At 35.6% G+C, this 72089-nt stretch overlaps 1 protein-coding gene and 1 pseudogene across 4 annotated transcripts; both read left to right on the top strand.

Annotated features, from left to right (window-relative positions):
- The first annotated feature begins 28035 nt into the window (after positions 1 to 28035).
- On the top strand, positions 28036 to 40913 carry PCDH18 (protocadherin 18). 4 transcript variants are annotated; one of them, XM_054485904.2, is made up of 4 exons: positions 28036 to 31000; positions 31779 to 31867; positions 31958 to 32121; positions 38907 to 40913. In XM_054485904.2, exons 1-4 carry the CDS (start codon positions 28514 to 28516, stop codon positions 39572 to 39574), a joined length of 3408 nt encoding a protein of 1135 aa, XP_054341879.1. In that variant the 5' UTR covers positions 28036 to 28513; the 3' UTR covers positions 39575 to 40913. The 4 variants fall into 4 exon arrangements, with proteins under 4 accessions (XP_054341879.1, XP_054341880.1, XP_063520201.1 ...); XM_054485905.2 differs by having other exon boundaries at positions 28059 to 31000; positions 31782 to 31867; XM_063664131.1 differs by having other exon boundaries at positions 28061 to 31000; positions 31782 to 31867; positions 38902 to 40913.
- Positions 40914 to 61391: 20478 nt separating this feature from the next.
- LOC129036030 (U4 spliceosomal RNA) lies at positions 61392 to 61474 on the top strand (annotated as a pseudogene).
- The last annotated feature ends 10615 nt before the right edge of the window (positions 61475 to 72089 follow it).

The following is a 72089-nucleotide window of genomic DNA, read 5'->3' as shown; positions in this document are numbered from 1 at the left end:
CTGAGATTGGGAAACTGTGGGTTAAGACAATAAGGTAAATATTCTACTAATTGTGGAGAAGGTGGTGTACAAAACAAAAACAACAAGAACCTACAAGCAGGCTGAAGGGGACACGATAAAATGACTGAGGAACATACAGAAAGAAATTTCCTAAACCACAATGGATAAGAGTTTTTACTTTCTCTAGAGATGTAATCCATAAGAATGGCATGAGGGATGGCCTCTGTGAATAATCACTTTTTGATATAACTCATTCTCAAAGATATGATATTGCTTTTCAGAAGCTGTAATATAGAAGGAGGAAATACGTTTTACAACCTAGATATTTTGCAAACTCACAGTTCTTATGAATAATTTTTCAAGCATTTGATGACAAGTAGATGAAAGATGAATGAGCCCTCTCTTCCAGGGATGAGGTTTAGAAAGTCAGAAGGTCTATATTAAATCTTACTGATATACATGCGTCAGAATAAGAGGTTGACATTTTAATACTTCAAAATCTTGTTTCCACCCTGCAGTGGCTCTTTGTCAAATTTTAGCCCTTGAGTATTTCAAATTTCTTCTATGTCCTTACATTCTGGCAGAACATCTTTTGGTGGGATCTATCTATTACAGATGCTGTGGGCTAGTGAAATTGGTAGTGAAAGTTGACTGACTCCATTAAAATTGAGTCATACAATCTCGTCAAGTTCTGACAAAAAATAGGAAGAGTTTCAGTTAAAATGGACAGGAGATCTGCTAAAGTTAATTTGAGTCACAGTTAAAATCATGGGCTCTGGATCCAGACTTTCTTGATTCAAATACAAACATAACCTTTTATTAGCTGCATGTCCTGGAGAAATTTACTCAGTAGAGCTCCACCTCAGTTTCTTGAACACTAAAATGGGCATTAATAATAGTACCTGCCTCATAAAGTTTTTGTGAGAAGCAGATTATATAATATACAAAGGTTACTAAAAGAGGTTTTAATACATTTCCATGAGTAATATCTTTATATACAAGTGGGCAGTCAGTTAATGGAACAACTAATGTATTCTAGATGTATCCCAATAAAAGACCACTTACTCAAAGTAGGTTTCCATATATGGATGAATCCAAATTAATGCTATTGAGTATGTTATTTCAAGAATGGCTAACCAGGATCTTCTGGAATTCAACAACATATTTAGTAGCAGTCAGAAAAAAGAACCGTTACCAAAACGTTGAACCAAACAGAATATCATTAAGTCATATTTATTTTGAGCTTGATATAAAGGATCAAAAGTAATGTGGTTTTAATTAGCTTAAAATCTAGAGTCCTTGAAGGGAATGATACTATGGGTAAAGATGAACAATGGCAAACTCTAAAGCAGGCTCTTCCTTCTTAAACTATTCTATGTATGATAGGAAGGGGTCTCCTTTTTCCTTTGAGTGGAGGACATGGATTTGCCTAAGTAATAATGTCCCAGTGGGATGCTTTGAGGAAAAGACTAGGATTTCCTTACTATTATCTCACTATTCCTAATAGGTGAGATAGGTTATGCTTTGATTGGGAAGAAGAAAGCTGTGAGAGAGCTGTCTCCTGGGAGTGAAGCCAAAAAATATATGGGTTTGGGAGGGTTGTGGGCTCATTTGTTCTTGAACTGGGGAGCTATCTCATACTGGATGAGATTCCTAATAGTTGGATTGGGAGAATTGGACATGAAGTGATTCAAATGCCAGTGGTCAGCACTTTCTTACTCTTTCCATGTTTGAAGAAGGGCATGGAAAGCTTGTGAACATCTCACACCAGATTTAGGTGCCTAGGATCCTAACACATCTTAGACCCTTTATAGGGCACTGGCTTTTTGGTCTTAGTTTTGCCACTTATGATAGAACAATAAGGTCTTATCCGAAACTCAAAGACAGTCAAAGTGTCTCGCCACAGAATCAATAAGAGGTCAGCCGAAAAGGCAGGCAATTGAATTCTGACAAGGAAGAGTAGGTCAGACAATGCAGGAAGAGTTGTGTGCAGCTGGTTAGCAGAAGGGCTTAGAATCAAAACTAGGCTACTGGAGACAGTACAAAAAAGCTATTTTATTTTACTGGATATTCAGTGCAATGACTCATATCTAGGATTAGTGTAAAGGGTTCTTCTGACAATAACACTGTAATGAAAGTAGCACGACTATAATGAAAGTTATTTTTCATTTGTTTTTCTCTGAAATAAAGGGAAAATAGGAATGATCAGTCATTCTGTGATGAATACAGAACATGAGAAAATCACTTCCCATCTGCTAGCTAAATAGACAAATAGCCATAAATCTTTTAAATGATGAAAACAAGAAAATATAGTAAATTTATCAAGAAAACTCTTTCGACATCTCCTACCAAAAACCAAAGAGGAAATTTTTGTTTAATTTTTAATGGACTGATTTTTGGTAGTGAAATTAATGTTTATAATATTTTTTAAGAAAGAAAAAATATTGATAAACAAAGAATTTTAAATTTGTTCTAATTGTACTACTCTTTAGGAAACGGGCTTTAGGGTGGACAAAAAATTCTTTAGCTCATGGTTGTGCAGACTGACTATGACTTATCCAAAAAGCTTGAGACCAGAAGTGTTTCAGATTTGGGATTTTGGGGAAATTTTAGAATATTTGCATTATACCTGTTGAGCACTCCTATTCTGAAAATCTGAAATCTGAAATGCTGCAGTGAGGATTTCCTTTGAGCATCACGTCAGCTCTCAGAAAGTTTCAAATTTGGGAGCATTTTGGATTTTGGTTTCAGATTTTCAGATTTGAGATGCTCAAACTGTACTGATATTTGTAAACAATATTTTTATCTATTTTAAAGTACATTAAAAGTTTTACATGATTCATTTTTTCATGCTTTTTTTAGAGTCAGCTTTATTGATGTTTGGTTTACTTTTTTTTACCCTTTTAAGTGCAAGGTTTTATTAGTTTTAACAAATATATATTGTTGTGTTTAGTTAACATTTTAATACTGGTTTGTAGAGTCTTTGAGGAAAAAATTGCTAATAAGAGATAAGGTCCTCAATTCCCAACTTTTAAAAATTGACACTGAAGATTGCTTGAAAATACTGAAGAGAATTTCCAAGTTGAACCTTTTAGAGATTAAATATGCATATTTAGGTCTCTCACTAAACTAGCGTAAAGAAAAAAAATACACACATATATATACATACTAATATTAAAAATATATTAACACCCAAGCATAACACTTAGAAAATGATCACTATTTATTATACATTTTGACTTTAAAATTAAACCTTTGATAATTCCTGTGTAAATTATTACTTATTTTTATGTCAATAATTTGATGTATTAATTGTGTACATGTTCCTTGCTCTTAAAAAAATGTATCTTGTATTAACTAAATATTGGTTAACTATTTCTCTAATATACTTCAAGTTGCCATACTAAATATTCAGTGCATGCATGTATAACTTAAAATATAAATGACTGTCATAGCTTAACAGTTTTAAGAAACAGACACACATTCTTTATTAAGATTCATAAATGATAAAATTGATAAATTTTTCAAATGTTTTAGGTTGGTTGCACAAAAAAATAACAATAATGATATGATGTCAGAATAATGCTATATATTATGGCAAACTAATAACCTCCAGGGTGCTCAACTTCCATGAAATTCATTTCATATCTCATCTATTATTGAGGATCTGTGAAAAATAGTTTACTATTTCCCTCCTGAGATATTTGGCAATGCAGGCTAGGCTCATGAAAGCAAAGAGATTAGATATTGTCATTTTCAAAGGGAAAAATCTGTGAAAGCTCTTTTCTAATTCTAGAAATGTCTGTGTGATAAAAATCCCTTTATGCAAATAACGTGAGAGGAACAAAACCCTGTCATTTTTCTCAGCTTTCAAAATATGTATATTATGTTCCTTTAAACTAGCACACTTATCAGAGGGGCTCTTTCTACAAACACAGAATCAGAGCTATATGCTCACATAGATGATATTTACTTCTTAAAAGCATTTACCCTTGGCATTGTGTAAACCTCTCCAGAGAAATGTTTTAATCTTTTCACACCTGGGAAGACCATTGCAGTTTTAAATCCATGTTGTATCCAGAGTTGTAGATGGTGATGATGAGTTTCACATGAAACAAAGAAATTGCTTGCAGTTTATCAGAAAATGTGTGCTCTTAGAAACTTACTTTCATATTTTCATAGATTTCCCATTGCCTATGAGTAAGGCTTATTGATAGCTCAAGGCCTTCTGTGAAACTATGAAACAGTGTGCAAAACATTACTGAATGTGCATATGTGCATGAGAAGCAACAGCTTTAATCGGATCTCTGCAAGAGTTTGTAACCAGTATAATACAATATCTTTCAACAAGGCCTTCCGAAGACCTTCAGAATGTCTATATTTCCTTTTGATCTGAATTACCAGTTTCATAGCCCACAAAAAGCACCTGCCCTAAGACCTGCCCTCCATTTTAATATTTCCGGGATTCTCTTGATTCCCTCTGCTCCAGTTCCACCTATACAAATTCTACACAATCATCAGAGTCCTAATTACATATGATCCCATTTAAAAAGTCTGTGATACTCCTAAGAAGAATTAAACCTTTTTGCTCCCATAGGCTCCTTTTCCAACCATGGCACTAATCGACACTGGTGTTTTGTGTTACTCTTTTGTGTACAGCTCATTATCTTGGATGTAGTGAATGTTCTATGAAGCCTTGTTTATTTTTTTATCTTCAAAAATACCTAATTCAGAGATGAATTATCTTCAAAAATACCTAATGCACAGGATGTCACAGGTATTGATTCAAATCAAATTAGGATTTCAATTTATTCCAAACCATCTACTCTCCATGCATTCCATGATGATATAAGGTGAGGAGAAAAGAAGCAAAATAATGACCATCTAATCTTAGCAATTTTTGTTTTTCAAGCTTTCTCAATTTTTTCTGTTTTCATCTAGCAATTTTTTTTTCTTTCCTGTGCTCCTTTTTTCCTTGGGCAATGGTATTGGGGTATAGGCTTTGTTGAATTTCATTACTTTTTCCTATCCTTTGCTATCCTGTATGGGAACAACACAATAACTTATTTCATGGAACTTAATGGCCAATTTTTTTTCATTCCTTGAATTCAAAATGTAACTATAAGATTGAACATGTTGTAATTTGGTTTCATACATTTTCTTTCAGAATTTCGCCAGATGTAAAAATGTCTATATATATATATTTATATTTATATATGTATTTATATAATTATATACATATGTGTGTATTTACACAAGTATATACGTATATATGTATTTATATATACGTATATATGTATTTATATACATATGTGTGTATTTACACATGTGAGTATATATATATAATGTGTGTGTATACACACACAAAGAAAGAGAGAGAGGTTCTGACCCATTGGTGGCTTTCCTTGTCACTTTGATGGCCACAAAGGTAACAAAAATGTCTTCCTTTCAACTATGTATTTTAAATGTATTATCTCTATATTGTTAGGTTTTTCTTTCTCTCCAGATTTCAAGGCTATTCTGCAAAAGGTACAGACTCCTAAGCCGACAATTGTTCACCTATCCCCACCAACGCAAGTCTCTCAGAACCAGCTCCTTCTCAAGTCCTCAGGGAGTACTTCCTCCTTCTCCACACCTTCTTCCACCCCCCATCTCGTTTCTGACGGCTCAAAGTTATTTTCTCTACCATCCTCTTCATTGTAGCCTGCTCCCTCTATCTCATAGGAAAGTAGCCTCAGACATTTCATAGAATGATAAACTTCCTTGGCATAACTAATACTTGCCTCTCCCTTAAAATTAGTGATTTTTTTTTACAGATCACTTGAGTCTAGTACCCTAATTCTCTGTGTCTCAGGAATATTTTCATTAAGAGGTAGTGTTGGTATTTTCCTACATTGCACTGACACTTTTATATCATTAATCTTCCACTTGAGACAGATCATTTCTTCTCTGCTATTTATTTGATTATATTATAAATTACTATGTTTTCTCTTTTCATTGTTTCTCTCTACAAGTATTCAAATACTCCCCATGATTCATGAAATCTTTTGTACGCCGAAACTTTGATTCTTTTCTAACCAAACTTCTTCCATTACCATACTTGATTTTGTCTACATGGAGGTCCTCAAGACAATAACTGGAAACTTCCTTGACTTTCATTAATCTCTAGTCCACTTGAATAACCCAGTCCTTTCCAACACTAAGCTTCTATAGTCAAAACATAAACTATTATTAAGATCGTGGCCATTTTACTAAGTCATTGCATTTATTAACTGGGAATATGAATACTTGCTCTGCTCGAATTTTAGTATTTGTGGAAGGGTCAAAACACATAATATATGTAAAAATGCCTTAGACATCATCAAATCTTCATGAATCTAAAGTAATGTGATTTTGAAAACTTCAAAATCCGTTAGTCCAGTGTTCATCATTATGGAAGTATAAGATTTTAGGTATTCTATGAAGGGACTTTGATTTTTATTTCAATGGTTGTGAAATTTACTTGTTGAATTTACAAACTATACATTTCTTTAATGTAAAAATTAAAGATCTAATATGAAAATAATGGTGTTCCAGTATTGAAATGACACTGTCTGAGAAAATTTGGCAAACTCAGAGAATTCTGAAGCTCAAAATTCTAAACCACAAAATCACTTTGACAGTCTTTCTTTTACCTGAGAAAGGAGACACAACCTTTCACAGGAAAAATGGTCAATATCACAAAAGTCATACCTAATTTTCTCTTGGCTGGTTATAAAATCCAAATTTAGCATGGTTAGAAGTGGGAAAAAATGTAGTTAGAGGAATAAAGGATGTGGTTATTTTCTTTAACTGTAGAAATATTCTTCCTCATGTTTTCAAAAATATGGTACAAATACCTTTATTATTTTATTCATTTATTTAACAAAATATATTAACCATTCCTTGTGGGATGGGCATGTACTAGTTGCTAGAGATAAAATTATATGAATAACCATTAATTATTACAGCCCTTTTGAAACTTCTAATCTAATGAGAAAGAAAAAATCAGTTAATCACAAAACATATGAAAACCCACAATTTTGACAAAAGCTAAATAGGAGAACCTATGATAGGATAATTTGACTTGCTTAGGGAGATCTGAGAAGATTTCTTTGAGAAAGCATTCTCCAACTAAGGTGTAAAAGGATAATCATTGACTAGATATAAAGAGGAGAAAAATGTACCAAGCAGAGCTAGTGAGTACAAAGACCCTGTGGCAAGAGATCTTAGATAATACACAGGATTGAATGACATTTAGTGTTCTTACAAAAGGGAGACGGAAGGGAAGCAAAATAAGAGAAGAACTAGGAGTTAACCAAGGTATGGATCATGAAAGGTTTTATAAAATTCCACGCAGAGGGCAATTGATATAATCATTATCTTATTTTTTATTTTAAAATTATGTATTAGTTTTATTGAGTATGTATATATATATTTATTAATATGGCAACTGATTTGGTTTTCCATTTGTTTTCCTCTACTACAATTTATATTAGTGATGTAACTTTTCTTTTCTTTTTCTTTTTTTTTTTTTTGAGACAGAGTCTCACTTTGTCGCCCAGACTGGAGTGTAGAGGCGTGAAAACGGCTCGCTGCAGCCTCAACCTCCCAGGCTCAAGTGATCTTCCCACCTAAAGTAGCTGGTATTTCAGGCATGTGTCACCAAGCCTGGCTAATTTATTTTTTTGTTTTTTGCAGAGCTGGATGTCTCACCATATTGGCCAGGCTGGTCTCAAACTCCCAAGCTCAAGAGATCCACCTGCCTCCTCCTTCCAAGGTGTTGGGATTGTAGGCGTTAGCTACCACGTTTGGCCAAATCTTCTCCTTTTAAAACTTTTAAGTGAAAATACTAAGTCAGTTTGAAGAAAAAATAATTTAGTAGATAATGATATAGGTGATGCTCAGATATACAAAAACCCATATAGGTGTTACAAGAATGACTAAAGTGTGTGAAGCACTGCTTTAGTCCAATATATGAATTTTTTGAATGAAAGAATTGAGACTTTTCAGAGATTGCTTATTATTGTTTGGTATTATAATACATCAAATTTGTTGAAGGAAAATGAAATGATAACAGTAAAGCTGACATCATTTTTAAATATTTTGTGATTATTTGTAAACAGAAATTCTGTATTTTCAGGAACCAATTTTGTCTTATATGAGGTATCGGACCAAATACTGTTCCCTTTATGTTGTTACAGATACTCTGTGACATAACATGTATATTCCTATGGAAAGTTTTGAATGGGTTCTAGACTGAGTGTCCTGGCTATGGCAAAACTAAAGCATAAATTTGACCATTAAGTATGCTACTTCTAGGGGCTGAGAGTGTTCAAAGAATCTAGACTTTTTACAGCAATACTGGTTTGGCATAAAATTTTTCAGGCTCATTAAAGATAATCCAGGTAAAGGAAATTAAAATATTGAGAAAATTCTTCTCAAAATTTAACCCTCCATATTGTATTCTCTTGAAGTGTATTTTTAAAAACTAGAATTTAGATTATTCATTCTTTTGGTATCACTTGCCGAGCAGCTGACTAGGTGCCAGGAAATGTGCTAAATTCTACAAACTTATTATCTCACCTAATGCAACAAACTGTAGTGTTAAGATCCTATTAGTCCCATGTAAAAAATAAAATCATTGAGAATTAGTAAATATCAGTAATTTGGCCAACGGTGCAAGACCGGTAAGTGCCAATGCTAGAACTGGGAATTAAACCCAAGAAAATCTAATTCCAAAATGTCTGCTGTTAATCACTGTAAGATTTCTCTCCTCTCTTTGTCTCTCTCTCTAGTGCACACACTCACATTTCCATACACTCACGTGTAGACACACGTAGATAAACATGTATAAATATATTCACCTAGGCATTTATAAAATACAAATATCTGGAAATGACATAAACTAATTTCTTGTAAATTCATGACCTTGGATGATTAAATGAAAACCTTAAAGATGGAGCTTGATTGATCATGAATGTGCTTCAGCTATCCTTTGCCATTGACTCCCTTGTATTCCATTTACTCTGGGATCTACTTCCCACCTATTAATTACACAGTATCAAGTGTTGTATTTCTACCTGAACAAAACATGAACATGGGCACCAGCAGCCTGCACATTACTTGTTAGTATAAGAGTTTTTAAATTCCTAGTACCTTCAGGTTGTATGTCAGATTCAGGAAGGACAGTTGCCAGAAAGCCACATTGCTTGGAACAATTTCTGAATTACTGGCACTAGATATTGCCATATTGATTTATTGATTAAAACAACAACAATAATCTACAGGCTTAAGTGGCAAATGAAGCAAGTGAGTGATTATTTGTGGTATTCATTGTGTCTGTATATTTTTTAAATATAAAATGATTACCATTCACTTAACTTATTTTTATAAAAATTATCTTTTAGGGTACTTCTCTGAAAAATCCTAAGGTTTAAAGTGATGCTTTTTCACCGAATCGATTTTTTTTAATGAGGATTCTTTAATCAAATTAGCTACAATATCATTATCACATCTTTAAAATTCCTTAAAATAAACATTTCCTAATTGTTCATCTTTTATTAAGAATTCTTTGCTTAAAATGTCAATGAAAAGAAGAGCCATATTTTAAGATTAACTGAAATGTCTTTTAATGTAGAGTTTACCATGTACTCTCTGGAACATTTCTGGAATTTTTTGTTGAAGATCTGTTTTGATTTTTTTTAACAGAATTTTCTTTCCCACATTTTGGGTTTTGTTGATTGCATCCCAGCAGTGTCTTTAGCATGATTTTCTTCCCCTGTATTCCCTGTAATTTGATAATTAGATCCAGAAGGTTGATTAGATTTGTTTTAGGTGTTTTGGGCAAGTGTAATTTTTAAGTATGTATTTTCATCAAGAGGCAAATAACGTCTCTAGTTGTCTTTTTGTGATATTATCAGTACTGATGATTACAGCCGATATCTTTTATTTCATTACAGATTGAAAAATGATGACATTCAATTTTTAACATTCTTTTTCTTTTGTTGAGTAGAATAATTCTAAAAGGAGGAATGTTCCCATATCAACTCTTTGGTTAACTAGAAGTACAAGTTATTTAGACAAGGCGGGGTAATTCTTAATTCCTTTCTTTTATTTACAAGATATTTGGTTTCTTAGCATCTTTAAAAGTTGACTAGTAAAATTTTTGTGTTTATTATCATTATGAATTCATGCAAACATGTTTCATGTATTTTAATACATTGTAGTTATTATTCTTCATAATGCTCAAATGATTTCATCTTTGGCCAGTGTGAGTTTATTCAATCTTGATTCTGGGTCCTTAGAACATTTTTCTTATAGGCTTTGCTGACATTTTTGCTTTTTGTTATGACAAAATGATACAGATTCATCTTACGCATTTCCTGTCTCAGACTTTGAAGCAACTATTTCCCCAAGGAACCCTAGATCCTTTCAATGGAAAATGATATTGAGAGACAACAATTAGGGCACTAAAAGAACTCATTTCTCTTGAGTTGGTCTTTGATTCTAGATCTTTTCAGTGGCAAGAAATAGGAAATATAAGTATAAATCAGTGTGTCTATTTTGTTCTTTATTTTATTTACTTTTTTTGGCAGTGGGGAGGGACAGAGTCTCCCTCTGTCTCCTAGGCTGGTGTGCAGTGGTGCAATCTCACCTCACTGCAACCTCTGCCTCCCTGGTTCAAGTGAATCTCCTGCCTCGACCTCCCAAGTAGCTAGGATTACAGGCGTGTGCCACAGCACCCGGCTAATTTTTTGTCATTCGCTTTTTTTAATAGAGATGAGGTTTCACCATGCTGGCCAGGCTGGCCTCAAACTCCTTACCTCAAGTGATCCACTTGCCTGGGCTTCCTAAAGTGCTGGGATTACAGGCATAAACCACTGTGCCCAGCCCAGTGGATCTATTTTCCAAAAATATTGTCCCATGTTATTTTTGTTTCATGTTATTTTATATACATATTTTAACATTTATTTTTGTTTTGTAATTAAATAGCATATTTACACGATTCCAAAGTTCAACCTATAAGTAGCATATATGCAAAGAAATTCAGTTTATATCCTTCTCACCTCTGCCCCATTTTCTTCCATCTCCTTTTTTTTCATTTTTGTTTTTTCAAAGACAGGGTCATTCCATCACCGAGGCTGGAGTGCAGTGGCACGCTCATGGCTCACTGCAGCCTCAACCTCCCAGGGTCAAGTGATTCTCCTTCCTCAGCCTCCTGAGTAGCTAGGATGCCTGGCTAATTAGTTTAATTTGTACAGAAGTGGAGTCCCCCTAGGTTGCCGAGGCTGATCTTGAACTCCTAGGCTCAAGTGATCCTTCCACCTGGGCCTTTCCAAGTGCTGGGGTTATAGACATGCACCACCGTGCCATTTCCTCTCCCTTCTCTATTGATAAACTTAAAAATTTTGTGAATATACTTCTGATATTTCTTAATATAAACAACTACACTCACATACATTCTGAAATTTAACACTTCTTAGATAATTTGCAATATATTCCATATAATTTTCTCCATCTTGACAGGCACTAGATGAATGGCTACTCATTCCAGGGGCATAATCTTATACAGGAGAGATTTTTAAACATAGTTTATACAAAGCTTACTATTGATGAGTATGTCCATTGTTTCATTTGAAATTTACTTTTTATAACTATAAATAGCATAATCCATATAATTTATTCTGTATTATTACTATTCAATGACTTGATTTTTATCTTAACTAGTTTAAGGTAGGTAGTCATTTCATTACACAAACAAAGACTATTTGTCAGAAAATAAAGTGCTATGAAGATTTTAATTGATTGGGCAACTGATTGATTAATCTAGCAAAATAACCATAATGCATACTGGTGAAAAAACTTAGAACAGGAGGAAAGCAACACCTTTTCACATTTAATTTTGCGTGGAAGTCAAATCTCGAATCAGCAGCAGAGCCTGTAATAGATGAGAGCAACCTCTCAGCATGGTATCCAGCAGAAGTCTCCCCTAACTAGACTCTTCTAATTCTCTGATACCATGCCTCTGCTTTCATTGTGCTCATCTATTTTTTCTGTGTTTACCACTTGCCCCTTGCCTTTTTATGTCAATTGTCATCTATAATATACCATTTAAGAGAAAAATTAAAGTTTAATAATTTCAGTACTTGAGCTATAGAGTGACGTATCAATTTCACATTACTCAAGTAACTTGGCACACATTTAAAATACTAAAGAGTCTTCCAGACACTCCTCCATAGTGATGGGAAAAGAGAAATCTGAACTCTTTAAAACTCTACTTTCTGCCATCCCTGTTCACCTGGCCTCGCCTAGATATCTTGTCTCCCTTAGAAGGTAGCCAAATCTATTTCCTTCAGAGAACCTCAGCTTAAATTCATGTTTGATAGGGCCATATAACTTCCCAACTTGCCTCAGAGAGTCCTCTTTTATTTAAAGTGTAACATTTATGTTGTGGCTCATTTATCACCATTTTTCTTCACGATTGTTTCTGAATTGATAGTTCATTTTTCAGTTTGAGTGAAGTTGACCTTTAAATAGAAATCAAAGTTGTAATTTTTATACTGTTAAAATAGTTGAATGGAAACACAAATGATCATATTAATATAGGCATCTGTGAGTCCAGACTTCTCCTTGGTCAAGAAGCAACTCATTATTTCTAGGGAATCACTAAAGGCAGGATTTGTTTACAATTAGTCTTTTTTTTAATGCAGTAGTAGTTAATAGCTATAATATAGTGTTGATATTTTGTTGTATTTCTCCTCCCAATATGCTATCATTTATGTATAATCTTTACATTTATGTGAATAACACAAAGATAAAGGAATGTAAGGTAGAAAGGGATTGACAGGGATGCTTTTTGCGCCCTGTCCCTAGCTCCCTCTGACACACAATGTCCACTCTCCTTTCCGGCCCTCCAGAAGGTGCTCATGTTTCTTCTGCTTCCATTTTTCTCACCACCACCCCTTTCCTTTATGTGCTTCTTCTACTGCTATACTCCCATCTAGAAAGAGATGTAAATACAACTTTTCTACCAACCCAGAAACTAGTTTACTTGTTTTAATATTTTGTGCATAAGACAGACTTCATTTTTCATAGCCAAATTTCTTGTTTCTGGAAAGATTCTAGTGAAGGCCTGGCATGGTAACTTACACCTGTAATCCCAGCACTTTGGGAGGCTGAGGTGGGCGGATCACCTGAGGTCAGGAGTCCGAGACCAGCCTGGCCAACATGGTGAAACTCCATCTCTACTAACAATACAAAAAAATAGCCAAGCGTGGTAGCTCGCGCCTGTAATCCCAGCTACTCGGGAGGCTGAGGCAGGAGAATCACTTGAACCCGGGAGATAGAGGTTGCAGTGAGCGGAGATTGCACCACTGCACTCCAGCCTGGGTGACAGAGCAAGACTCTGTCAAAAAAAAAAAAAAAAAAAAAAAAAAAATTCCAGTGAAATAAGTCTCAGCTTTGACTGTAGATTATAATCACCTGGGGAACTTTTCAAGCTCCTCAGGAAGCAAAACAGACCAATGAAGTCAGACTCTTATAGAATTTTTACTTTTATTCACATACAAACTTCTTTAATGGAAATTGCCCATATGTCATACAATACATGGTTGACTTATTTTACATTTGCTTAACAGCCTTATTCCTTATTCCATGATTTACAGAGACTTTGTAGGGGCAAAACAGTCAAACAATATCTTAATAACATGACGGTTTTAAAAGGGGACTCAAGGCAAAATGTGAATATGACATTTTAACATTGATTAGCAGATAGTCCGTCTAAAGACTGAATTCAGCACATCAATTTTGTTAGTAATATACACAGATTTTTTTTCCTTACTAGGTAATGGTAAAATTTTACTTTTGATCAGAAAAGTAATTTTTCTAACACATGAAGAATAAGTTAATATGTGTTTACATTTGTATGTGTGATAGAGTTTGAAAATTCAGGTTACTTCTAACTCTTATCATGAAAATATTAAAATTTGTATATTCTTTAATTTGTAAGAGGTGATACCAGCTGTTTCATTATGCATTGTATTTGCTCAGGGATTTAATTCATGTGCCTGGGAATATATGATTTTTAGAAAATATTTTAATAAACATTTGGATGTTGTCATACTTATAACTCTGGAGAGAAAGTACACTTTATTATTTTAATTATATTAGCATGTGGCTGTATGCCATTATATTTCCTGAAAAGTTAAATTGACATATTAAATAAATAATGAAAGTATATATGAATTCACACATATCTATATATATTAAAACTGATGTATATTAGAATCCTCAGAGAAAATATAGCAAATATCTTTGCTATAATGTTATGCCCGATTCTATTTGTTATAGCATAATAGTAAGCCAAGTACTGAGCTTGACTTGGTCCAAATATCTTGGTTCATTAATGCAGATTTGCTTTGTTATAGGTACAATTTTAAAAATAATATCTGAGACAACATTGCTAACATGATACACAAAGATAAAACACAATCTGTTGCTGTTGGAGATCTATTTGTGTTAATAATATATATGCTTGCATTCTATTATTTTCAACAATATTCCATGCTATAGACTTCTGCAATAACTGAGGTGGAATTTAAGCAGTTGGCATGTGTTTCAGTTTCTATGAAGTTCACATTTTTCATAATGCATTAAGAAGAACTATTACTAAAAGCTCATTTATGTTATGCACATAGGCAAGTATGACAAGCAAGGCCTAGTTAACAGCATGATTGTGCAAAGCCATGAGGACAGAGAGCCTATAAACAAAACCTGTTGCAGGAGCACAGTAAATTCTAGGGGACTTACCCAAAAGCATTGAAAGAAAATCCAATGTAGTGAGTAGAACACTGGAGAATCTGACAGCACACTACAAACCATCACTCATTGAGCACTTGGCAGCGTAAGATGAGATTGCTGGTACTCTCACGGTAGGTGGTGCAAACAATGAGGATTCCAGAAGAGATTCCAAAAATAGAGTCAGCATCATGGAATTTCACCAGCTGATATAAAGACAACAGTCATAAAAGTTTGGAAGAAGATTGAGTAACTTGGAGCTGGAATGGTGAGAGAATAAAACTAGCAAAACCAAACAGTGTCTAAACGTCAATTATTGAAGTGGGACAGTAGGCAAGGATGACGCATCAGGTGTAAAGAAGTCTAACTAGAGCCATGCAACAGGCCTAGTGTCAGTGTCAACATAAGCATCAACAATTGCTGAGCACCAGCATTCATACCTCCTTCCTGACTCAGGCAAGATTGGTTTTGGATATACTGGGGCAGAGCTCAGAACTCTGGGGATGGAAAGGGAAGGGTTCAAATGGTCTGAGACAGGAAAAAAGAGAAATACAAAGGCCGTGAACCAGACAGCATTTCATGTGAGTAGCAGAATTCAAGAAACAAATAACAACATAAATTGTATTTGTGTGGATGCAACTTTTAGAAAAATCTGCAGTCACACTTCTGCATGGTACAGAGAAGTCAGATTGGGGTTTTACAATCTTACCGTGCAAGTCTTTGTGAATATTGTAAATAACCAGAGATGTTTATACTAGACTTCTAGCATAATAGAAAATGACTGAGTGTTTTATTCTGTTAAGAAATCTAGGTGTGCACAGTTTCTTCAATGGCATGTTATCACTTACATCAAGACAAATACATAAGGAACACAGATACCCACTTTTATTTTGTCTAAGAAGCCAGGGGGCAATGCATCTTCTATAGATTCAAATATACATTACCTATCCTTCACACAAGAATTATAACTATAACCATTAAAATATTTAAAAATGAAGATATTTTTTCTCCATCTACATGTTGGTGAGTTTGAATTATATCACATCCCAAACATTAATTTTATTTTCTCCTGTGTTTTATTTGAGAAAATTTGCATTTTGGGAATAAGCAAAGAATGGCTTATAAAATCAGGTAATTTAAAACAAACCTTATAATCTTAACCAAAATTTCTTTTTTCCTAATGCTATGTTAAAAATGTATATATAGTAATGAAATTTTAGGTTTTGATGTATGGCATTCAAAGGAAAAGCAAGATAACCAGTATCAATAAGATTGTTTCCTGTTTCTATGAAATATAAAGCTACATATATACAAAATTTTCAATAGTGCTATCATAAATATATATTTTTTAATTGTAGTCATTGAAGTAAAAGTTTACCTATTTTTCACTGTCTAATTTTTTTGTAAAAGTACAAATTAATCTTCATAGCTTTCACTACATAGCACTGCTTTCATAGCTTTTAGCAGCCTAATCATTCTTCCGTTGTTCCAAACGAAGAGGCTTTATTTCATTTGAGCAGACAGTTTTAAATGCTTCTTTTTTAAAATTAAGTTATATCTTTAAGAGAAGGTGCAGTTTTTGTATCACTTATTTAACATCAAGGAAGGAGGTTTTCTTTTAACCTCTTTGTAGCGTACATGTCAATAAATAATAGGCTTCTGCTATTTAACCTATAAAAAAATCATGTATTATCACCTCACTCTTGTCCAACATAAACTTGTTAAAAACTTCAGTTTGTAAATATTTATCATGAGACAAAATGGTTAAAGGGACAGTACACTTTTAATTTTCAGGTAGCAGGCTGATATTTATGCAATTTACCATAATCGGACTGCTGAGGCTTTAAAAATATAGGCTTTCCTGAATTTGTCATCTTTTGTGAATCTTTCTCTCCTTGCATAGCAAAACAGTCTGTTTACTCTCTGTGGAAAATTACTCAAAACTCTTTTTTTCAGACAGCTGTAGTTTTGGCCAAAGCTTCCACGAGATGCAAAATTGGACCTAGTATCAATGAGGACAGTAGAAAGAACTATTGTTGTTAACTGATCATAGCTCCTTAAGTGAAAATGTTAGGAGACCAAACATAGGCCTTTTAAATATGAGGCAGTCTTTAAAGATGTGGCATGTTACTTACAAAACGAAATAAAATTCCACATTTTAGAAACTCAGTTACTTCAAGGTGTTGATTTTAGGTCCTTAATCTTTTTTACTCCTTCTCTCTTCATTCCAAAGGCTTTCCTCTGTGTGATCTCTTTCCCCCAAGAAAACTTTCCACTGAGTTGAAAGCTTGGGAACTCTTAAGTTTAGATGAATGATAATGAGCATTGTCAAAGAGGCAGTAAAATTGAGTCCTTGGTTCTGGCTGTTGAGCTGAGAGCTGCAGGAGTTAATTGTGTGAATGGTAATGAGACCAGGGAGGCAGCAGATGCTCGCGTGCCTTTACAATCCAAATCCCACCAACAAATTCCTCCCACAGAAACTTTGAGGGACATCTTGGCACCCTGGAGATGGAGATAGACCCAGCCATAGCCACATGCCACCTGCTAGACCTATTGTTAAAAGAAAAAAAAGCACATTACAATAACAAAGTTGTTTGCTGTCTTTTGCAATGACTTTATGGCACCGGTTTTACTATACTAGAGGAATGGAACATCTGATTCTTTATGAAGAACTATCTGCACCCTGAACAGTTAATGACTTAACATGTAAAGACTGATGTTCACTATATCATACATACTCTTCTGATAGGCCATGCCTGCCATTTTCTCTTATAACTCCCCCCGAGGCTGTCTATTCTACAGCAGATTTGCAAAACTATATAGTTTTTGATGACCTTCAGAAAAGGGGCCATTTTTGCTCCTACAGAAAAATAAAAAAAAAAAAATAGGGCTTAGAATTGTTATAAATACATATTTTTAAATAAAAACAACTTTGGAAAAATGCTCTGTGAATGACCCATTTTTACTGAGTTTGTGTTGTTGCCCACTATCCTTTAGTAGTAATAATTTGCTAAGTATCTAAGAGTAGGAAGGCCAGAATACCCTGTTTAACAAAACGAATAATCAGAATGAAGGCAAGAAAAATTAAAAGTGGTTCTTACACACTGGCCCTGGAGGTGTGTGTGGCAGTGTTTTCCATATGGCAATTTAGGACTCTCCATGAGGATAGTTAAATGGTGTAAAATTTTAAGAAAGTCTACTATTGATTAGTTACTTTAACTTTTGAGGATGTATATACCTGATTTTTAGAAATCTTGGCATATATTCCTTGTATGAAATAATAGGCCTATTTCCAGTATTAGAAAACAGGGTTCATTTAAATGGCAACTGCAGATAGGGCAGATTTGTGCTGTTTACACCACCCCAGGAAAGAGGCTCCCTGTCTCTGTCTAGGTTAAACAAAAGCTGCTTACGTCCTCACTTTTTGTTCAGCTAGTTGACCCTCATTATTATAAAAGCAATTAGTTAGGCTGGAATTTCTGAATTCATTATAGAAAACCTTTGATGACCTTGTGTTAATAGTACAGATTTTAGATTGAAATATTTATATGCTTTGCAAGTTTATATCATTATCATCAATTCAGGTTTTGGCTGCATAAGTGCTGTGATGCTAGATTATTCTGTTTGTAAAGACCCAAGATTCTATAGTAAATAGAAAACTGTGTTCTTTTCATAACAATAAAATATGTGCTTCTGACTTACTGAGAAGTCAGAAATGGAAGCATGTGGGAGCAATATGTAAATGCCAAGAAAGCTGTTTATACTGGGATATGTTCCTGCATAATAATCATAATCCAATCCTAGCAGAAACCTTTTGAATTTAAAACATTGTCGAGTTACAGCAAAACAGAAAGAACCACAGCAAGTGTTGCAGTTGCTGATTATTTGTGAAAAAGCTAAAATATGTTTACTTTTGATATTTTTTTTAAATCGGGAATTTCTGTATGTTTATCATTCTCCAGTAAGATCATTTTAAATATTTTATTGTGATTTAGTGAACTGCTCTAGAAAAAAGAGGGGACATTTTGAGATTTGTTTTTATTTGGAAAGTTAAATCCAATACTTTTGGCTGAGCAAGGTAAAGCACATTTGCTTGCCTTAAATTATATTGCCTTCTTTACCAAACATGTTAGAGTCTTTCATTTAGCCTCACAGCCAGAAGCAGAGTTTCCAGAAAATTGTGTCAAAATAAATAATATACCCTTGAATACTCAAAGTAAAACTGGGTATCCAGGTATATTTTTTATGTCTTCTTCCCAAATTTAGGATCCAATCCATTATTCAAGAAAATATACGTGGATAGTGACATCACTGCAAAGACATGATGGTACAATGATAAAACATCAAAGAGCTGTTGAGTGGGAAGTGGGTGTCTTTGATCTCAGGTCAGTATCTCCTGCACTGCATTATGCTCCTCCCTTGTGTCAGTCTCCTGATTGGCTTTTACTCAAAGTCTGGAGTGTTTCTTATTGCAACATAAGTAAGAATCTGAATGTCTACTCTCATTTTTCCAGCTTCTCACTTTTTGTTCATACCTTTTAATCTAAAGATGATTCAATTGTATTTCCTTTAGTATGAGCCTAGTCACAGGGAAGCAGTACATGGTATGTGAAGATATCATACCTAAGGTATGTGGGGTGTATTTAGAGCTAGTAAAAAGACCAAGTCTTACCTCCTCAGTTTCCACTCACCTCTGCCTAAAAATCACTTCAATTAAGCCTGTAGCACTGATTATTTTGAAGGGTATCATCCAAAGAAAAAAGCGGATTTTTTTCTTGCATAGGTTAAAATATTTTTTCACAAGACAAATCACCTTAATGTACATTGATTGTCTTTCCCCCATAGCTTAACAATTTTGGAAAATAAAAGAATTTAAAAATATGACAGCGTTTTTCATTTAATGTTTAAGAAACAGGTCATTATTACTGTATAGAAGTAGATTTTGGAGAGAAACATAAGTATAAAAATTCAATATCTACTATATATTAGCCATGTTTTAGGCAAAACTTTGTGAGTCTTAAATTCCTTAAACATAAAATGATTCTAGGATTAATGTGGCTGACACAACTTGTTCTCCACTCAATATCCACTCTCTAATCCACTTTGTTAAATGAACACTATATTTTAGGACTTTGCCCTTCAGGAAGGAAAGGAGCTATTCCTCTCTTCCAGGACTGAAACTTTCTAGTCTAGGTAGGCCAATTATAACAGCTTTATTCTCCTTGTTAGAGACTGGTTAATAAAGGTCATGTGACACAATTTTGACCAACGAGCTTTAAGAGCATATCAGTAGGCAACTACTAGAAAACATTTTATTTCTTGATGAAAGAAGATTAGATGATGCTGTCTTTTTTGTAACTCTATATTCAGCTAAGTGGAGATATATTTTCTAGAACTGTAGCAGCTGTCTTGGGATCATGAATGAACCCAAGAAAACAGAACAAGCCAGCACATTGATTATCAAATAGCAGAAAGATGGGAGACACCTGGTTTGTGATGGCATTATTGAGCTGCTCAATATTCAGTGTTGAAAATGTCCTATCTCTGTGTATCTCCTGTTTTGAAATAATAAACTTCCTTTTTTTGACAATTTTAGCTGGGTTCTATTATTATATCCCACATGTTTCTAACAATCATAAACATTTCATTATTAAAATTATAGTAAGAATTAAAGGAAATATATGTGTAGCTCACTTGGCACTCAATATGGTTCAATAACTATTATCTTTATTTTTATTATGGTCCAAGACCCTTAGATTCAAATGCTAGGTGAGATGTAACTATTATAGATGGTATTTTTTATATCAGTAACACAGTCCACATGTAAACTGTAAATTTGCCCTCTTAACTAAATGGGAGTCTACTTTGAAGCTCAAATTCTTTTGGATAGAGAATATCAGCTAAAATTGATTAGTTTATTACAATTAAAATAACTTACCCAAATTAAAAATAAATACTAAACGATAATAAAAGAGGCACTATATTGTTACAAATGGTGGCCTGCTATGAGTCTCGTAGGAAATAGGCATTATTTTCAGTGAAGGTATAACAATTCTCCTCAGTCTTATTCCCTTTGAAATATTTTCTATTTAATTCATATACATTCAGATATTTATTATGTAAAACCTATATGTGAACTGTTTATTCTCTTTGTAAGTGTGAGTAAAGAAATGGTAAGCACATGCATTTTCAGATATCAACTTTATAGCTAAGTATCTACTAGATATTCTAAATCTCTATCATTTATTTCCTTTATTTTATGAAATTTTAGTTATTTTTTGATGAAAGTTGCTTTTGGAGAGAATACTTTGAACTTTTTTCTTTTTCTTTTAAAATTAAGCATCCTTCAATTTTATAACACTGCTGTTAACTACACTACAAATATCCTTGATTGCTCCTTGTTAAAAGTGTTTCAATTGATGGATGATAAACCTAAAGTGAATAACTTCTTACAAATTCTAAGTGAATAAGAAATTGGACCATTAAGTTGCATGGTATTTACTAATAATTTTTATACATATTTGATGCCGATATTTATCATTTATCCAAGCTTAACATACTATATTAAAACCTTTCAAAAATTTCAAAAAAGTTTCAAAAACTTTCAAAAAGTTTTAGTCTAACCTAATATATCCTAAAATATCATTGACTTGGTTTTTGTTATTTAAGTGGATGCTCATATTTCTAAATGATAACAGTTCTCCTTTACATTATAAAAACTTTTTTCTTGAGAGTAGATGCCAGTCTATGAACAGTGTGATACTCCCAGTTGGAACAACAAAAAATGGTTGGATAAATTAGCTATTTATTAAGAGCATCTAGAAGTATCATACATGAAGTGTATTTTAACATGAACACAAAGAGTCAGACATTGGCAATAAACTTTTTGCCACACTTTGATTTGTATTCTTAACTCTGAGCTGGAAGTATTTAAGGATAAAATAAACTGTATTCTCAAGATTTGCTTTGCTGCATGATAAAAGAATGATAAATGAAGGAATGTTGCCATGAAGAAAACATAAAGCAAACTTGTGATTTATATGTACTTGACAGATACAAAACACTCAACCAAAGATTCCTAAACATATACATATGTACAAGTATACAAATAAATATTATGACATTGGAGATATTTTCACCTTCGGAAATAGCTCTTCCAAAAGTATTATTAGATCTCTTTTTCTAAAAAGCGTTTTCCTTGCTGATGGAAACTGTACTGCCTAATGGATAAACTGGGTGATAGCTGCTATAAAACCTTAGATTCAGAGGGAAGCTTAATTTCCCTTCTCTTTCTGTGAATTTAACTAAACAGAGAAGTTTTCTTATATCACTTCTACTTATATTCTTGAATTAATGAGGTCTTAGCTCTGGCCCTTTTTCTAGTCATCTTCTCCATGTGCCAATTGTCTCTAAACTCCCTGGAGGAGAAAAATCTCACAGCACATAAGATTTAACTACCATCATGTCAGAAGTTTCACCACTTCACTCAGTAGATTACTCTTCTTAGCAATGTCTCAAAATTTAATGTGCACAGGAATCACCAGAGGACCTTATTAAAATGCAGAATTTGTTGATGGACATTTGGGTTGGTCAAGAAATTCTGCATTTTAATAAGGTCCTCTGGTGATTCCTATGCACATTAAATTTTGAGACATTGCTAAGAAGAGTAATCTGAATGAAGTGGTGAAACTTCTGACATGATGGTACTTAAATCTTATGGATTAAGAAAATGTGGCACCTATACATCATGGAATACTATGCAGCCATAAAAAATGATGTGTTCTTGTCCTTTGTAGGGACATAGAAGAAGCTGGAAACCATCATTCTGAGCAAACTATCACAAGGACAGAAAACCAAACACCGCATGTTCTCACTCATAGGTGGGAATTGAACAATGAGAACACTTGGACACAGGGTGGGGAACATCACACACCGGGGCCTGTCATGGGGTGGGAAGAGGGGGGAGGGGTATCATTAGGAGATATACCTAATGTAAATGACGAGTTGATGGGTACAGCACACGTATACATATGTAACAAACCTGCACGTTGTACACATGTACCCTAGAATTTAAAGTATAATTAAAAAAAAATAAATGCAGAATTTGTTTAAGTAGGTCTGGGGTACGGTCTGAGATTCTACATTTCTAACAAGCTTCCAGCTAATGCCCATGCTGCTGCTTTAGAGCCCATACATTGAATGGCAACGCTTAAACTAAAAATTGAGACTGAAGTCATTTAAGGGTTTAGTCTCCCCACCACCCGTTTCCACAAATCTTCTCAGCTGCAACTATAGGAAGATGCTTTGTAGGCTTAGTTTTTTGCCTCAAGGTAATGTACTGAAAAGAAAGAATTTAAGGAATTCAGATGAATAATCCTAAAAGTCAATTTTGCTGCCATCTAGTTTAACTTTGCAATCTGGTCTCCAATTTTGAGAAGGCTTTTTGTACGTGCCCATTTACAAAACACCAAACCTCTAGGTGCCTGTTTTGTTTTTCCTATTTTAATCCTGAATTTCATAACCTGCCTTGTTTGGAAGTCCTGAAGGAAGTCCTATTGTTTGGAATAGCAGCTCACCTACATGCCTTTCATTAGGACTCAATAGATTGCCTTTTGCCAGACCCTAAGTCACCTGCTGGAACTTGGCATATTACCTTTGGCAGAACATCCTAAATACTGATTGCCCACTCAGACAAAATTGACCTAGCACCTGTCACTGTATTTCACGGACTCCAACTCTTCTTGGCCCCTGGTTTGTGCTGCCTCCCGGCCCTAGCACAGCTATGCTTCCAGGTGTGTGGGCCTCCCGTGGGCACTTAGCGCATTCGGTTTTGATCAGAATTCAACTAAAGTCTATTTCTGTTACACACATCTAAAGATAGTTTGGGATCTATTTTCATTTCCCAACCTTTGATCTTATGTTGATAAGTTTTGTCTCATAAAGAGTTCATATTGTTCGGTGACTTTTCATTATTATATTCTTAAATCTATTAGTAAATGGAATAAAGAAAGAACAACATAGAGAGATGTAATGTGACTCATAAAAGGCCTAAGGTTGGTTTTTAAATAAAAATCTTATTTGACAAATTTTATATTTCCTTGTCACTGCCACGATACATCAAATCACATCCTTTTGTCTTCCTGCTATAGTTTCACATGAAATTTAAAGAAAAAACTGTTTAGTGCAAAAGCCTTGAGAACAGGCAAATAGCAGATGTGTATACTATCAAATATAAAAGAAAAATAAGCACCTGGTAGACTTCTAATTGTATTTGTAGATATGTTTCTATGGTTTAGGGCCTGGAGGTATAGTTGAGTATAGTTGGTAGGTATTGGAATTTTCTTCAGGAAAGCAGCAAGTTTTCAAGAACTTCACAGTTTAATACTATTAGTTTTGTCAATTATGTTTCACAGGTGACCTTTATATGTCAAGATGAAGAGAGCTTTATCTTTTCAACATAAAATTATGTATGCATCTAAACCAAAAGTATGAGAAGCACCAAGTTCTGTGGCTATAATCCACATTTTGTTCTTCTTCAATGAATGTTAGGAGGAAAACAGACACACACAGGTTAAGAAAAGGAAACTAACCTTTGTTGTATGTTTACTGGGCCAGCCTTTGTGGAAAGCCCCACTCATTGAAATTCTTAAAAGAATTTTTTAGAGTAAATTATTACTCCACCTCACAGAGGATTATACATTTGCAGAGAAGTTAAATAATTTGTCCAGGATTACATAACTGCCAACTGGTGGTACCCACAGTTATTGGGCTCATACAAAAAGCCAAGCAAGCTCTTTATCTTAAGCAGGTCTAAAGTCTTGGAATTCCTTAACTTTACTAACCTTTGTCTGGAAAAGCCTTTGTCCCTAATTTCCCAGGATGCGGAGTAATTATTTAGGCTTGTTACAGCCATATAGTGTCAAGCAGGACCATGATTTTCTTCTATGTTTCACAAAAAATGCTATGAGGAAAGATTGTGAACTATACCAATCAACCAGAAGATTGTAAGTCTCATGTCATTATTTCGATGGTAGGAAAGACATATAGTGAGATAAAAGGGAATATTTATTAACCTACCTTTTTATCTCATATGCTCTAATAAAATATAAATTAATAGCAAAAAATCAAAAAACAAAATACATATCTGCATGTAAGAAATTTTAGTGACTTTCATCTTGTATTCCAGTACCAAAAGAGACATTTTTCTTCATGTAATGCAGATAAATTTGAGCCTTATAATTGAGTTCCATGTTTTCCTTCCTCTTGAATAGGAACAAAATCATTCAAAATTTAGAATTATAAAGCTTAATTTTCCTTAGAACAAAAGTAATAAAAGTAAATGGCATGGTGAAAGTGTTATTAGAGGTGAAAGGATGTATTGTAAATGCCGGTTGATATCTTTTATCTAGGTTTAGCAGTTTTCAGCCCAATTAAACTGAAGTGGTAAAAGGAGCTTCACAGATAAAATATGCACAACAGGGTGGATGTATCTGCGATTTGCCTCTAGAAGCTTAGAAGCACTTTGCTGCTGTGCTTAACATCACTCAAGAGGGCACAGTCTTCAAGAGGAACCACTTCCTTTCTTTGTCAACAAAGACTGCCATATCAAAAGAGGGTGGACTGTAAGAAACCTTCAATCACCTCTCCCTTACCGGTTATCTGAGAAGTTGTTTTAGAGGGTCTACCCCTTTTTCATGACTTCATCAAATTCCAGAAGGATGAAGTTCAATCAGGTCATCATTAGATAACAGCTAATAGAAGTTTATCAGCTTTTCTCCCCTGATATAAACCCTTTCATGGATAGTAAATAGTTTGGGAGATAGTTCTTTGTTATCTTTTCAGGGATACCAAATGAGGAACATTTAAATTGTTAGAACTAGTGATACAATATTACAAAGAAAAGATTTATTTTTAATTCTGTACTTTTGGGGAAAAAAGTGTAAAGAACAGATCAGTGCATACCAAGGATAAATCAAAAGCACATCACTTTTGAGTAGATACATGTGACTTCTCAGGAAGAGATTGGGAAGCTGAAAAGGAAATAATATGTGGTAAGGATGATATTGCAAGTGAAAAAAGCCATTGTTGGTGAAAGAATGCCAAGTTCTTTAAATACTTACTCATAGAAACATATCATTTTGGAGGATATATTAATTTACAAGTTATTTAATATTTCAGTAAGTTACACTGAAGCTCTTTTTCACAATGATTATTTCTGTTCAAGCCCACTGTCAGAAATAAAAGAGCTTTTTATTATTTTTACTTTTTAAGCATAAAAAAAATCCATATCAACATAATCAAATCCATTGCTCTTGGAGTTTTTTTGGGGGTACACTTATCAAATTCTCAAAGAAAATTTTCCTAGAACTAATGGAATTAGGTTACCTTTCAATTCTCACCCCAACTTTGAATAGTCACTAATTCCTTTCTTTGCTCTTTTGGTGTTTGCAAAGGGGTTCGCTAAAGCCTGAATTGATATAATTATTGGCTCAGATTGTTAGAGATCTAGGCCAGATGGCTATGGGTTTCTAAAGTCCCCCTTGCTTGTGGTAGTTTTCCTAGTTTGCCTATAGGGTTTGAGGATCAGCAATTTGAAAGGGCTACAAACTTGTAAAACAGTATTATTCATGGGGGCAGAATGTTCATCAGCGTGACCCAGTACTAAATACATTCATTATAGGCATTTCTATTCTGCACAATTTGCCACACAGCACTGGTTTCAGGAGGGGGAAAAAAGACAATGGCTTATAAAATGCTTTTGAATGCCTAAAAAGAAGGAGAATTCACGCTGAGACTCCTCTGCTTTCTTTTTTGGAAAGAGCCTTCTTAGTGACTTTAGCTGAGCTCTGCTGAGAGTAAGCAAAGTGGAAAAATCAGAAAATTACTTTTTTTATACGTTTCTGGGGGGCAAAATAGAGAGTGGGAAAAAATAAATGGAAAAAAGTGACACTGAGATTATGTGAAACAGCAAATATGCAAGCGGATGAAGACAGCTGAGGAATAATGCAAAAGGTCTGAAAAAAAGCAGCAAAAATGGAGCCACAATAATAAACTTAAAAGGAATTGCAGAGCAGAAAGAACATCATAAATAATCATATTTTCAAATAAGAATACCATATCAGTTTCTGTGACCTGGATAGAGCACAAGCCTCCCATGATATTTCCTAGCATTTTGATGCACACAAAATGCAATTTTCAGCTCAGGCATTTGATTTGTCAGTGTAAACAACCTTTGGGGTTTTTAAAATACATATCTGAAGTGTTTTCATAAATAATGCATATATTATAAAAAATTTGACTTGTAAACTATTGAGTCCATGTCCCCCCAGTATTCACTGCAAAGACTAGCCATGTATAGATAGTGCCTTTTGGTAGAAATTGGCATGCTAAAGCTTGCAGTGTCTTTTACCCAAGATAAATAGAATTTTTTTGAAGTGCAGGACAAAGAAATATTACAAACAATTTTGCCCAAACTCAAGGAAAGAAATCATACAAAGTAGAACTATAGTGTTAATTAGTTCCAAATTCTGAGGTGTTCCCTTAAGTCTTGCTAATTAAGAGAAATCAAGAGTGCAAGATAGCCCCTTTTTTATCTTCAAAGAATCAAGATGAAAGAAAACAGAAAATGAAACCTCTTTACTTGTTCCGTTCTTTAAAAACAGAGCTCCAAGAAAATCTGCTTGTGCTCCTAGAAGGAGAAAGGCCCAAGTATTTACAGAGGGAGTGGGGAAGAAGGTGGTCTGAGAAGCATAATTAGAAGCAAGTTTTCAAATTGTATTAAATTCCTCCACCAACAAAACGCACTTAGAGGTATTTTAAGTTAAACTAGCACTTAAGGACTATGAAAAGCAAGATGATTACATGTCTGTGGCAGAAGAAAGGGCAATTAAGAAAACAAGAAGAATTTAACGTGCCATATAAATAAAGGCGACCAGAAGTTGATTTAAAGTTTTTCTTCTGTAATTTGTCTCCCCTTTGTCATGGCACGCTCAGAGAAAGTGAATGCAGTAGATTGAAAGGCGGAGGGGGAGTGGGGAGGAAGAAGGAAGGAACAGGGAAGGACTGGCTCCCATCTCCTCCCCCAGCCCCCACCAGCCCGTCTCCCCTTCTCTCCCTCGCGCACCCTCCCCCGCCTTCCTCTTTCTCCGTCTCTTTCTCTCCCACCCTCCACTCTCGCCCTCCCTCCTTGGGTGACTCCATCAGCTTTTGATTTGGAAGCACGCTGATTGGCTGGAAGCGATTCAACACACGCTGGGCAAGAGCTTTGTCTGAGTTGAAGTGAAGTTGTACAGATTTTAGACTGGAGTCAGCAATCACGGGTGTTTAGTCTGCAGCCGAGCAGCTAAAGGGAGAAAGAATCGCTCAGGAAAGACACACTGCAGACTCCGCCGGCACCCTGCAATAGATGGATTCCGACTACACAAGGGAGAAAACGTGGAGGTGACACTCTTCTGCCTGGAAAGAGGACGAACGACCAAACAAACGCAAGGACTGGAATCCATGCCGAAGATATCTGGAAGTCGTGACACGGTGTGTATAAAACAAAAGTTTGCGAGCTGTTAATTGCTGTGCTGTGTTATTAAGAGACGCTTTCAAGTTTCAAGTACCAAATGTAGCTTTACGTTGCCAAAGGAAGTTGAGGCAATTGCTTTGCTGTTTTAACTTGTTCTGTGAGGGAAATCTCATAAACTGACCAATGCACCGAATGAATGCTAAAATGCACTTTAGGTTTGTTTTTGCACTTCTGATAGTATCTTTCAACCACGATGTACTGGGCAAGAATTTGAAATACAGGATTTATGAGGAACAGAGGGTTGGATCAGTAATTGCAAGACTATCAGAGGATGTGGCTGATGTTTTATTGAAGCTACCTAATCCTTCTACTGTTCGATTTCGAGCCATGCAGAGGGGAAATTCTCCTCTACTTGTAGTAAACGAGGATAATGGGGAAATCAGCATAGGGGCTACAATTGACCGTGAACAACTATGCCAGAAAAACTTGAACTGTTCCATAGAGTTTGATGTGATCACTCTACCCACAGAGCATCTGCAGCTTTTCCATATTGAAGTTGAAGTGCTGGATATTAATGACAATTCTCCCCAGTTTTCAAGATCTCTCATACCTATTGAGATATCTGAGAGTGCAGCAGTTGGGACTCGCATTCCCCTGGACAGTGCATTTGATCCAGATGTTGGGGAAAATTCCCTCCACACATACTCGCTCTCTGCCAATGATTTTTTTAATATCGAGGTTCGGACCAGGACTGATGGAGCCAAGTATGCAGAACTCATAGTGGTCAGAGAGTTAGATCGGGAGCTGAAGTCAAGCTATGAGCTTCAGCTCACTGCCTCAGACATGGGAGTACCTCAGAGGTCTGGCTCATCCATACTAAAAATAAGCATTTCAGACTCCAATGACAACAGCCCTGCTTTTGAGCAGCAATCTTATATAATACAACTCTTAGAAAACTCCCCGGTTGGCACTTTGCTCTTAGATCTGAATGCCACAGATCCAGATGAGGGCGCTAATGGGAAAATTGTATATTCCTTCAGCAGTCATGTGTCTCCCAAAATTATGGAGACTTTTAAAATTGATTCCGAAAGAGGACGTTTGACTCTTTTCAAGCAAGTGGATTATGAAATCACCAAATCCTATGAGATTGATGTTCAGGCTCAAGATTTGGGTCCAAATTCAATCCCAGCCCATTGCAAAATTATAATTAAGGTTGTGGATGTTAATGACAATAAACCTGAAATTAACATCAACCTCATGTCCCCTGGAAAAGAAGAAATATCTTATATTTTTGAAGGGGATCCTATTGATACATTTGTTGCTTTGGTCAGAGTTCAGGACAAGGATTCTGGGCTGAATGGAGAAATAGTTTGTAAGCTTCATGGACATGGTCACTTTAAACTTCAGAAGACATATGAAAACAATTATTTAATCTTAACTAATGCCACACTGGATAGAGAAAAGAGATCTGAATATAGTTTGACTGTAATCGCTGAGGACAAGGGGACACCCAGTCTCTCTACAGTGAAACATTTTACAGTTCAAATCAATGATATCAATGACAATCCACCCCACTTCCAAAGAAGCCGATATGAATTTGTAATTTCAGAAAATAACTCCCCAGGGGCATATATCACCACTGTTACAGCCACAGATCCTGATCTTGGAGAAAATGGGCAAGTGACATACACCATCTTGGAGAGTTTTATTCTAGGAAGTTCCATAACTACATATGTAACCATTGACCCATCTAATGGAGCCATCTATGCCCTCAGAATCTTTGATCATGAAGAAGTGAGTCAGATCACTTTTGTGGTAGAAGCAAGAGATGGAGGAAGCCCGAAGCAACTGGTAAGCAATACCACAGTTGTGCTCACCATCATTGATGAAAATGACAACGTTCCTGTGGTTATAGGGCCTGCATTGCGTAATAATACGGCAGAAATCACCATTCCCAAAGGGGCTGAAAGTGGCTTTCATGTCACAAGAATAAGGGCAATTGACAGAGACTCTGGTGTGAATGCTGAACTCAGCTGCGCCATAGTAGCAGGTAATGAGGAGAATATCTTCATAATTGATCCACGATCATGTGACATCCATACCAACGTTAGCATGGATTCTGTTCCCTACACAGAATGGGAGCTGTCAGTTATCATTCAGGACAAAGGCAATCCTCAGCTACATACCAAAGTCCTTCTGAAGTGCATGATCTTTGAATATGCAGAGTCGGTGACAAGTACAGCAATGACTTCAGTAAGCCAGGCATCCTTGGATGTCTCCATGATAATAATTATTTCCTTAGGAGCAATTTGTGCAGTGTTGTTGGTTATTATGGTGCTATTTGCAACTAGGTGTAACCGCGAGAAGAAAGACACTAGATCCTATAACTGCAGGGTGGCCGAATCAACTTACCAGCACCACCCAAAAAGGCCATCCCGGCAGATTCACAAAGGGGACATCACATTGGTGCCTACCATAAATGGCACTCTGCCCATCAGATCTCATCACAGATCGTCTCCATCTTCATCTCCTACCTTAGAAAGAGGGCAGATGGGCAGCCGGCAGAGTCACAACAGTCACCAGTCACTCAACAGTTTGGTGACAATCTCATCAAACCACGTGCCAGAGAATTTCTCATTAGAACTCACCCACGCCACTCCTGCTGTTGAGGTAAGATCATAAACCGCATCAATTCATTGCAATGTTAGGTGTTAGTGTTCAGGAATTGTGTTTACTAGTTCTTAAATGTTTTCATTAATAAGTAACAATACTAATACTGTGCAAATTAGGTAGGATACAAGTTACATTGTGAATATGTAGCAAAGATGCACACGTTAGCATACTGTTTTTAGTTTTCCTTAAGTAAATAACTTGCATATAATATGTGTAATATTGAAAAATAAATGTGAAGGTCACAAATGACTATGTAATTAGAGTCCCCTTGCTTCCCATATTAAAATAATGGGAAGCCAAAAAGTAGAGACTTGCTTTATTTTCAAGGTTATAGTCTTTACTGAACAAGTAAAAAAACTGAGGCCTTCAGACTTCTATTTCAATGCATGCTATGTTTGTCCAAGTTTGGAAGATTTCCTGACGTTTTTTAAACTACATGAGTTACAGTGTTGTATTTTACAGTATTTTCCATGTATTTTTATAGGTGGTCACTTTATCTGAATTATAAAGAAAATAAATCAGTTATTTGAAAGGGAGTCTTCTTTCACAAAGTAAAAGTCAGTTGTATTAGGTCATCCAAATCTCTCTGAGATATATTTTAGTTATAGTTGGTAGCTGGCTGCATGGTCCGCCACAGTCCAGCATTTGCAAATCTTTTAAATAGAGATAATATGTTCAATTACTTAGTTGAAATAGCAAGTAACTGTTTTTCTTGCTTAAAGATTGTGTTTGGAGGCTTGTTTCCAGGAATCAGTTCTGTCTATTTGGTTTCCAGCAGGTCTCTCAGCTTCTTTCAATGCTTCACCAGGGGCAATATCAGCCAAGACCAAGTTTTCGAGGAAACAAATATTCCAGGAGCTATAGGTATGAATTATTCTTGTGTTACCTATTAAGTCTCAACATAAATGCTGAAGAGTAAAAACTGTAATTTTTTTTTCTGATTTATCTTTCCAGATATGCCCTTCAAGACATGGACAAATTTAGCTTGAAAGACAGTGGCCGTGGTGACAGTGAGGCAGGAGACAGTGATTATGATTTGGGGCGAGATTCTCCAATAGATAGGCTGCTGGGTGAAGGATTCAGCGACCTGTTTCTCACAGATGGAAGAATTCCAGCAGGTAAGAGGGTAGTGATAGATAAATCTTTATTTTCAGGTCTACCGTGACACCAGTAAAATGAAAAATTTCTCTCATGCTTATATTGTTTCTTTATTTGTCCCTTGCACTAAAGTATTTATAATATGTTTTATAATATGTTCATCACTGTTTAGTAATGAACAGACACTGAAACATTTTAACACTGTTTTCTTAAATTTCATTAAGCAGTTGGAAGAGAACGAGTAAGCATGACAGCTTCATAGGACAAGAAGAAAGGGGTAGGGAAAAATCAAAAAAACAAACCACTTTCCTCCCCTTTCCACCTCATCCGATACAGCCATAGAACACGGTTGTGTAACTCTTTGCAAAATTATTGGGTGGTGGTTTTTATTCAGTTAAACTGTTTTGGCACAGAGTGGTGAACTGGACTGTAATTTGGAGGATGCATTTCCTGTGATGGGCACCAACTCACAAAATCAGAGACTAAAATACACTAGAAATTGTACACTTCAAGCATTAAAAATAGGAGAAGGAATGCATCTTTGTAAGTGGTAAGCACAGAATATTTTTGCCAACATTTCATTTTGCTACAGTAGAAGAGGCACAGGGACCCAAGAGTGGAATTTTTAAGTACACAGCTAGATAGAAGAGATGCTATTAAGTTTCGAACCACGTTTTCCTTAGCGTTTCTTCCCTCTAATTCTGCAATAGAAACTCTCTGAACTGAGTAAATACTGATTATATTATCCTAGCAGCCCCACTACTAAAGACTGCAATATTAAATCAACCTTAGGAATACATACGTGTGTTCTTTTGGCTGCCTATATTTCCAAGTTTCACTGAATGTGGATCAGTGACTGCCATTTGATATATGAAAGATAGAACAACACAATATCACCCATATTAGTTCCATCGCACCTCTATTTTTGAATACAGATAAGTAAGAGAGTTTAGGAAATAAACATGAGGGAGCCTCAGGCAGCTACAGGAATTCAAGAAAATCAATATAGCTGACATTCCATATCAGCAGGTTCCACATCCATAGATTCAACCAACTGTTAATCAAAAGTATTTGGATTAAACAATAAAAAATAGCAATACAACAATAAAAAACAATACAAATAAAAATACAGTATAACAACTATTTACATAGCATTTACATTTATTAGGTATTTTTAGTAACCTAGAGAAGATTTAAAGTATTTGAGAGGATGTGCGTAGGCTCTATATAACTGCCCTACCACTTTATATAAGCAACCCAATTTTGGTATCTACAGGGGGCCTGGACCAATCCCCTTTGGATACCAAAGGACCACTGTGAATAGAAACTCGAGCACTCGTAAGTGAAGTAGTGATGGCAGTAGCCAGAGCGGTATTAATATTAGGAATAGTAGTAGCAATAGTAGTTACCAACTATGCCCCCAGGTTTACTCCAGTCTCATGCAGAGTTCGATACCTGCACTGCCTCTCCTAAGGCTTTGCCAGGAATTAGTAGTAGTGACAGTAGTAACAGGTTTCTAATTTTTTTTTTTTTTTTTAAGATTTGGAAACTGAAACTTATAAAGGTTAGAAAATGCATCTCAAATCAGGCAGTTTGTACTTGGGAGACTGAGATTTGGACCAATCCCTGTACTCTTAGACACTAATCTATCAAGTATGTGAAGTAACAGGTTTTTGTTGTTGTAGTAATTGTTTTTAAGTAGAGTGTCCTCATTGTTCTTACGTTCTAAAGACTTATGACATACTCTGTAACTATTAAATGTTGATTATTTAATCCTGTTATTACAGTAATAGATACTATAATATATCTCACAGGATGAATGTATGGGGGGACTTCTAGAGACAATAAGGCATGCAGTGTACCTGAGAGCCTGTTTGCACAGTCATGGTGTCTGTTTTTTGTTTTTGTTTTTAATGCATAGACTTTCTTGACCAATTTGAACAGAAATCTCTGAAAATTTAGTGGAATATATTTAGAATCAGATACTTTGCTCAAAGAGAATCAGTTTTATTATTCATACTTGGGTAATAAAGGAGATGCCTAAACTACAATTCTGTGATCCTGACAGAAGCCTAATTTTGAGTATTAATCCTTGATTTTAAATAATGTAATTTCATTTCATTAAACAGAAAAGTAACATAGTGGGCATGACATCAATATTGTATTATATATTTTTAGATTTGTATAATGTTTATTCATCGAAATTTAAATTTATCAGCATACTTAACTGAATAGCTGCTCTAATTACATAACCTTGGTATTTTGGGGATTAAATGATCCTAAAGTCCCTTTTAATTCTGAAACTGTAGAAATCTAATAGCTAATTATAAAGTTTTTTTTTTAGGTCAAAGTTCTTTTACTTTTTGTTATATTTTCTAAGTTGCCACCTCCACGTAAGTTTGTGGCAAGGAAGTTTTCTAGCACTTGGAGTAAATAATAATAATAATAATCACAATAATAATAATCACAATAATAATAATAGATGTTAAGGAATAAAGACATTGGGGAAACAATAGGTAGACATAGATAAACTGTAGAAAACTGAATTGTGTTTAGTGAGTGATGTTAAGCTCCCTCAGTATCACATTTCTATTCAAAATTAGGAGTTCACCTTTATATCATCATTAATAATTCCACTTAACATGAGACAATTTTTGAAAAAACAATCCCATATTTGCACAATCATACTTAACCATGGGTGTGGCTGGAGAGTTATTTTGCTTGTGCCTAACATTGTGTTACAACAAAATACATTATGGTAGATACATTTCTGCCTTACTAGGTACCTGCCTCCATCTGAGGTGTGGTCAAAGCTATCCTGGAGGTATAGAGCACCAGGAAGTCACCAGTGGTCCGCAAAGTATATTCATGTTTGACTACTGTAGACTGCAATATGCATACTGTGTATCTATACAAAGATAACTATCCCTTATTTAATGAGTATAATTTTGATGACACATATTCCAGTTTATTGTTTACCCTGGCAACTTCTGGAGGCATAATAGGGTGTAAAACTTGTGTTTTGCAAATTTATATTCCCAGGAAATATCCCAAGTAGAGAAAAATGTAAGTCCACATATGAATGCCATTAAAAGAGATCAGCACAGTTTCCAAAGCATTTATATTTCTAGGACTAAAGTGTCTTGTTCCAACTGTTTTTCTGCCTTAGACTTTGAACAAATATAGATTATGTTATGTTGCATTGCCTGCCAACGGGGTCATTTCTGGTCATTCATGCTATTAATTCTCATACAAATATCCTGCATTTTGAGCAGTTAAATTGGTATGCATTTTTTGTCTGTTGGCTCATGTTTGCCAACATACTTTCTTACTCATTCAACTTTGAACTATAACACTAAGCATATGCCCGCAAAAATCTCCATTTTCCATTGCATTCACTTCACCAGGATGATTTATACAGCCGTTTGATTTTGTTTCTTGTGATACTCATTTTTCTTGATTGAGTCCAATCCACTTTTCATCAGTCTGTCATCTCTGATTACTTACTTTAAACATTCTTTTTAAATTCTATGTTCTCTGCTTTCTCATGGCAGGTATCCATGAAAGCCCATCTGTTCTGGCCTTTCTTCCATGACAGGTTTAGTGTGTCAGTGTGCAAACTGATATTAACTGTCTAGTAACTCCTCCCTTTGTCAAATCTTCCTTTCATACAGCTTGAACAACATTTTGAGAACATTTTAATCCACATTTTTGGCTCAAAATCAATACTTAACTCTTGTTTCCCAGCAACACTGAACTAAACTATTTATCTTGGCATTCAAAGGGCAATGGAATCCCCTCTTAGCTTATTAACTCTCATATGTTGCCATCTTTGTATCTTTTGTTATAGCTAGAAGCATCTCCTCACTTAATACACTGATGCTTTGCTCATGGTGTCCTTCCTACCTGAAACTGGCTTCTCGTCACTTTGCGTAACTGAATCCTATTCATCTTTCAAAGTTTGTTTTAGGTGGCTCTTTCTTTTTCAGCTTCCACCTCCACTCTTTTTTCCTTTCTTGACATGCCCTTAGCATCATCTAGTTTGACACTTTGCCTGTGTTTATGACATCATTTGCTACACTTTACTTAGAGCTATATCTTTTCACAACTTTTGAGAGCAGGGTGCTATTGTTGCACTTCACATGTAGCGGACTCATAATGGATAACTGATTGATCACCTGATGACTAGTGACTTGATAGAAGCAAGGCATACATATTTCTTCTCATATATCTGCTTCCTGCCCCACCAATAAGGTGCAGTGCAGTGACAAAATTCATAGTCTTATAGTGGTAAAGAAGATGCTCTCCTTTCACCATGTTCCCCCTCCCCAGAGGACACTTAACTACCTAGCAGAGCTTTCAAGGAGCAACAGAAAGATTAGCCACTTGCACCACTTGTCAACAAGCCCTGATCACTGGGATATAGTATGGAACATTTGTGGCACTGAATTACTTACAGATTGAGAATGTTTTCAGTCAGTTCCCTGGGGACAAGGTTGACGATATCAATGAAGTTGCAAGAAATGCCCTCTTCTGCACCATTACTCTTCTATTTCTCTTATTTTTGCCATCCTTCCCTCCATTAGTCTTTTCTCATCAATTTTTCTTGTTATTTTTCATTTTTAAGTTAATTTATTATTTTACAATTAAAGCTCCACTTATTTATTGGGATGAAGTTGCAAATAACATTCACTGTTTAAAAAATTTCTATGACCAAACTTATTTTTGAGCATGAACTTTCAGATTGCGTTAGTTACCTAAATCGTATTTTTGCATTGTATTGTTGGCTATATGTTTATTATATTTAGGTCTTTAGAAAACTAGGTCATTTTCAGTATTCTTACAAGCCTTTCCTTTCCCTCCAATCATTAAGCATTAAAATAAAGTGAATCAAACAACTAAGTCCTTCCCAAGCCTAAAACTACAGAGTTAAATAAAATAAATGAAGAGGTGTCAGCAGGTCTGTTTTTCTTCCTTCTGACAGGATATGAGTAAGACAATAGAGACAGGTCTAAGTTCCATTTTCAGAGACCTGGGGAATTAAGAAGGAAAAAAAATCATTACCATTATGATTGTTATTTTGCTGCTGAGAAAACCTCATTGCTATTAAGTTATTCCAATTACTTTCAACCACTTTTGTTTTGTCCACATCAAATTAAAAAAAAAAGTTGGTAAATATTTCCAAGTAGTAATAATGCAAGAAGTCAGGAAATCTAAAAAAGCTTTTATTCTTAAATCATTCTTGCTTATTTAAATGTAACCTTTCATAACAAATTGCACAATTTTTCTTCATGCTTACCCTCTTTCTCTTTCCCCACCTTGATTCACATGGAATTGGTGTTCACACTTTCTCCACATTTTTTTCTGCTTCATTGTATTTCTAGTTTCCTAGTGATTCAGCTTTTTTCTCACTCGCAATACTTGATCTCATTTTGTTCCTCAAATTATCCTCCTTTTCATTAAAACTTGAGGTCCATATTTGGGACTCTTGCAGTTTAAGAACAGAATTATCTCAGATTCAAGCAGAGAAAAGCAGCAATTTCTACGCCTTCCATCAAAGACCATTACTTCTTTTTTTTCAGAAAGTCAACATTATTTTCTTCATGTTTTATTTAGAAAACATGTAGTGAATACCTACTGTATGCAGGCACTTTACCAGTTGCTAGTGATACCACAGTAACTGCAATAGACAACTTGTTTCCTCTAATAAGGGAATGGGCATCCTTCAAGAGTTATCTTTTTAGCAATAATTTGGGAGGAAGAGGAATCTTTCCAAAGTAGATGGATCTACAAAATTAGCTCTTAATATATAAGTATAGCTAGTAACAACGTAATGTTCTTTTAAATCTAAGAGAATTATTTTGCATTTTCTGCATTCTGCTCTTTGCTCTAAAATGAAATCATAATACTGAAGAGACTTATTTCTCACTGAAATAAGTCAATGGTTTATAGAGTGTATTTTACATCTTTTCATTTCCTTGTCATGTAGCTTAGTTATTGTATTTGCCAAATGTAGAGGGGTTTTTTCCTCTTTATTTTCCTGCTTTTCTCATATCATCTATTTTTTTTCCTATGATTGTGGCCACTCATATTCCCATAAGAGCATTAGAACATCTGTAAGACCTAAGGAATGGATTTTTCATATTCTTCATCTTTTGATGACATTTTCATATATTTGAATATAAATATATTTTGAAACTTTAAAAGAAAACTTAACAGGGTAATTGCAGATGGCCACCCAGTAGCTGAGGATACTTTTCACTGCTGTGTTAAGTAATAAGTCAATAAATAATTTGTAATATCTTTAAGAGAGATTAATAAGTATAATTATCTTATACCTTATTATATTCTCATTGCTTCCATTAAAACTAAAGTAATATTGAAGAAGTTACACAAAGGTATGTATTACACAAGAATTAATGGGTGGCATTCTAAAGTTATAGGTTTCACCTTACAAGTCTGTTCTTTAGAATTTATGTTCAGCACTTATTTCATCACTCACACCTAGTTCTTCACATGTATACTTTATCTACCCGTCTTATCATTATTCAAGTAGCAGAATATTCTTACGTGATCAATAAGGAAAAAAAGTACACCAGAAGATAACACTTATGGAGGTCTATAAAACCAGTGTTCAAATTAAAGCCATAATTGTAGTCCAGCTTTTGTGTATAATAATAGGTTGGCATCATGGAAATAGTTTAAAATTGTCTCATTCTATTTTTTATTGTAAAATTGCATTTTTGCATCATTTTGAATCGTGCTAAGTATAATAATGAATCCCCACTGTTTTTCTTGAGTGCAGCTATGAGACTTTGCACGGAGGAGTGCAGGGTCCTGGGACACTCTGACCAGTGCTGGATGCCACCACTGCCCTCACCGTCTTCTGATTATAGGAGTAACATGTTCATTCCAGGGGAAGAATTCCCAACGCAACCCCAACAGCAGCATCCACATCAGAGTCTTGAGGATGACGCTCAGCCTGCAGATTCCGGTGAAAAGAAGAAGAGTTTTTCCACCTTTGGAAAGGACTCCCCAAGCGATGAGGACACTGGGGATACCAGCACATCATCTCTGCTCTCGGAAATGAGCAGTGTGTTCCAGCGTCTCTTACCGCCTTCCCTGGACACCTATTCTGAATGCAGTGAGGTGGATCGGTCCAACTCCCTGGAGCGCAGGAAGGGACCCTTGCCAGCCAAAACTGTGGGTTACCCACAGGGGGTAGCGGCATGGGCAGCCAGTACACATTTTCAAAATCCCACCAACAACTGTGGGCCGCCACTTGGAACTCACTCCAGTGGGCAGCCTTCTTCAAAATGGCTGCCAGCCATGGAGGAAATCCCTGAAAATTATGAAGAAGATGATTTTGACAATGTGCTCAACCACCTCAATGATGGGAAACACGAACTCATGGATGCCAGTGAACTGGTGGCAGAGATTAACAAACTGCTTCAAGATGTCCGCCAGAGCTAGGAGATTTTAGCGAAGCATTTTTGTTTCCATGTATATGGAAATAGGGAACAACAACAACAACAAACCCTGAAAGAACTGGCATTGCCAAATAGTTGCATTTATCATAAATGTGTCTGTGTATATTGAATATTAAATACTGTATTTTCGTATGTACACAATGCAAGTGTGATTATTTTAATCTGTATTTTAAAAATACATTTGTACCTTATATTTATGTGTAATTTAACAAACAAATTTTATTTTTTTACTCCCATGACAGACATGTTTTTCCTAGTCATGTAGAAACTAGCCACTGTTCAAATCTGATACACAATTCAACCACAAAGTGTAAAGGCACTGCTTAGATTAGTTTTGTTGGGGAAGAATTATTATGTTGTATGAACAACCCCACTGAAGCATTATACAATTCTTAATTCCATTAAGTGATCCCACTTTTTTCAATAACTTTTTAGACATTAAGAATCATTAAAATTGTTGATTCTTTTTATTTTATTTTTATTTTATTGTTATTTTCTCTACTTTCTACTAGCCCTAATAGTTGAACTCTTATAGGAAAATCGAAAGATAAAGTGAAAGTTTATTTCAGGACTGAGAAATATCTTGAAGGTTATTTATTAGATGATTATCTCAAATGAACTTCTTATAGACAATGATGAAAACAGAACTAAAGTCAATGTTTCCTGACTCCAAGGCCCCTACTATTCCAGGCCATCACACTGGCCTGTTCCAGAGAATATTTCTCTCATAATATTATTATCTACTTATAATTAGGGTAAACAATAAATTTTATTCCATCCTTGTGGTATGAAACATGCTCCAAGGAAATGGAATCTGTCCTTTAAATGGATAACAGCATGTGTTCTAATGGCATAAAATATTACTGGATAAAAACAGTTATGTCAGTGTCTCTCCTAAGGTAGTAAATATAATTGACTTATTCTGAACCCATTCTATTTTGAATCTTCCCCTTTCCTCTCACAATACTTGAACATTTTAATCTTTTGGAATGTTGTCTTTTTTTGTTATAACTATTCATTTTTAGCTATTGTCTCCAGTGCATGATCTCATATTTTTGCTTTTATTTTTAGTATAAGAACATTTATAAAATCGCATTTTTGTTACTGCAATTGTTTTATTTGTTGTGTGGCAAATGAGAAATCCTTTATTTATTGTGCTGTGATCTCTCTGTGTGGAATGCCTTGGTGAGAGAGATGCTTATTATGACTGTTATCATTTCTGACCAAGCTTCTATTAATGTTATTTCTAATAATACACTATCTTGATTGTACTCTTCAGAAAATTTTTCTGTCAGTGAAAATAAAAGAAAAATTAAAGTAAAGCTAAGGAACTGTCTATAAGTCAGAGTCCTGTTCCTACATATCTGTTCAAAAGTTTGGCATGCAGCATGCCCTTCCTGAGAGGGTGATTCAGTGTTGAGTTTCAAATAATAAACAGGCAGCATTCAGTTGGCTGGGCGAACAAGAAAAACACAATGGAAAAGGAATGAGTTTGAGACTTGTAATGGGAATGAAAATAGTAAGCCATATTCCAGCTAAATAAGTTAAATGCATTTGGGGAATAAAGAAAAAAGAGTAAGCAAGCAAGAATTGCTTGAATATTTTTCAAATTACAAAAACACATACTTTCTCAGGACATTTTGTATTAAATTGTGCAGGATAAAAAGATATCCTTACAATGTTTCCAGGAGGCAAGAATATTATCGTCCCTGGCTTGCTAGTCGGGAATTGAAATACTGGGAAAGTTAAGTAACTGAAAAGTGACTAAAATTCAGATATTTGAATTCTCAAATGAGTACCACATTAAATAGAATATATTACCTCTTTCAACAGGCAGATTTTCCTTTATAGGAGAGATTGCAATTACAAGTGAAATTTCAGTATGTTTTTCAGTAGATTATACACACGAACGCTAACCATATTTAAATACATTCTGCCTTTCAACTTCACTTCCTTTCAGTGTATATTACCATTAAGAAAAAGACTTTTATATCCTCACTGTTGTTAATTTAAAGCACCAGCAGTAATATGGGAAGCTAAGCTGAAAACCGCTATTTTGAATAATGTGAAATAAATAAAATGCAATATTTCATTCAACACAAAACTTTTGTGTATTGTCCATATTCCAAGAATTTCATGTCTCAAATTCCCTTGTTTCTCCAGCCTTCTCCATTTATTATTGCTTCCCATGTCCACAGATTAAGAGAATATAAGTGCAAGATTTTAGCTTTTTGCTTCTGTTCCTTTCACCAAGTAATATCCTTTTAGTGAAAGCTGGGATGTCTGATGCTATCATAGCAATCTAATCTCTCATCAAGTTTGTATCACCTCTTTTTTGATACCCTACCCTTCCTCAGATTGAAACAACAAAAAAGCACTGACACATTCTTTCCTCCACTTATTATTTTTAATCCCTTTCATTCTAATGGATTATTTGAAATGTTCTTCAATGATAATCATATATTAAGGAAATTATCTTCAAAAAATGTAACTCAAAACTGAATCTATTGCTTAACAAATCCTCCTTAAATGCTTGTTTATAGAATGATGAGAATTAGCTTTCTTCAAATTCTTGTAAGTTATTAACATTGTTATTAATTGTTTATTGATTTACTTATTGATCTTAGCAGATGGGGCTTATAACATTGTTAATCATTTAAATTGTTGTTCTTCCTGTCACAAATATTTAAATTTGCCACTTACCAATAGGTAACTATTAAGGTAAAGATGAGTGAGTTATTAAGTTATTGTCTTATTGAAGTCACTGAAGAAGTCACATTTATGAAACTCAGCTTAGTTTTCTTGTTTCATTCTTTTGATACTGGTGATCAGAAAATATTCAAAGATGAATTTGAAACATTGACACTTTAAAATTTAAAGATTGTAGATCTATTTTTAAAATGAGCAATATTATACTGGATTACTTGTATGGGTGAAAAATGCATTGTCTGACATGGCAGCTTTCAACATGGCAGAAACTAACAGAACTGTCCCAAGACTGTCTTACATGTTTTGACATTTCTATTCCATTTCAGTATATCTGGATAATGTATCATCACAAGAATGAAACAAAAAAACTAAGCTGATTTTCATAAATGTGACTTCTTCAGTGACTTCAAAAATTAAGGATATACTGAACTCCGAATAAGCAATACATGTTGCTGTATAAAAATTAAAATCTGGACTGGGCGTGGTGGCTCACACCTGTAATCCCAGCACTTTGGGAGGCCGAGGCGAGTAGTCAGGAGATTGAGACCAGCCTGGCAAATATGGTGAAACCCCGTCTCTACTGAAAGTACAAAAATTATCCATGCATGGTGGTGCACGCCTGTAGTCCCAGCTACTCGGGAGGCAGAGGCAGAAGAATCACTTGAACCCAGGAGGCAGAGGTTGCAGGGAGCCGAGATTGCACCACTACACTCCAGCCTGGGTGACAGAGCAAGACTCTGTCTCAAAAATAAAATAAATAAAATAAAATATAAAATAAAATAAAATAAAATAAAATAAAATAAAAAAATAAAATAAAATAAAATATAAAATAAAATAAAATAAAATAAAATAAAAAAAATAAAATAAAAATCTGCTGAGTGTGGTGGCTCAGGCCTGTAATCCCAGCACTTTGGGAGGCCTCGGCAGGTGGATCACTTGAGGCCCGGAGTTCGAGACCAGCATGGCCAATATGGCAATACCTCATCTTTATGAAAAAAAATACAATAAATTAGCCAGGTGAGGTGGTGCACACCTGTAGTCCCAGCTACTTGGGAGGCTGAGGCAGGAGAATCACTTGAATCGGGGAGGCGGAGGTTGCAGTGAGCCGAGATCGAGCCACTGCACTCCAGCCTGGGCAACAGAGCAAGACTCTGTCTCAAAAAAAAAAAAAAAAAAAAAAAAACACAGGCAGATCACCTGAGGTCTGAGGCCGGGAAGTCGAGACCAGCTTGGCCAACATGGTGAAACCCCATCTGCACTAAAAATACAAAAATTAGCCGGGCGTGGTGGCATGCACCTGTAATCTCAGCTTCTTGGGAGGTTGAGGTAGGAGAGTCACTTGAACCTGGGTGGTGGAGGTTGCAGTGAGCTGAGATTGCACCACTTCACTCCAACCTGGGCTACAGAGTAAGACTCCATCTCAAAAAAAAATTAAAATCCAACCAAATGATGCTGGGCACGGTGGCTCACGCCTATAATCCCAGCACTTTGGGAGGCCAAGCCAGGCGGGTCATTTGAGGTCAGGAGTTCAAGACCAGTCTGGCCAACATGGCGAAATCAAGTCTCTACTAAAAATACAAAAATTAGCCGGGCATGGTGGTGTACGCCTGTAATCCCAGCTACCCGGTAGGCTGAGGCAGAGAGAATTGCTTGAACCTGAGAGGCAGAGGTTGCAGTGAGCTGAGATTGAGCCACTGCACCCCAGCCTGAGCAATACAGAGAGACTCCATCTCAGAAAAAGAAAAAGAAAAAAAAAATCCAACCATATGAAAGTCTTAAAGATTTATGTCAGTTTAAAGAAGAATAAAAATAGTGCAGGCATTTCAAAGGAACAGCACATTTAAATTCCTTAATTGCAGGTTGAATGCCCAAAATAAAGCCACTTTTACATTTATAAGCTGTTTTAGGTTGTGAAAGTGTAAGACACCATACTGATTGTAATCATTTATAATATTTGGATTTCTCTGTGAATGATAGCAATAATACTGTATGCTACATAAAATGAAGTTTTAATTTGATAAATTAGGCTATTTGGGCCACTGAAGTATCATCTGGTTCAGTTAAGTTCCTAGAATAAACCTAGTCACTGTTTCTGAGATAATTAAATGATATTTACATGGAAATTGAAAATATTGTATTGCTTAAATTGTGGTTTCATTCTTTATCTGTGTAACTGAGGTCATAGTCAAGTATATACACTCTTACTACCAGAAAAAATAGGGACCCTTAATATAATCTAACCCCATAAAATAATTAAATAGGTAGACACTATATAATAGATATAGAAGTGGTAGTGTATATTTCTTATTAATTTATTATATTTTTATTATATGCTAGCATATACAACTTGTAGCACTGTTAAACACATTTTATGAGGAGCTAGCATCACAAAAATTGCTACCAAAATTTTCATACTTTCTGACTCTTAAAATTGCAATGACACATCCTACTCTGGCACTTTAAAATAATAGTTTTCTATTTCCTTTTATGACTTCTGCAAGATGCTCCTAATTCTTGTTTGCTTTCTCTGATTTTATCTCTTCAATTTATTTATTTAATGGTATTCTTCCTTGATAATTCACACTACTGTCCACATTTTATAGCACTCCTCTCCAAATTTTCACATGTATAGAGTTCCTCATATAATCACCTAGATTTTATATTTTTTTCTTATGTCTTTTCTTTGTCTTTTTTTTCTTATGTCTTTTATATTTTTTCTTATGTCTTTTCTTTCTTATGTCTTTTCTTTGTTATTGATATAATAGGGATCATAATTTTGATATATAAAGCTAATACATTTTGTTCTCAATAAACCTTGCCTATGATTTATTGGTTTAATGAGAAGGTAAATTCATGCAATCAAGAACAAAGGATCATTTCTTTTTTTTCTAAGTTTTAAATTAAATGTTTTCGAGTGCCTAGAAAGAAACTAGTGTAGAAAATGTGGCTTATTGAGGGAGGAAATCATTTTTTTAATGTAAAACGCTTCTCTTTATGTATTAAGGGTTGGAATGGTGAGGTTGGAATTTTACTATAAATCAAAGTGAAATGCAGGAAGAAAACAGCATAGTGAATAAGAAAGGCCCCTTGCCACAGAATATAATGATAACTTAGCTAATTGTTGGGAGTATAAAGCCCTAGGGGTGAGTAAATTGAGAAGGGTAAAATCAGATGTTAGTATATTTTTTATTCCCACTGCCAATGATCTCTAGAAGAAATTATGAAACAAGACTTTGAAAATGATAATTTCTGTTTCCCTGACCCTCATGGCACAGGAGAGCAGACATGGAAGGAAGTGGTGCCAAGGTGTTTGCCTCTGGGAAACATCTTCCTCCTCAGTGCCTTTGGATAGATGTGTGGCCTAGGAGAAACTTAGACTTTATTCCTTGCTGAAATGGGGGAGGGGTTGATACTATAAGCCCTATTATATTTCAAAGTGCTTTTATCTTAATGAAGTCAGGCTTTCTAAAACCCCATGTACATTCCTGTTTTATTAAAAAGTACATTCTACAGCTTAAAATAGCTAACCACAGAATATTCTAGACATAAGAAGCATAGACCTTTCCTTTGGAAGTAGGCCTTTGTTTTAGACAGTGCTTTAGGTTCTAAATTATCTACAAAACTGCCAGTAAATCTTGTTACATACGATGTAATAAATCCCAAATATGCAACTAATAACGTTTCATGAATTCTAACCAGAAAAATGTTTTGCCAGTCCCTGCTTTGTGATTTGTATTTCTTCTGCAAACTCATGCCCGGAGGCTGTCAGTGTGGATTTTGTGAGCTTCCTCTACAACTTTTGGTATTTGTTAAGAGTTTTGGGTGGCAAATACATGAGATGGTAATGAGCAAAATGTCTCTATGGGAGACAGCTACCGAGGACAAGCTGCCCCACTGACTCAGTCCACTCACTGCTTTTTCTCCCATGCCTTTGTCCTCATTTTCTCCTTAGGTGGCATCTTAGTAGAAGGGCAGTATGTAATCATTCCTTTGTTCAATAAGTAATTATTGTGCACTTACTATGCCTGAGACACTGTTCTAGGTTTGCTGTGATACATTGATGAACAAAACAGACAAAAAAGAGAGGAAGAGCAAAGACTGCAGTACCAGTCCATGACTGTCATGACAGGCCAGGCCCACACCATCATACCAGTACAGATGGACACTTACCATCAGGTGTAATGAGCAGTAGAAGGACAGAGACATGACTCGAGGCCCTGCTTTGCTTACCAGTGCATCCCTTGACCATTACAGATGCTTAACAACTCTGTTGAATATGTGAATGACTGTGGGCTTCATCTTGAACCCATATGCTACCTAGGGAGAAAGACTAAAAATGTGACTGCATTCCTACCATTAAAAACTGAGTTATTACTTAAATGTTCTTAAGTATTAAAGCAGGGAGAACTAGAATAACATTAATTGACAGCATTCAGCGTTCTCTGCCAGCAGGAGGAATTGGAAATCAAGAACAACTAGAACCAGAAAGAAGGATATGTATCTACTTCTTTTTCAGTTTTCTAAGGACAATTCAGACACTTGGAATATTTGCCCTTTTCTCTGGGCATTTTTTCTAGATTAGGTGGTGTAATAGAAATTTCTAAGTTGATGTTTCAGTTCCACCCTTTATGGCAGTGTAATTGATCATGTCACATAACAAGTGTATACTTTGATTTCCACATTTGTACTGCAATTGAAATAATACTAATAACATTATTCCCCTCAAAGGACTGTTGTATTGGTCAAGCGAAACAAAAAAATGAAATCTAAGTAAGGATAAGGACATGGGAGAATTTATAATAGGAACATTTTGTTTTCTTGTGTCATTTTTCTACAAAAGGGCTCATCAGCTCAGGTGTAGTTATAGGAAATTAAACAACAAGTTTCTTCTCCATCTGAGATTTCACCATTTACATTTTTTTCTATCCGTTTGTAAGTGGATGAAAAGAAAAAAATTATATAAAAAGTAGAAGTTATAGTCAATGTTGGTATTAGTTGGGAAAGGCTAACAGTTACAAAAAGTAAACTCAAAATGAATAATTTTTCATACATAGCAGAAGTTTCTTTCTGCACACATAACAGCCAGTCTTAAGTGAAAGTACAATTTCTGAGAGAGTGACGTTCCTTCATGAGATCTTTTGGGGACCTGTACCATAGAGACTCTGCCATCAATGACCCATCATTTGGGAGGGATCTCATTTCCAACCAGGCACAAGGGAAATGATCATGGAGAAATACAACTAGGAGGTCATTACGGACCAGCCTGAAAGTGTCACATGTTCCTTCTACTGATAGCTCATTGTCTAGAAACAGTCACATGACCACTTAGGGAGGCTTATGCTGGCCACTGTATTTTGGTGAGCCAGGCTGTTCCTATAATGCAATCTTTAGGAGTTCTAGCACCTTCAAAATGTCACTACAAGTTATTTATATAATTTCTACAGTAATTTTCAGTTTACTTCTCTAAGTTGCACATTAGAATCTCAATACCTAGAGAGAAGGAAGAGCATATTTTTATTTTCTGTTTTTTTTTTTTTCTACAGAGACTAGTAGAGTTTTGACCTGTCAAAGGTACTCAATCACGAGTAAGTAAACATATAAGGAAAAGAATAATGTCATTTGAATCCTACACAGATCCTTCACAGTAGACTTTAATGGCTGGGAATGCAGGGTGAGGACAGGGAGTGGAATATGGTGAGGACAGGGAGTGGAATATGATAAGGATGTGTTAGTATACATAGTAATTATCAGAATCAACATCTTTTCAAAATAAATGTGACTGCTTGTTCCCAAATTCTGATAGGTATTGGAAAAGTGACTCCCTGATTGTGGGGGTGGGGGTTGGGGGTATGGAGCCTGCAAAGTAGATTGAGGGAAATGTTTAAGGTAAAAAAGTGCTCTCTATCTTGATTGGGGGCGGTACATCACATTTGTCAAAGCTCATCAAAATGTACATTTAACATCTGTGCATTTTCTATGTAAATTTTATTGCATACAAATCATATCTCTATTGAAAAAACTGAAAAATAATTCACAACTTAAAGAATATAATGAATTAACAAAAATAGAGAAAAAATATGAGGACTTCTCACTGAATTCAAAATCTATTTGAATTTTTTAAAATTTTATTTATTTATGTTTTATTTTTAGAGATGAGGTCTCACTAAGTTGCCTAGGCTGGTATCAAACTCCTGGCCTGAAGGGATCCTCCTGCCATCAGCCTCCTAAGTAGTTGGGATTAGAGGCATGAACCACCATGCCCAGCCAAATCTATTTGTCTAATTTAGACAGAAGTCACTTCAGGGAAAGTCTCCAACAGTATATTCTCTATGATGTTGCATTGGCAGCAACTCAGTTCTGTAACCCAGGCTTCTTTCTCTTACAACATTAGGATTCTTAGGAGAGAGGGTGTCTACTTAGAGCTAAATAGTGTGACTTTTGCACCATGAGATGTGACAAGGGGAATAGTGTTGAAGAAACTGTCATGAACATTGAAGACCAAACTTCAATTAAGGAGCCTTCCTATATTTAGGACAAACCTTACGATTTTTGTTTTATTTTGACAGAAACGCAAATTGTGCTTGTCACAGAAGGGAGAAATCTGCAACCATTGTCAGGATAGCAAATATTATGGGAAAGTAGGTACACAAAACAACCCTATTTTGGGTTCAGATTGAGACAGAGAGGGAGAAATATATGTGAAGTATGCAGCCGAGAGAATTATTTTTGTTTGTTTGTTTTTGTGGGGTTTTTTTTGAGACAGAGGCTTGCTCTGTCACCCAGGCTGGAGTGCAGCTCAAACTCGGCTCACTGCAACCTCCACCTCCCAGGTTAAAGCGATTCTCCTGCCTCAGCCTCCCAAGTAGCTGGGACTACAGGCATGCACAACCAAGCCCAGCTAATTTATTGTTTTTTTTGTTTTTTTGTTTTCCATAGAGACAGAGTTTCGCCATGTTGGCCAGGCTGGTCTCGAACTCCTGGCCTCAAGTGATCCACCCACCTCAGCCTACCAAAGTGCTGAGATTACAGGCGTGAGCCACTGCTCCGGCAATAACAGAGATAATTCTTATAGAGTTTTCCAAAACTATTCCTGGGGTATTTCATTGTCAGTTACAATGGAAGAGAAATCTGAGACTTATCCAGAACTATCATATGAAGTTTTTGAACAGCAACAAGATCGTTGCTCCAAAATTTTAAAAATGGAACAGCTACTAAAGCTATTAGAATGTGCAGCTCCCCCCAGCCTGTAAGTGAAGACCTTATGCCATTTGTTAGGCTCCAAGCCTCCCTAGAGACTGTTAGGGAATGTATCTGGAATGAGGAGAGCTCAGAAATGTTTGCAGAAACCTTGTTCTCCATTTCAGTGAGTCATTAATGAAAGCCTATGACTCATAGCTATATAAATGAGAAAGAAGCAAAAGCAAAACAAAACAAAAAGAGCACAATCTTCCCCTCCCTATCGCTCAACCTTTATTATAATGCATCCAATCTTACAAAAGCAAAGACATGCTGTATATAAAATTTGTGTCCCAGATGAAGGACCATATAATGTGAATGATTTGGGAATACCTAGCCTTCTACAGTAGGAATCTGTCAACTCTATAATTTCTTTCAAAGAGAAGGCATGCCTTTTGCTCACTTAACATGAAAAGTCTCCATTGATATGTAACCCGCTGAATTTCAATGAAAATAGCCATACTCAAAACTACTCACTAATTGCTCATAGTTTTGATGGTGGTTTAAACTGTGACTCAGATTAATTCATTTTATTCAACAATATGCAATTTTTCTGAAATAAATTTTTTATTCTGAGAGTCTTTCAATTTTGTTTTTTCTGCTAACATGCCTTCAAAAAGTAATCACTCTTCAGAATATCATATCCTGAATATTATCTTCTTCTGGGAGAAAGAAAATGATTTAATCACATCTTGACTCTTTGCACTTTTCTCGTTTATTTGTTTCTCATTCAGCAAAAAGCTACTGTTAATAAATTGTTCTTTCAATTTTTATAATATTTTTTCTATGCATTTCTCAACTATGTTTACTATTTGATTTTTTTTACTAAAATTTTATTAAAACATGAATTATATCATGTTAAGCAATTGGGTGGTTTTGTCAGAGGTATTTAAACCAGAGCAACTCCTTGAATAGGGGCTTGGCAAAATAAGGCTAAGACCTGCTGAGCTGCATTCTCCCAGGAGGTTAAGGCATTCTAAGTGTCTAGATACAGGTCATAAAAACCTTGATGAAAAAACAGGTTGCAATAAAGAAGCTGGCCAAAACCCACCAAAACCAAAATAACAGCAAGAGTGACTTCTGGTCGCCCTCACTGCTACATTCTCACCAGCGCCATGACAGTTTACAAATGCTGGGCCAGCACAGTTGCTCACACTTGTAATCCCAGCACTTTGGGAGGCCAAGGCAAGTGGATCACTTGAGGTCAGGAGTTCAAGACAAGGCTGGCCAACATGGTGAAACCCCGTCTCTACTAAAAATACAAAAATTAGCCAGACATGGTGGTGCACACCTGTAGTCTCCGCTACTTGGGAGGCTGAGGCAGGAGTACGACTTGAACCTGGGAGGTGGAGGTTGCAGTGGCCCGAGATCGCACCACTGCGCTACAGTCTGGGTGACAGAGCAAGACTCTGTCTCAAAAACATAAAAAACCAACAATGATGACAAAAAAACAAATGCCATGGCAATGTCAGGAAGTTACCCTATATGTCCTTAAAAGGGGAGGCATGAATAATCCACCCCTTATTTAGCACATAATCAAGAAATAGCCATAAAATTGGGTCTATGGAGTAGCCATTCTTTATTCTTTTACTTTCTTAATAAACTTGTTTTCACTTTGTTCTGTGGACTCACCTCGAATTCTTTCCTGCACAATATCCAAGAATCCTCTCTTGAGGGTCTGGCTCTGGACCCCTTTCTGGTAACAGTTTCAGATTTAAAAAAATAAAGCAACTAATATTAAAGTAAAAGATAAATGCTGTAGTGCTTAATGGTAAATAAATTGCCTTTCTATTCAGTATCATGCTGGTTTAATTATTTGAAGTTTAAAAATAAAACAATTAGAGAAACATAATTCTCTCCCTTTCTCTTCTATATCTATTTTTAGGACATTTCTGGCTATTTTATTCTTATTATAACTTTTGGAATCAGTTTGTCTACTTTTCCAAAAAATATACTGTTGGTATTTTAAACTGGGATTACATTAAATTTATAGATTAATTTGAGGAAGAACTGAGATTCTTATGGAGTTGCATTTACTATTCCAAGAGTGTATTTTCCTTGTGTTAAATCCTTCTTTTGTGTTCCTCAGTGGCATCTACAGTTTTGTCACAGAAGATTGTAGGTTTCTGGTTAAGTTTTGTATTTTATCTTTTGATGTTTTAGTCTTGTACCTAGTTATTGTTCATATGAGAATCTCCTTTATTGCTATAAATTAATTTAGTACTCTGTCCTGTAACTGATTTTTCTTATTATTTATAATGATCCTCAAATTGATCCTTCTAGGCCGGGTGCTGGGGCTCATGCCTGTAATCCCAGCACTTTGGGAGACTGAGATGGGTGGATCATTTGAGGTCAGGAGTTTGAGATCAGCCTGACCAACATGATGGAACACCACCTCTATTAAAAATAATTAGCCAGGCGTGGTGGCACGCGTTTGTAGTCCCAGCTACTCTGGAGGCTGAGGCAAGAGAATTGCTTGAACCTGGGAGGCAGAGGTTGCAGTGAGCTGAGATTGTGCCACTGCACTCCAGCCTGGGTGACAGAGCAAGGCTCTGTCTCAAAAAAAAATAAAAATAAAAATAAAACTGATCCTTCTAGATTTGCTAAGGAGAAAAATATATTATGTTCAAGAGTTAGTCATTTAAAATTCTCCTTTCTAATTTTTGTTTCTAAATTTATTCCTCAATCTATTCCACAATTTCTTGGTTAATCTAGAATAATTTATATTAATAATATTAATAGCAAATTTTGTTGCATTATTATTGATGTTAAAGAGAATGTTCTAATGATTTCTCAATTAGCATATACATGCTATTTTTCATGTATATAAATATAGTCAGGTCAAAACCATTTTATTTTATTATGATTTTAAAATCAAGAATAGATGTTAAATATTATTAAATTTTCTTACATCTAGTGAGATTTATATGACAATCTCATTTGACTTGCTAAATATATTGATTTATTTTTATAGCTATCCTAATATTTAACCTCACTAACATTTTTCCAGGAATAAACTCCAATTGCTTTACTATTTATTAAATAAACAGCTAATTTTTACCTAGTTATTTAAAGATGTTTTTATCTTAACGTGCTTGAACAAGCGGTTCCATGCTTATTTTGTGTGTGTGTATGTGCATGTGTGTGAATTTACCTTTAATGGGATTTGGGGATCATATGATATACATATTCTAAAAGAGTTAGGAAAATTTTTCCTTTTTTCTATACTCTGAACAATTGAAATTTAATTGCAGTTATCTGTTACTTGACGTTTTGGAAGAATTCCCTTGTGAAACCATCTGGGCAATAGCTGTTAGACTTTATCTCCTGAATGGTAAATGATCTGTGTAGTATTCCAAACCCACTTTCTGGAGTCAGTTTGGTAGTTTATATTTTCCAAAAAAATAAAGAAAGAAATGCAATTTTATACCTATTCTCAGACATGCAAAGATTTGGACACTTTTTTTTTAAGAATTCTATCAGTTTTTCCCAATTCTACCAATGTCTATAGTTATTCCTTTATTGTCATTGAAAAGGTTATATTATCGTTTATCCTCTTTATTCATGTTACTCATGAATAAAATAAGCACAGTGAATGATAGGAAAGGAAAATGATATAACATTTTGCAAAACTGGGGTCCCAAAAGAAAATGAAAGAGCAATAGGGTTTATTTATTGATTCTAACATTTAACAGTTTATGCTTAATTAATTTTTGTTTTTATGTTCATTTCTACTTCTTTAATTACATTTGTTCTTTTTCAAACATTTAAAATTGGATGAATAGTGTTTTGATATTATATGTTATGTTTTGTCTGTGCTTTATTTAAGCTGTTACACTTTCAGAAATGTATGTTTCAATTGGCATAATTTTCTAAATCATTTCTAATTTTGGTTTGATTTCCTCATTTCTCTAAAAGAGAATGTAAAATTTCTCTCTTAATGTGGAAAGATTACTACTCTTTCTTATTATTAATTTCTATTTTATGGTATTGGGATTATATTAACTCTTTGGAATTTATTAAGCTGTTTTTTGAGGCCCAGTATGTGGTCAATTTGTTAATATTATTTAGGAATTTGAAAATAATTTGTTCTCTTAGCTTTTAGAAATATGCCCCCATATTTGTGTGTGTGTATATAATTATACACACACACATATATACATATACACATACACACAAACATTTAGTAAAAAATATGTAATAACGTTCGTATTATATTTTAAATTATATTATTTAGTGTTTTATGCTAATTTTTGGTCTTTTATTTCTGTTATACATTGAGGAATGAATAGCTCTTAAAATTGGCTAATACTGTTGTGTTTCTATCTATTTCTCTTTGCTTTTTCCTTGTGGATTTTGCTCTGTTAATGTTATGCTATGTTTTTGGTGCATCGATAAGTGTCTGGTATGCCTTTGCCCGTTTATTAATTTTAGCCAATATAAATATCTTTGTGGTAATAATGTTCTCATGTTTTGTTCTGTTGTCCAACCTGATAATTTTATTTTTTAAATAAACAAGTATAGTCTATTCACATTTAATGGTATGATATATGTTTTGATGTATACTAGTTGGTCAAACTCTGTGTTTAGGTTACCCTATTTATGATTTCTTTTTATGATGTTTGATATTATTTAGTTTTATTTTTCTTATAAAATGTCTCTGTTTACACATTTATAATTCTAACTGTATAACAAATTCAATTCTCTTTCTTTAGGCAATGTCTATATAAACAATGGCATTAAATATAATTCAATATTTTTACTTTTATTTTCTAATTCTCAGTGTTTTCCTATTTCAGTGTTAAATGATGCTATGACAAACTGTGAGCCCAGAATAACTTTATTTCCTCTACAGATAATTTGATTGTTTTTTGCCTTCATTCCTTAAAGATTATTTCCTTGTAATTTATTAATGGTACAGTAAAATCTACCAGGTTATATTCCAGTGCAATGGTTAATTTTATGTGTCAACTTGACTCTGCTATGGAGTGCCTCAATAAAACATTATTTCTTGGTGTGCTCGTGTGGGTGTTTTTGGGTGAAGTAAGCATTTGATTCCACGGACTCAGTAGAGCAGATGGCCCTCCCCAGTGTTATGGGCATCACCCAGTATTTTTAGGATCTGAGTAAAACAAAAAGCAGAGGAAAGACAAATTTACCCTTTTTGTTTCCTGCTTGCCTACTTGAGTTGGGATACTGGTCTTCTCCTGCCTTGGACTGGGAAATCAACTCCTATGGTTCTCAGGCCTTTGAGACTTGGACTGAAATTATACCACTGGCTTTCTTGAGTCTCCAGGTTACAGATAGCAGATCATGAGACTTCTTTGTCTCCATAATCGTATAAACCAATTCTTCATTTAAAAAATCTCTGCATATATTTGTATACATACATATCTGTCTCCTATTGGTCCTGTTTCTCTTGAGAATCCTAATATATTTCAGCATTTATATATTGATTGTACTGCGTCAGGGTTTCCTGGATAGGTGTCTTTTCTTAATCTATACATTCATATATATTTTTGGAAAGTTTTATTTTTTTGGAGAAAGTTTTATATATAGAAATATTTTATTTTATTTTGGAAAGTTTAACTTTATTATATCCTAAAACAGTTTTATTGTTTTCTTTTCTAGTAATCAATTTATATTCTTTTGGAACCCCAATTTTGTAAAATGTATCATTTGCCTTTCCCATCATTCATTGTTCTCTTTTTGACCTCTTTTCATCTATACTTTATCATTCATCACATTTACTTCCAAATCCTATCATCCATGTCAGATTCTGTGTCTTCAGCAGTGTTTAATTCATTAGTTGCTAAATCCAATGAGACTTCATTTCCCTGATGGTTTTCTCCATGTTTGGATGTATGTTTGTATTTTTATGGGTTTTCTTCCTGTGCTTTGCCTGTTGATATGGTTAGGCTTTGTGTCCCCAGCCAAATCTCATTTTGAATTGTAATCCCCATAATCCCCACATTTCAAAGGAGAGACCAGGTGGAGGTCATTCCATCATGGGGGCAGTTTCCCCCATGCTGTTCTCATGATAGTGAGTTCTCATGAGATCTGATGGTTTTATAAGGGGCTCTTCCCTGCTTCGCTCAGCACTTCTCCTTCCTGCTGCCTTGTGAAGAAGGTACATTGCTTCCCCTTTGCCTTCCACCATGATTGTAAGTTTCCTGAGGCCTCCCCAGCTATGCAGATCTGTGAGTCAATTAAATCTCTTTTCTTTATAAATTACCCAGTGTTGAGCAGTTCTTTATATTACCCAGTGTTGAGCAGTATGAAAGCAGACTAATACACCTGTCATATTTCACTGTTCTTGAATTCTCACCATGACTCCCCTGAGATTTTTTAACTATACTTCACATTTTCTGTTTTTATTAAGGTTCTCACTTCACAAAGTTTGAGAATGTTTCCTGCAAATACGATTTGTGTTTGTGACTCTTTTTTCATTCCTGTATTTTATGAGTCCTGAGGAACATAAACAGCTTTATTCCAAAGCTGTTCCTCTAAGGTCTTACTGTCCACACAGGTTTCTAAATTGTTGTCTGATTGTTGAATTCTTCACAGAGTGGGCCTTTGAAGAATGTGATCTGAATAATATTCTCAATGTTAAAGCCAAATAGATTTGTATTAGTTTTCTAGAGGATTGTCATAACAAATTACTACAAACTGGTAGCGAAAAACAACAGAAATCAGTTTTGCAGGCCAGAAGTTTGACGTCAAGGTATTGTCAGGGTCATCCTTCGTTTGAAAACTCTTAGGGAGAATTCTTCCTTGGCTCTTCAAGCATCTGGTGGCTCCTGGCTTGTGGCATTGTAACTCCAATCTCAGCTTTCATCTTTACATGGGTCTCCACATGTCCTTCTCCCCTTTTCTTCTCTTAAAAGGATAACTGTCATTTGGATTAAACAGCCCCAAACCAGGATCTTCAACTTAATTACTCCAAAGACCATTTTTTCCAAATAAGATCCTATTTAAAGGTCCTGGGTAGACATATTGTTTTGGGGCCCACTACACAATCCACTGTAGGAACTTAATCTCTTCCTATTTACCATTTTACTTTGGCTACAATTATAATTCTTTGTTCTTGTATGGCTTGGGGTTATAAATATCTCCATGATTAGTCAAAAATCGACTTTTATTTTTGTTTTTCATAACTTTTTGTTAATTTTTGGTGATATCCAAAAAAGGGGAAAACTTCTGTTTGTCACTATTTTTAAATTACCAGTTTCAGTTTTCTTTAACATGTAATACAACTTCATAGAAGTAATATAATCAATCAGAGTGACATTAACTTTTTGCATGCAAATTCATCTGCAACTGCATCTGTAATTTCTATTCCCTTTTAGCAAGAATGAAGATAGAGCTCACCACCACTTTTCTGTAACCTTTCCTCCTGGGTGTTTTGCCTTATTGTTTTTTTTCCCTAGTATTTTCAGATTCTCTATATGTCAAATCCTATATTATTAATACACTATCTTGTCTATTTCCTCTTAAATAACCCTCTCTTTATCTTGCACTACTTCAGTTATGACCTTCTCTTCCTCCTACACTCCATAACCAAATTTTTAAAATACATTTTTCATACTCACTAGCCATGTTTACATGCCTACTTATAAAAGATACATTCTACCATTAATTTCCTTTTATTCGTTTGCAGTCAAAATAGTTATTCTAATTAGAAATTTCAAAGAACTTTATAAGAGATGACTAGGTTTTATTATTTTTAATTTTTGCTGTCTGTTTTTCAAAATGAGACATGGACTAGAACAATTTGAAAAGCACTGACTTAACAAATGTTGCTTGTCTGGCTAATTTCTTTTTGAGAACACCACACATTACATAAGCAATAATATTTTGAGAAAAAAATGACAAAATATGTATATTCCTACTTTTTGTGTTGAGAAGATGGGTAGAGACTAATAAATGTAGCCGTTGGAATGGGACAGAAAATGTCTGAAGACGATGAATTGTCTGCAGTAGAGAAAAAGGTAGTTAGCTGTTATTGTTAAAACCTTTGTCTCTTTGCTCCCATATTTTAAAGTTAACATGTCTTAAAAATTTAAACTTTCCCCCAAGGTGAAATTTTGTCTTAATATTCTGAATCTCTGAAACATTGTGAAAAGATCACTACCCACTCATCTTTTAAAATTGAATTTTCAAAGAACACAAATCTCGAATTCGTACTCTACCCAGCCCTGGGTCACCAGTTCTCTCAGTTTTGCACTTTTGCATTGCTATATTCACCACTCAAATCATAGGCTCCACATTACCTATCCGAGAGTTTCTGTTTTCTGAGTGTTCTTATTTTCTTCCGGCATAAATACCAAAGCAAAAATGTTAACTCTGTACATTGATGGTTATTTTTAGCTTTCTGTACTTAAAAAAAATAGTCAAGTGTATGCCAAAGTAGCAAAACAAAACGAACAAAGAAAAAAGCACCAAACTTTACTTTAGCTGGTTTGGTAATATATGTTTAATGTATTTTCTTGTCATTTGCAAGACCTACCATGGGAATCTTAGCATTAAAAATTTTTTTTTCTCAGATAATGTATAAAAATGGCAAGAGGTTATTTCAGGGCAGATTTTTGGAAAATATTTTGAAATAGCATAAAGTTAACATTTCCTAAATAGTTATTTCAGAAACTGGACCATTAACCTTTAGAAAAGACAAAAAAAGTATACTGGAAATTTGCCTTAGTATTATTGGCTTCAGGCAGAATTTGGAATAAGAAGCATATTTCTTGGACAAACTTAAACCACTAACTACTATTTATGAGAAACTAATAAAACTTCATAATAAAACACTCTTACCTATAAGGTAACTCCATTCAATAGAATACATTAAAGAGTATTATCTAGAGTTATAAAATAAAATAGCACGAAAAATTAGAGATATGTATTTTTGAAGTTAAATCAGAATATTTCTTCTAGAAAAAATTTATGGAATCTAATAAAAGGAATAGATTGTAAAGAGAAAGTATAAATATATAGGTGATGAAGTAACAATTTCATAGAAAAAACATAAAAATTTCTCAAATTATTCTATAAAAATTATACAGAAAAAAATGAGTCATACAAAGCCTTCTAAACTAAATAAATAACCTACTTTTAAATTGAACTCAGACCTACATATATCAGTGTGAATGCCACAGCATTGCTACAACAATGTTAGCAAATGGGTTGAAATGATAAGAGTTGCTGATAAGATAGGAGACATACTGGCTACCATTAGGAATCTGGGGTGTTGACTTAGAGTTAAGGATTGACTTGTCTAAGTGGGAATTGTCCTCTTACAGAAAACATGAAAATTAAGACCTATTCCATGTAAATCAGCTATAGAAATAAGTGCTAAGAATCCATATTAGCAAAATGCTGAGGTGATGAATCAGGGCTGAAGTCACTGGTACAGCACATCACGTTGCTACAAACTATGTTTGCAGGTGTGCACTCCAGCTCCTGATCAAGGCGGTGAAGGTGCTTATGTTCCCTCTAATATGAAGCTGTATAAGCCCACTGCCCAGAGGGACTGGCTCTCTCTTCCAGAATCTAAAATCTTGTCCTACTCTTTGATTATGGGAAGCCTTAGAATGTGATAAGCAGAAAGAAAATCATGTAATTGCTGCCCCTGTCCCTTTATTTTCCCCAGTAATACTGTTTCAGGTTCAGTGGTCCTATTTGCTGGTCAATCAGCCTTCTTTGCTTACCAGTCACTTTTGGAAAGAAAAGGAATATGCTTTTAATGCTCAGTTACTCAGAAATTTTACCTATGATGCATATCTCATAAATGAAATGAGAACGTGTCAACATATTAAGATGTTGAAGCAGTTACTGGTTAGTGTCATCTTTTCATTACTAGATTTTAAACTCCTAGAACAAAAAAAAAATGCCTATTCATTGAACAAAAGTATCTATTTATTTTCACATTAGGCCACCACAAAAATTATTGTGATAGACTCCAAGGTGGCTCCCAATTATCCCTGCTTTCTGTTGTTCATGCTTTTATGTAATCATGCTTTTCCTTGAGTGTGGATGAGATCTGGGATTTATTCTTGTATTAGTCTCTTCTCACACTGCTAATAAAGACATACCCGAGACCGGGTAATTTATGAAGAAAAAGAGATTTAATGGAATCACAGTTTCACATGGCTGAGGAGGCCTCACAATCATGGTGGAAGGCAAAGGAGGGGCAAAAGCACATCTTACATGACAGCAGGCAAGAGAGTATCTGCAGGGGAACTGCCCTTTTATGAAACTGTCAGATTTCATGAGATTTATTCACTATCATGGAAACAGTGTGGGAAAAACCCACCCCCATGATTCAATTACCTCCCATCAAGTACCTCCCATGACATGTGAGGAATATAGGAGCTACAATTCAGGATGAGATTTGGGTGGGGACACAGCCAAACCATATCAGTTCCTGACTCATAGAGCATGATAAAGATGGGGGGGGGGGTGTTACTTTTGTGATTATATTACCAAAGATTGCAACCTCTGTCTTGCTAGTAGACACTTAATATTGGCTTTTTCTGGCTTTGATGAAGTAAGCCACCATATAGAAAAACTTAAGTGATTAGGAATTGAGGGAACCTCCAGGTGGCAGCCAGAAAGGAGCTGATATCCTCAGTTGGATAAGACATACTTACTGAAACCCACCAAAGCCATTTAAGCCTGGAAATGGGCCCTTCCTCACCTGAGCCTCAGCTGAGGCCCCTAGCTTTGTTGGCACTGATTTCAGCTTTGTGAGAGAAGCTGAAGCAGAGGACTCAGGCAAGCCAAGCCTGGATTCCAGACCCAAAAATAATGCAATACTTTGTTATGCAGCAATAGATAACTAATGCAACTATACATATTTAGTCATACTTAGCTCCACGGATTGTGTTTTGTTTGATATATTGGCTGCATTATATTCATACCAACTTTTTAACTTATTGGATGCAAATCAATAGTCAAATGAGAATATTTGTTATTTAATGAGGTCCCGTATGGAGAGTGTTCCATTCATTTAAACCTAGCAAAGAGCAAAGAACAGCCCTTTGTTAGAACATCAACAATGAATTTTCCAATATTAGTACTGAGCCTATTCTATAGGAACAATTAGAAATAAATGAAGATAACTGTCTTCCTTCTTAATATTCTATAATTAATCACTCTCTCAATTTGAACTTACCTTGGCACTTAAAAATATTATCCCCATTAAAATAAGTAAGCGCATAAAGCACATGTGGGGATGCCCTTCTGCTTTGCCCCAGTGGGCTGACTCAAAAGGTAAAAAGCAAAAGTCATTGGTTCTGCTTGCACATATATGATGTAGAGACAATTAATTTCTTCTTGGTGGAAAACGATAGGAAGGTTAAAAAGCAAAAGTTGGTGGGGAGTGGTGGCCCACGCCTGTAATCCCAGCACTTTGGGAGGCTGAGGCAGGTGGAACACCTGTGATCAGAAGTTCAAGACCAGCCTGGCCAACATGGTGAAAAACCATCTCTACTAAAAATACAAAAAATTAGCTGGGCTTTGTGGTGCATGCCTGTAATCCTACCTACTCTGGAGACTGAGGCAGGAGAATCGCATGAACCCGGGAGGCGCAGGTTGCAGTGAGCTGAGGTGGCGCCATTGCACTCCAGCCTGGGCAATAGAGCAAGACTCTGTTTCAAAAAAAAAAAGCAGAAGTTGAACTAATGATAGTCAGTGGAACTATGTATACATAGTTCAAACCAGAAAAAGAATAAACAATGTTGGTTGCATCTAGTTTACAGAAACATGAGTTTCTTCTTTTCCTTACCCATTCATCTGTCTGTATTATTCTTACCACTACTTGAAATTAAAGATACATCACAAAACTAAATAACTTTAGCTTTGTGCAGTGGCAGTATCATAGCCAATGAGGCTTTATCTAAGGCATAATTATTGCTAATTTAACAATTTTGAATAAAGAATAAAAGAACAGATCTATCTATTTCCCTATCTATCTGTATGGCCACAATGTATGTTTCTGTTCTGGTGGTCCAAAATACTTTGCTTTCTGGAAGTCTCATTCAATATTTACACTTTTGTTCTTGGTTTTTTTCCTGCAAGTCTGACGCTTTGAATATGTTATTTTTTTGTCCCCAAAATTATTAAGACTTAACTAAGGGGACCATATTCAGGCTCATACCAGGCCTCTTAAGATTACTTGTATCATTTGTGTGTGTCTCTTTCCTGGTTTTAGTGTGTTAGTCTCTCTCCAAAACTTTCCTTGCATTGTTGGAATTGTGTTGCTCAAATTTAGAGAGAACAAGAAGTGCCTGTGAGGTTGCACTGGTGAAGAGGATTGACTGATACAGCAATGCAAAACCCCAGCTCTATTGCTTCTCACAAAGATAAATTTTAGATGCAATGTATTCATGGAGCAACCCACCAGGATCAAGCTGAGGGTGAGAATTTGCCTAAAACTTGTATCACTGCTGGGCTTCTGCTGCTTCCATTTCTGCTTCTTCATCTCTCTTTGTGGTTTTTCCTGGGACTATTTCTTCAATATATTACTTACATGTAGATATCTCTCTCAGGCTGTGCTTCTGGAAAACTTGTCCTAAGACACAAATCATGACTACAACACTCTACTGTGAAAGAGCTTGTCCCATGTCTCTAGATTTATGTTTGTACTGTTGTAATATTTAAAAAAGAAAGAAAGAAACTGTATTTCTACCAAATTAGAATGTATATTCCAAAAAAGTGGGTCCTTTGTCACTATATTATAGGAGGCTACCACAAGACCTGATTCATAGGAGATGCTAAATGAATATTTTTTGAATGAAAGTGTATGCCTAATGAAAACTTTACTAGTCAAAAAGGTAAACTGATATGATTAAAAGATAAACTAATATTTAATATGAAAAAAGGGCATGTTGACATATGTCCTTATGTTAATTATCTAATGTATGGTGACATATGTGCATATATTAATTAATTATTTAATAGAAATTACCCCAAAACTTAGTAGATTGAAAAACAATGATTGTTATTACTTCTTATGACTCTGTAGCAAAGGAACTTAGACAGGACACAGCAGGGATCACTTGCCTGTCTGGAACTTCAGTGAGAAAACTCAAAGATGGGAGCTGGAATTGTCTAAAGGCCCACTCACATGTTTGAGAGCGGATGTGGCCTGTCAACTGAAACCACCACACATGGACTGTCGATGTAGCTAGGACTTCATCAAAACACGGTACCTGCATTCCAAGTACAAATATCTCAAGAAAGAGAGAAACAGAAGCACACACACAGACTGCAGGTAGAAGCCATATTGGCTTTTGGAATTTATCCTCAAAAATTACACGGTGTCACTTCTGCCACATTGATTGAGACAGCTATGAGGTCCACCCAGGCTTAGGGGAGGTAACAGAGATGTCATCCCTTGATGGAACATGTTAATGTCACATTGTACTTTTGAGGGTATTAAATAAGATACATATTGGTACAGCCATTTTGGGAAGAAAAATCTGCCACATTGTCTCTACCAATAAAAAGTAAATTATTTATTTATTTATTTAGTAAATGCAAGGAGAAAGATTACTGGCTTGGAAATTAGGCAAGAGATTGGCTTTCTTCTTTAGAATTCCCAATTTACTCTGTCAATTCTATTAATTTAGAGCTTTGTTTTTGTAAAAGTTTCTTTCTCTTTGTAAGATGAAATGACCTCTCTGTTTCCTAGTATATTTCAGTATTCTCTTTAGTTGAAATGTAGAAGCTAATTCTTGATGTAAAATTTAATAAAGATATTGTAGTCTCAAACTTTCTATGGATTTTGTAAATGTGAGTAAAACATTTTCTTAAAGAGGAATAACATATTTTTCTTATATAATCTGGGTTAAATCACAAGAAAGGCTACAAAATATAGATGGTAATTTATCAGTAGGGTTCTGAAGTCACCTCGTCTGCATCAAAACCCCAGCTCCTTCACTTATTATCTGTTTAAACTGGAAATATTGCATTTCAGTGTCTTTGTTTTCTCATCTATAAAATTGGCACAATAATACCAAATTTATGGAGTTTCTGTGAGGAGTAAATGAGTTAAAAAAGAGTGGCTGGCACATATAATGAAATTTAATATATATTAACTATCATAATTCTTGTTTTGAAATAATTCACTTGAGTGTATACACCACTGTATTAGAAAAGACAGGCTGGTAGCCATTAAAAAGGAAAACATAACATGACCATTAAATTCATAAATAGCACAGTATAAGCCTAAGTAGTGATAGTAGTTGAACTGGGTTGATTTTTGCTGTCTCCCCCAAAATATATGCCCATGTCCTAACCCCTGGAACCTGTGAATGTGACCCCATTTTGCAGATTTAATGCAGTTAAGGATCTTGGCATGCGATCACCCTGGAGTATTTGGGTGGGTTCTAAATCTGATGAGAAGTATCTTTGTAGGAGATGGAAGAGAAGACAAAGAGAAGAGGGAGAGAAAAAAAGATGAGAAGGTCATGTGAAGACAAAGGTAGAGATTGGAGTTAGGCAGCTACAAGCTAAAGAATGCCTGGAGCCACCAGAACCCGGAAGAGACAAGGAAAAGATTCTCCCTGTAGGCTTTGGAGAGAGCACAGCTTTGCTGACACCTTGATTCTGCACTTCTGGTCTTAAAAAGTGTAATAGAATAAATTTCTGTTGTTTTAAGACACCAAGTTTGTAGCAATTGTTACATCAGCCCAAAGAAACTAATACAGTAGAAGATCTGGTAATTCTACGTTTCAGTATACAAGGGCATATGACACTTTGTCCTCTGCTTTCTTGCCCTCAGTAAAACTGATGACACGTGACAGCTAACATTCAATTTCACAGACTGGTAGCTGAATCTGCTAAGTGTTTTTGATTAAACTGCTATATGTGGCTATCTTTGGACCCAATTTAAAAACTAGAACTTGGGATATTTGTTTTGCCTACAACACAGCTTCTAAATTGTTCTTGGTTCAGTAATTCAACAATAATGGGCAGTGAGGCGGCATATGGCAGTGAGAATGCAGGTTGCTTTGAATGTGATCTACCTAAGACATTTTAATACCCCTAAAAGAAATGCTGCTTTTGTCAAAAGGTTTTTATTTGCCCTTAAGAGAGTCAAACATTTGTGAATATGTTTATAAACTGTTCTTGATCATTCTTTCTTTCCTGAAAGGTAATGTGACATTTTAATTTGAAATTAGCTATTAATATTACTAGAAACAGTTCTGCAGAAACTGAGTTGAATGGATGTTATAGATCAGGTTTTTTTAACTCATCATCATTTATATTAATATTTTTAATACATGAATATTACTCTCTGAGTATCCAAATATAGAAGAAAAAATCGATGTATGTTTCTTCCATACACACACAACTTGTAGTTGAATTTACCTGGATGCATTATTTACGGAGGTTATTTGTAGAATTAGGAACTTTGTTTCCTACAGTCCTGATCAATTTACCTTTACATAAAAAACCAGTTAGAAAGCCAAACTGACTGCAGAAAGCCTATCTGTAAAAATGAATGCTGAAACATTACAGTAGTTCCATTATGTTAGCTTCATTAGATCTTAAAAGCAACTCTCTGGAAGAGGCTCTGGAAGAGTAAATTTTCAAATCTAATGTCTAACCAACCTTAATTATGGAAAGTGTCTATATGTAAACCATTAAAATCATTCTAAATAATATTTAAAAATAAATGTGCTGTCTTAAATTCCTTAGAGTTTCTTTCAATTTATTATAAATTGTGAACTAATGCTTGACTTCTTCACTGTATATCTATATTTTGTGTGCTAATATACAAAACAGAGAGTAGAAATGTTTTCTGCAATAATTACAGTAAAAAACATTTTATGTGTACAATGAATTTTTTTAAATAAATGAGAAAAAGTAATTCACATAGTTATATCCATAGAGCACTTCAAACTAATTTAACATAAATATGTGAATAAGAATTTTAATTTTTGGTTTACAATAAGAGGTAACCAGGAATGTTAAGATACAATTTTTTTTATACAGAATGTCATATTTTAAAATTGTAACAATGTCACCTAAAAGTAAGTACTTTTTTAGATGGTATGGATAGGCTTTTGTAGTTTTTTTCGGTCTTTCCATTTGTATCCATATTTTACATTTTCTATAATTATTTTCATTAATGAATTTTTAATAGGGATTAATTCTGCAATTCAGTTAGATTGGATATTAAAACAATATAAAACTAAAAATTAAGAAAAATGTAGGAGGATAAAACTTTTTTCAATAATATTAACTGAAGATTTATGTTAATCTCTTAGGCTTTTCAAATTAATATACTCTCACTTTGTCTTTAATCAAAGGATTCATTTCCTTTAAAACCATAGTCATAGTTCTGACTTAGGAACATTATTAGAAAAATATCAATTTTTAGGACCTGGGCGTGGTTGCTCACGCCTGTAATCCCAGTACTTTGGGAGGCTGAGGTAGAAGGATTGCTTGCAACCAGAAATTAGGGGCTGCAGTGAGCTATGATCATGTCACTGCACTCCAGCCTGCATGACAGAGCAAGACCCTGTCTCTTAAAAAGACAAAAAATAAATAAATAAATAAATAAAAGGAAAAAAAAATATTCATTTTTTAGCATTAGATTTTTTTTTAAACAGAGCTCAGGTTAAAAGTTTTAAAGTGAGGCCAGGCACGGTGGCTTATGTCTGTAATCCCAGCACTTTGAGAGGCTGAGGTGGGTGGATCACCTGAGGTCAGGAGTTCAAGATGAGCCTGGCTAATATGGTGAAATCGCATCTCTACTAAAAGTACAAAAATTTGCTGGGTGTGGTGGGGGCACCTGTAATCCCAGCTAATGGGGAGGCTGAGGCAGGAGAATTGCTTGAACCTGGGAGGCGGAGGTTGCAGTGAGCTGAGATTGCGCCACTGCACTCAAGCCTGGGCGACAGAATGAGATTCTGTCTCAAAAGACAAAAACAAAACAAAAACAAAACAAAACAACACAAGAACAAAAACTTAAATGGTAGAAGTTGATATTGGGTAATTTTGTATTTTGTAACACAATCTCAGAAATAATTCATACGTAAGAATAGATGATTCTTGGAGATATAATTACTTGGAGAACATGGACACGAAAATCAGCTAAGAATTCATAGTCTTAACCAAAATAATGTTCATGCGTTAAACTTGCAAATACTATAAAGTGTTTCTTAAGAGAGCATAATCTCTTAGGATAATGAAAAATTTTGGAGATGGATGGTGGTGATGGTTGTAGAACAATGTGAATGTACTTAATGCCAACAAATTGTACACTTAAAAAATAGTTAAAATAGTAATCATTATGTATATATTATCACAGTCAAAAAAGAAGATTATATCTCTGTCTGCTTTATCACTATTAATAATAGATGTGGTCTCTTCTAACTGTACCACTATTAGACTGCCCTCATGAATGTTACAATGTGTTAACACATAGTGAGTGGATTAAGAGCAGAGTTTTATAAAATTACTTCAGTTTGCTTTTTTTTTAATTTTTGAAACATATACTCTGTGAAAATCTGGTGTAATTTATGGATCACATTCTCAGAAAAATGCACAGGTTCATAAACTCTTAATATTCAAATTCAGCATTCAATTTTGATTAGTATACCATTTCAATAGAGGGCCTTTAATATTTATCCATGAATGTTAAAGTTAAGAAGCCTTTCCAAAGTAGACAAAATATGTCTAGCCCAGTAAAGCATGATGGCTGTATGATTGCATAGGCTGTACTTAACCCTAAACACTTATGTCAATTAAAGGGGGTTAATCAATGTTAGATTGTAATGAAAGTTGCATCATCTAGAAAAACACCAACACCAAGATAAATTTCTCTAACTCAGGAACTCCACCTCTCTCTTGTGGTGATGGAGGTATGGGGTATTCCTAATCTGATGCTATAAAACTGCATTAATGTAAGCAATTAATACATTTACTTTTGCTTGGGGATCTACATTCAACAACAAATTTTTGGCTTAGAGAAAATTCCTCACACAGATTGTCTGTGTGGCACTAATGTACTAGCCAGATGATATGGCCAATTTTACTCCCTTAGAAGTTTATAGTTCTAAACGTCCACATATAAGTCTTATCCTGACAATTCTTGCCAGTTCCTTTGTAGCAGGACAAGCTGCAGGTAAAACTCCTCAGACACCAAGTTAAAGAAGGAAGGGCTTTATTCAGCCGGGAGCTTCAGCAAGACTCACATCTCCAACAACCAAGCTCCCTGAGTGAGCAATTCCTGTCCCTTTTAAGGGCTCACAACTCTAATGGGGTCAGCGTGAGAGGGTCATGATTGACTGAGCAAGCAGTGGGTACGTGACTGGGGGCTGCATGCACTGGTAATTAGAACAGAACAGAACAGGACAGGGATCTTCACAGTGCTTTTCTATACAATGTCTGTAATGTATAGATAACATAACCCATTAGGTCAGGGGTCGATCTTTAACTACCAGGCCCAGGGTGTGGTCCTGGGCTGTCTGCTTATGGTTTTCATTTCTGCCTTTTAGTTTTTACTTCTTCTTTCTTTGGAGGCAGAAATTGGGCATAAGACGAAATGAGGAGTGGTCTCCTCCCTTATTCCCCACGTTTGAGAATCTCACTCAATAGTGGGAGTTCTCACTTTCATTCTCACTACCCATGTCTTCTTGCAAGACAGATGGATAGTGATTCATATAGTACACTTGTGCTGAAGCATTTTGGTGAACTAAGGTAGTAATGAAGCTTTTTATCATTTGAAGAAGTACAGGTAGCAAACAAGGGAGCAGTAAGCAGGTTCCTATTACTATTATAACTCCTATTATAAGAGTTTTAAATCCTCCTAGCGCTGGGAACCATTTTCCAAACATAGCCCCAGGATCAAATCCATGCCACACTTGCACAGGTACATGTGCCAGTTTTGTCATATCTCTAACGATGTCTTCAACTACTTGCCCTTGATCATCTATGTGTAGACAGCAATTAATAAGGTTAAATTTCCCACAGACCCCCCCTTCAGCTGCTAGCAAGTAGTCGAGAGCCAATCTATTTTGATAGATAGCATTTCTCATCTGAGTTTCTTGCAGGGCCGGAATAGTCAAGGCTCCCGGTATCCCCACAAGCCGTCTTGTGCCCAAGTGGCAGGCTCATAATATTGTATGATTCTCTCAGGAAGCCATTCATCATCTTTTCAATTTCCTATAGCTATGCTTTCTTTTTGCGGAAAGCAAAAAGACCGGGAAGCCCAGGAGTTCACCTGTTTTTATGGGCAGTAGGAAGAAAGATGGTTTAATAGTGCCAATAACACAACTACCTGCCCACTGGTCAGGTAATTTGGCATAAACTCTATGCCCACATATCCACTATAATCCAGTGGGGGCTGTCCAGTCCTGGTGGGACTCCAGGTGGGTCCACATGGTTTGCACCCAGAGTGGTGCGAATTTACTTTATGGATTTTACTAAATAGATTCCTCTCTGTGTGATTTGAACTCCACCAAGTGACCGTTTTTGTGGTACCATTATACAGTTTCTGTCCCAGACAACTAAGTCATCCTACAGGGTGAGTGAATTAATTTCCTTCTCTAGCTATGCAATATTGTCCAATAATTGAGGCTTTTAGGACCCAGAAATTATCAGCATGATTCTTTTGAGCCAGGAATTCATCAGGAACTGGGTCTGTAGGTACTAATTCTCGGGCTTCCCATGGACATTGATCTCCCATTACAGTTCCTCCACATACACAACATGAAGTGACATTGAGAGACTGGGCTACATATTCGGCTAATTGCAAAAACAAATTTCTGTTTTTTCCTGGAATTTCTGGTACTGGCACATTTAGTTCATCATAGAAAGTTTGAAACACTGGCTCAGGAGAGCGTTTGTAAAATTCTCCTCGAACCAAGATATTTACTCGAGGATCCAGTCTAGCCCTGTCAATTCCTAAGGTCACACGCTTCCCTTTTTTGCAGCAAGGATCAAGGGGATTGGTTATTACTAGCTCTAAGGGGTTACATTGTTCCTTAGTACAGGAAGGGCCATTTTTTCCTTTCTGAAGGTGGACTGGATCCTTTTCATTTTTTATCCAAGTGGCCCAAATGACACAAGACCAGTATCCACACTCATTTCCACACAGTTCTAATTCATGACAAATGTACTTATTTTCGGTCATGTAGCCTTTTTCCCAACTAAAAGGGCCACATCCCCTTCCTAATTTATTGCTATTAATGACAGCACAGGCATCAAATTTCAAGATTATGCGTTTGGGCACCCGTTTTTCTTCTGTTCTGGCTAATACTTTACTTGTATCATTTGATTCCCCACCAGTCTTCAGTCCTTAATCTTATTTCAAAAACTGTGGACATGGGAGGCTCAGAGGGGTCATAACACACATCTGGTTGGATGTTTCCTGGGCTACATACCTTGTACTGAGTGTCATTATATAAACATGTTCCCTTAAAGTTCCTAGGCATTCATAGTAACTATAGAACAGAAAGATTGTTTTAACTTGTTGCCCTACTTCGGTAACCTGATGTATACACTGAGAGCAGTCCTCCATGTGGGGAAAATCCGTGGACGTTTTTACTATACAAGTCCAAATTATAAGGAAAATGAGTCCCACGATGATTCTCCTCATGCTTCGGCTGTGCGTAGACCAGTCAGCTTCTGGGTGTGACTGGAGCAGGGCTTGTCGTCCTCCTCAGAGTCTCTTTGCAAGGGTTTTCAGGGCTCAGTTTTGCCTCCTAGGTTTCAGCGGCTGCAGGTTTCACACGGCTGTGGTGGATTCAGGCTGGGATTCCTTCTACCTTTACAGCTGTGGGGGTGGTCAGGATGACGGTCTGAGGTCCTTTCCACCATGGCCACAAAGGGGCTAAATTCCAGTCCTTGATCCACACGTGATCACCTGGAGAGAAAGGGTGAACTGGGGAGAATAAGCTGATGGGACACCTCCCATTTACCCAAGTTGAGATTGTGTAATTTTTCCTAAAGCCTGTAGCTGTTGCTGAATTCAATTTCACCTAACTCTTGGAGAATGCCTGGAAGCTCCCACAGTATAGGAGAAGGCCTATGATACAGTATTTCATAAGGGGAGTATCCTGTTTTCTTAGAAGGAGTGCATCTAATTTTAAACAATACCATAGGAAGGGCCAGTATCCACTTTAATCCTGTTTCCTGACATAGTTTCCCTGAACTATTTTTGATAGTCCAATTCATTCGTTCCACCTTTCCGGAACTCTAAGGTCGGTAGGTGAAATGTAGCTTCCAAGTGATTCCTAATGCCTTTGCTTCTTCTGTACCAAGTCAGCCACAAACTCTGGCCCGTTATCTGAGCCAATTCATAAGGGCAGTCCAAACCTAGGGATAAGATCTCGGAGAAGCACATGGTTACCTCATAGACCTTTTCAGTTCATGTTGGATAAGTCTCCACCCACCCAGAATAAGTACACACAAGAACCAGCAAATACATGTTACCTCCACATTTCGACATTTCTGTGAAATCCACCTAAGGATCCTCAAAAGGAGCCGCTGCATAAGCTTGTATGCCGGGTGGAACAGTAGGGCCTTGCCTTGCATTGTGCTGTCAGCAAGTAATGCACCATTGTGCTACTGCTTTGGCAAAGGCTGGCAAGTGTGAGACGTAGAAGTACCGGCCTAACAATTTTTCAAGTGACTCTTGACCTAGATGAGTGGTTTTGTGCATGGCCAGTATGATTGTGGCTCCCAGCAACTGCGGCACAGCTACCCTCCCATCCGGCAGTCTGATCCATCCTCCTTTTATTACCTGCCCCCTTCTGCATGGAAGAAGTCTTTTTCTTCCTTAGAATAGGTAGGTACCAGGTCAGGTGTTTGAGGGAGTAAGGGGGCTGTTACAGATGCCCGGTAAGGGATCTGATTCAAGCTTCTGAATCAGCTTGAGAGTTTCCTAAGGCCACTGAGGTGGAGGCTTGCTGGTGTCCCCTGCAGTGCATGACTGCCACCTTCTGAGGTTTCCACACTGCCTCTAATAATTGTAAAATTTCTTGTTGATATTTTATGTCCTTTCCCCCAGAGTTTAACAGGCCCTTTTCCTTATATAATAATCCATGCGCTTGGAGGGTTAGAAAGGCATATCGAGAGTCAGTGTCTAGATGTTTACAGTCTTACCTTCACTGAGTTCTAGAGCCCGAGTTAAAGCAATGAGCTCAGCCTTCTGGGCTGAAGTGCCCTGTGGCAACGGTTTGGCTTCAATGACAGCATCCAAAGTTACCACCACACATACTGCACATCTTTCTCCTTGTGAGTTGATGAAGCTGCTCCCATCCATGCATAACTCTCAGTCTACTGATGCCCATGGCTGGTCCTGAAGGTCAGATCTGCTAGAATTGACTGAGTCCAACACCTCTACACAGTTATGCTCGACCGAGCTCTCTGATACTGGTAGCAGGGTGGCGGGATTTAGGGTGTTACAGACTTCAATAGTTATGCAGGGATTTTCATATAGCAAGCTTTGGTACCTGGTTGATCTAGCATTTGTTAGCCAATGATGTCCTTTGGTATTCATCAAAGTTACCACAGCATGGGGGGCCTTTATATTC

This window comes from Pongo pygmaeus, chromosome 3 (assembly GCF_028885625.2).
Source record: "Pongo pygmaeus isolate AG05252 chromosome 3, NHGRI_mPonPyg2-v2.0_pri, whole genome shotgun sequence".
In the NCBI taxonomy this organism is placed as follows: Eukaryota; Metazoa; Chordata; class Mammalia; order Primates; family Hominidae; genus Pongo; species Pongo pygmaeus.
This window is presented reverse-complemented; position numbering and strand designations above follow the sequence as displayed.

Bases quoted from the DNA above. Each gene is read 5' to 3' on its own strand.
- PCDH18 (XM_054485904.2), top strand. From the start codon at position 28,514: ATGCACCGAATGAATGCTAAAATGCACTTTAGGTTTGTTTTTGCACTT. The intron at 31,868-31,957 runs GTATGAATTATT...TTATCTTTCCAG, and splicing joins AAATATTCCAGGAGCTATAG to ATATGCCCTTCAAGACATGG. The intron at 32,122-38,906 runs GTAAGAGGGTAG...TCTTGAGTGCAG, and splicing joins AGATGGAAGAATTCCAGCAG to CTATGAGACTTTGCACGGAG.